Raw genomic sequence first — 68,459 nt, 5'->3', positions numbered from 1 at the left:
GCATTTGGATTGACAGCCAGCCAAGAACGGCGTGAAACTCCCCGTTACTTCCTTTTACTGGTCTTATGCTAAGTGTTGCTAAGCTGTACCTGGGAATCAGGGCCAAATCAGCTTGGGATCTTTGGATGAAAGGCATTAAAAAAAAAAAAATCCGGAGTATTACCAATGTGGAAAGCAACAATATAAATTAAATGAATGCACAAGTGGCAGGATTTGGATTTATTACATTCTACAATGTAAAATATAAAGACAGACTAAAAAATTACCACTTCTGAGGAAAACTACATCCTTCTGCCTGGGTTCCTCTGAGGAAGAGTCATAAAAGCAGCATTTCGTTACCAGAACTGAAACCTGAAAATACATATGTTTAAATAGACTGGAGCCAAGAGGGACTGGTTAGGAGAGTAGTTTTCCCAGGCTATGCTACACAGATTTGTGCCACCAAGTGAGAAGTTCACACTGTTTCATCTATTACCTATCAGAATTTATTTTATAGCAAAGAATACTCATGGGCTGGGGACCTGACAGGATTTATCATAAAGCAAACGCCACACTTGGCTGATTCATTTCTGGACACAGTTATTATTTTTTACTATATACATGGCTTGCCTGCAACAGAAATTCTCCCTTGCAGAGTTCAAAGTATCTCCCACAGAGAAAGTTTAGCTAACCTGACTGCACTCCACATGCTGCTTGTGCCTGATCCAAAGCAGATCAGACCCTGCTGGAAGTCTCAGCCCCCTAATTTCAGCTCAGCAAGTCACCTTTCACCCCTCACCATCATTTCACTGCACTGGGAACACCCACTGTCCCTCACTGGCATGGCACCTTGTGTCTTAAAAATAAAATTGGGGACAGTCTCCAAAATATTGATGGGACACCACTCCATGGGATGTTAACTCTGTGCTCAGGACACCTAAAATAACTTACTGGTCCCAAATAGGATATATTTTCATTAAGGGATGAATATTAACATTTCCAACATATCCTTAACAGATCATTATCATCTTACTGAAACCAAACACTTCCATGACATGAGTATGTTTATCATTATTTCATTGTTTAATTATCATTGTATTTTACTATAAGCAATTTTCACAAAATATTTTTCCCCCCAAAGGAATCCCATATTTAATCCTAGAGACTATTTATCATTAAAGAGAGTTACAAAAGCAGACAGAATGATCTACTTGGAACACAAGGTGCCACATGAGCTCTCGCTAGTTCTGTTACAGACGTTCACCAGCACTTTCCATGGTTTCCTACCTTGGTTGCCCCAGCTGCAGAAGTGCTAATTTTGTTGTTTTCACTATTTAAAAAACAAAAAACAACTTAAAATTGTATCAGCCCTGCCCTGTAGTTCTCACCAGCTAATTTCAGCCATGATCTAATGAGTGGGTGGTAACAAGGCAATGAAGCAGGACAGGATGGAAAGGCCCAAGCAGCACTGGGACCTTAGCAGGAAAATCATGAAAAAGCAAGTGCATGGGAAAATGAAACAAAGATCTTTTCATTCTTATATATATATATATTTAGATAGAAAGTGATGAAGAAGAAGAAGTGAAATAAAGCTCCTCTCCTGAGATATCTGGTATCTTGTTTGTAAGAAACAATTTTCCAGGAAGATCTTCGGCAGGGACACAACCTCATCTTTTAAGAGCAGCTCTCTGTGTAGGGACATGGAAAGGGGAGATGGCAGGAGGAGACAGTGCAGGGCAGCAGCACACAGCAGATGGGAAATCCAAAGAACTGAGACACAGCAGGAAGCAAGAAGTAGGTGTACAGAGTCTTGAAGAGTCAGCTTGAGTGCGACAAGGTAGGAAAAAAGGGCACAAGGTGGAAGAGCTTTGTGACTTTGCCAGACTGAAAGGACACCAAGGTGCTCCCTGCAGATGGCTGTGCTCAGATCTGGAGACATTTGCATTTGTCTCTCTCAGATGGAGTATTTGTGCCAGATAGGAGCACAGAAACTTCAAATAAAAATGTGTTCTCTTTTACTCCTCTGTCCCTTCAGATTTAGACATAATAGAAGACACTGTGCTTATTCTGGACTAAGTAGAATAAAACAGCCCCACTCTCTCTGGAGATGCTGTGTCCTGATAGTGCTGCCGACCTTGCTCAGTACAGACTGAATTACTGAACTTCCTGAACTCTCAGGTCCCAGTTTTGTCACTTCCTTTCACTCACTCATTTTTTGTATGTTAAGTTGGAAGGTTTCTTGGCAACAAAGGAGAACTTCAAACCCAGACACTTCTGTTTATTTGCTGCATTCTCTTACCTAGTTTTGTATATGAACACAATCTCAGACTGGAGGGGATTACAAGAACAACATTTTCTCTTCCTTTCAGAAGTTTTTGGTAATTTCCAGAGCAAAAGCTAATTATTTTGGCACAAAGAGACACCAAAGAAACCTTTAACCATGGCATTCCTGTATAGGGTTTCCTTGACACTTTTGTCCGAATGGAGAAAAAAAGAAAGGAGTAATAAAAAGCTCACATTTTTTGAGATACAGAAGTTTCACTGCAAGAAGAAATGGACAAAGGCTCTTCAGGTTGGGAAAAAAGATGACTGCAGAGGGAAACGATGGCAGTCTGTAAAACGGAATGGAGAAGGTAAATGCAGAGTAATTGTTCACTTTCTCTTGCAGTACAAAAGCTGAGGGGGCATCCAACAAAGGCATTTAGCAGCAGGTTTAAAACAGACACACCCAAAAGGAAATACTCTTTCCTACCATCCATAATTGCATTGTGGCAGTCAGTGCCTCAGGAGGTTGTGGAGACTGAAAATGGATTTTAAAAGGCATTAAAGAAATTCATATGGGACAGTGTGATCAACAGCAAATAAACACCGTAGCTTTGGTGAAACTTTTGTGCTTTCAAACCCTTCCCCAGAGCTGGGAGGAGGCACCAAGTCATGATGATTCGGTGTGTGGCCTTTTCCTCCCTCCCTGAGCACTGCTGGCTGTTCCTGGAAACAGCGTGGCAGTTCCTGTTGTGCTGTGAGCCCGGGTGTTGCACATCACTGAGGAGCAGAAACGTTCTCTGCATTCTCATGCCTGACTCTGACTTCCAGCAGACTCCCTCAGAGATGCTGCTGACAGAGCTTTGCAATCCAACCCTCCCCCCCATTTTCCCTAAAGCAACCACACTTATAATTGTGCAGAGAGAGAATATTGTGTTAGCTCAGGTTAAACCAAGGAAAGTTTAAATCCTATGTTTGGGCATTTAATTGTAGCATTTATCTCATTTAAAGGGTAGAAAATGTTGCTACCCCCATTATTCATCAAAATGCTTGTCAGTCCCCAATAATAATTCAGTGCTTTCTACAAAAAAAAAAAAAAAAAAAAAAAAAGACAACCAAACAACTGGTCTCCATAGCCAAGTGAAAGTAATGATTTACCTCAGACAGCAAGAAAAATCAACCAACCAAACAGAAAAACCAGAAACTCCACCCTGAAGTCACTCAGTTTAATTTTTAAAAAATAGTATCTGCAATAAAAGATTTTATATTCAACATTCATATAAAGGACAAAATTTTCCAATTATGATTATGCTCACCCTTTTATTAAAAAAACAACTGTAATAATGCCAATTCTAATCCAAACATTTTCAAACTTCAATTATTCCCTATTTAGCTAAACCCACTGTGTTTGCAAGGAAAATCCAAGTGAACAGGGAGTTCGTGCCAGCCCTTTCCCATGTCACAACACACACTCTGCACCACCACTGAGCCAGGGACAGGCAGCTTGTCCCTTATCCCCAGCAGCCCCATCCTCCTGCCACCCCCTGTGCAATCTCCCCTTTCCTCCCAGCACACACATCCTGTTCCCTCATTTTACCATCAAGAGGGGTAAAAAGAGCAGAGGAGAGAAGAAAGCAGCAGACAAGAAGGAAGGGAAAAGGACATGGTGGGTAATCAGTGCTGTGTACAGGCCCTGTATATGCATATTTACAAGAAATGAAATTAAAAATTCAAGGGGGAAGCCCAGAGTCAGTCTGGCACAGTGGAAAGCTGTGATGAGCTACTGGTGAATCAAGGTTTCCACAGCACTTGTATTCTCAGCTTAGGAGCAGGTTAAAATGAAAAACAGAGGCAAGTGCTTACACTTGCACTAAGGCAGGGGGATCCTGAGTTGTTCAGCACCCCTGGTGCTGTGGGTTTTCTGGGAAGGGAGTCACTGAGCCTTCACTGTGCCCCTCAGGGGTTTGTATCTCAGCACAATGCCTTGGGGTTTCCAGCTAAGTGCTCACAAATCCTCTTCTCTTCTCCACTTGCTCAGGTCTCCTCAGTGCTCACACATTATGGAACACAGAAAAGAAAATGCAGGAAAATGGATGGGGACAAGCTAAAGGAATAAACCTTTGAAAAGGAGTTATGAAAAAACAAGCATAGATCTGAAGGAAAACAAGCAGAGAGAAAAACATTTCTACAAGGACAAGGTTCCTGCTGTTTTGCGAAGGAATCACTATGATGCAAAATACATAACTTAATGCATTGAAACCATAAATTACCCTTTGATACACATAACAGGAGCTTACCTGAATCATGTCTCAGGAGAACAATCGCCTGATAAAACTAAAATCACCTTAAAAAAAGGAAGTTAACTTTTTAAATTCAGAAATTAGCACCAAAGAAAGTATTTATCCATCAGACTGCTTAAAAAACAGAACAGTACATTATATCTTAGTGTATCAAGGCAGAACACTTCAGAACGGTGGCAACAAAGGAAAAATTAGCCTCAGCTTTCCAAAGACACCTTCAGTGAAACACAGACGTTTCAGTTAATGGGCTTTGACTGTGGGTATTTTAGCTCTAGGCAGTCTCGCCTGGTGCACTTTGAGCTTAATTCTCTGCGGTATCAATCACTTGAAACTCCAGATGAACTCAGGAAGATCAGCAGCTGACGATAGTCAGAGTCAGGCCCAGCTGTCCCACAATGGTTAATCAAAGAAGCATTAAAAAATGTGAATCCAGCAAGGCTATGGCACCCAGGGGTTCATGTACTAAGAGGGCAGCAAGATCCTAAATCTGATGATACTTCCTGACATCATAGCAGAGCAAAATACAGAAGGACTTGTGTCCTGATAGTGATATCCAAACATATTCTTTTCCAAATGCAGCACAAGCTGCAACATGCAGCACTCCTGCCTGAGGAAGAGTCCCTGGGCCTGAGGAGCAAGCAGGACAGCACCTGTAGCCATGTGGGTTGTGGCTCCTGCAGGGAATGCAGTTAGGCCCGGTGCATTCCTTGCTAATTAAATACAGTCCTAGGCTGCCAGCCAATTACCCCTGCAACCCTCCCAGGGCCACGTTTGCAAACCTCTGGTCAAATATGGGATATGTGGAACACTTGAAAGGTAAGTAAACTCAAATTTAAAGCCTTACTGTATACCAGCTACAACCATAATATTTTTCTTACTTGTTTACTATTTTCAAGCAAAGGCTGTCTGGACTCTTAACTTCCCATTGCTTGCAGAGACTCAGAACTCTCCCATGAACCCTTTGCTTCCAGGCTCTGGGACTGGCACAGCCACAGCACCCCCAGCTCCCTGGAGCAGGTGATGTGGCAAACAGGGAGGGCAATAAAATGAGGTGGGGCAGTGCTGCAGCAGCACCATGGAAAACTGCAGTACTTGCTGTGAGCGTAACATGGAGACTCCTGCAGTCAGTGCAGCTCTTTGTCAAAGTACAAAATGAGAATCTTATCTTCCCCAAGCTTTCCTTGAAACACTATACAGAGCTGCCTGTGTGCAAGCTTTATCCTCAGCTGCTCCTTTCCCAGTAGATAGGCAAGAGTGTGATCTGATTTCAGAGGCCAGGGCTACACTCTGCCTTCTGCCTCCAAACAGAGCTTTTCCCTAACACCATTAAAACAAAGCCAGCTCATCTAAGAAATAGGACTCTGTAGACAGTGGACTTTAGGGGTTTGCTGACACTTCTTTCTCACTGAGGTTTGTTTTCCAGGCAGAGCCAAATCATGAGTTTTCCAGTGGTACAGAACATACACATAACTCAGCGAGGCAGCTGGTGGTGGCCACATCCTTCCAAAATCCAGTGATGAGGATTAAACAAGCTTGGTAAAAAACCTCATTTTGTGATTACTCTGCAACCAAGAAAGCAGCTGGGAATGATTCTGTCACTACCAGGTCTTCCCACACATCCTGCTTTCATCTTAATTTTTATTCATTGGAATATGTAAATTTCCTGTGACATGGGCTGGAAATTGCTTCTACTGCATTTCCAAAAGATATCAGAGGATTTCAGCATCAGTCACTGTGTCACACAGGCCATTTAACAAATTTTAATGGACAATAGTGGAAAAAAATTTTGAACCAAGAACTAGCACAACAAACATACAGAAAAAGTCAGTTCTCCCCCTGGAAACACTATTGTTGTTGCTGTCAGGGTCAACGAAACTACAAGCAAACTGTTTCAGCAAGCCCAGCAGGTTTATGTGTGCTAATATTCCTCATTGTTAGTGCAGAAATATTTTAAGAACAGTTAAAATCAGAGTAGGCAGGCCTCAAATACAGCAGCTGAACAAAAATTCTCTTGGCTTGAGTGGCAAAGAGACCAATCTGCTGCCTCTCCAAAAGTGTCCCTTCCCTTCCGAATCTTGGAAGAGAAGGACAAACAGGTCAATTTTTGCCAACTCAGTAAAGAAAGTATGAATTTCTGGCCTCAAAGGCTAGGGAGTCTTTGCTGCTTCCCCAAGGGGACCCAAACTTTATCCAGTTCCTCAAGCCATCCCAGATGTCTGCCCCAGAATCCTGCAGAGAAAGGAAAGAAAGTCCCATAAAACCCAAGTATCACCATGCTGGAAGAAGATCTCCAGATGAGCCCAGATCTGGTCTAGGATCACAACAAATGGAAACACTTCTACCAGCCATGGCTGTGGGCATGTCATACATCTTGTCATAATTAAATGATTCATTGGCTTGGAAAGGGAGCCTTTTGTATCCTAGCAAAAAACTAAAGCAGGGAGCATAACCAACCAGCAAGACTGAGCAACAGAGACACTCCTGTTACTGGTGTAGTTGCCAATATTTTAGTTTAGTGACAGATATTAGTCCCAACTGTTAACAGTTGCATAAACCAATTCACATCCAACATGTTTCACGTGGTGTCAGTGTTTTATTCTCATTCACTGAGGAAGAAATCAGTGTCTAATTTGTAGGAGCCAAAGGCACTTTTGTCATTGAAAATCACTTTGACTGCTGCGTGCCCCCTTTTCTTTGACTATTGGTAACAGGTTTGGTTTGGGTATTTGTTCTTTTTAATAGTACACTTTCTGCCTTTTAATCTAAATCAGGTAACATTTGCAGTCTGGTCTTAAATGACTCAGGGCAATACAAGGAATAAAAGGCAGAAATTAAAGCAGAACTTCCATTTCCTTACCTAAAGTTATGAGCTTTGCCACTCTCCAGTGCTGCCTCCCTCACTGAAGTAGTAAAGTAGAAGTGCAGGCAGTTCTCGCGTTCAGATTACACGATCCCAGCCTTCCTGTTTTGTTGTTGCTCGTTCATCCTTTTTATGTAACTGTTGCCTTAGCTGTGAAACCCATAAAGGTCAACTTGACTCTAAACTGTATCTCTGGGAAGAGTTATCAAAATTGCAGACAAAGCATACAAGGTTGCCACACATTTTCTTGAATTTTCGGAGAAAGTTTGTTGGTAACTTTATTCTAAATGCAACTGCTTCAGTGAAAATACTTCTGCAATTGAATTTACTGCCTAAGATTGGGCCTGCAACAGGAGGATGCTGAAAACAAATGGCACAGTCTTGCTAATGACTGTGTAGAGGGCAGAAATAAGGTCAGACAGCAGTGCTGTTGTTTTCACTGAATTCAGTGGATCTAATTTTTATCTCCTATCGCTATAATTTCAGTGGTAATACTTTATTGACTTTTATCCTAATATAATCCAAAGCATCCCAACTGTTCATTCTTTCTCTTAGTAAATATTTCTTGTGAGTGTAGTAAGACTTTGGTGAATTTATCAGTATTACTACAAAAATACAAAGAAACTAAGATACCAACTGCAATATGTATGTGCTCTATACTGAACTGTGCTATTAGTTTATATTGGGGAAAGACTGCACTAGGCCAGGACTTTTATGAGGATCTGTGTCTCATTTATGCTGGGAACACCTTTCCTAGCTAAAGCCCACTTTGACTGGAATTAACTGCTTCAAGCAATCAATAATTTTCTCAAAATTTCATTTTAGAGGAAAACTTCTGAGATCATCTGGTGTCTTGTTTCTATATTTTCTCTCCAAAATAATTTTCCTGTGACAAGTAGCACAGTGCCTATAAACAGGGGGTACACCATGCTGCAGTGCAGGGGATTCTAAATTAAAGCCCACGTTTCAGTCTAACCATCACACCTTCATCTTCTGAGCACTGCAGTTTTACCCAAATAACAAATTAAACTTCACAAAACAGGTGCAAGAGATCTCTCTCTCTCCAGCATCGCTGATGCTGTCTCTGTTTCTCCCAGCTGCCCCTGGGGTGAGGTGGGTGCAGCCCAGCAGGGAGAACGTGGCAGGGCGGCAGTTTTGGGGCAGGTTCGCAGCTCCGGCTGGCGTCACTCGCTGTCCCCACGCTCCTTCCCGAGCTGCTGCTGCGTCTGGCTGGGCTGCTCGGGCACAGCTGAGGGGGAGGTGGGAAGCAGCACGTGGAACTGCAGTGGGAAGGCGAGGGGGGCCATGTGGAAGGCAGCAGGAGAGCTGCTGCTGGTGCTGGCACAGCAGGCAATGCCCACAGGAACCTCCTTGAGCCTCCCAGCACCCGCCGAGCAGAGCCCGGTGCTGAGCATGGCAGAGCATTTTGAAAGAAAGGTTACACACCTCAAACAGACAAAGATTAGGTTGCCACTAGGTGTAGTTTAGACCCCTTACAAGAAGCCATCACCCCTGAGCTGAGCCATCCCGTGTAGGCACTGCAGGTCTGCCATGAAAACCCAGGTTATGCAGCAATTCTCCTACCAGTGCTGAAGGAAATCTGGGAACTTCATTGCTACCCTTGTCCCCACTGCCACTTCCATGACTTTCAAGAAGGAGATTATATCTGAGAGCTGGTTATTACATGGGGAGGGAAAAAAAGCAAAGTCATTTAAAATAAATTTTGTTATGTTTGCATTTCAGAATAAATGTAAATTTGCACCAGAATTGATGTGGAATGAGACTTACAAATGTGTTGGTACAAGGCTGCACATAAGGTAGTCACAGATGATTGATACAATGACTGATACTATAATTTAGCTTTTTATGCAGTTTAAATGAGCACTCAATTCTGTACCCTTTAATCACAAAGTGGCATTTCATCTCAGGAGTAGCCAGCTGTAGTTCAATAAAAGAAAGGCTGCCCAACAGGAATAGGCAAAGTAGGCTGAGGCCTCCAAAAGAACCAAGATCAAAAACATTATTTGAAAAATGAAATATTAATATGGGCAAGATTTCCAACTAAATGTTTCCTTTGGTATTTGTTCAAGTGAATGTTATACCTCTAGTGGCAGCAGAAGTGAATTATTTAGCATAATGACGATGGAAAATTTCAGACTACAGTTAAGGAGTTTCTACATCTTGGCTATAGGTGTGTACATACAAAAATGTGCGTCAGTTTTGAAAAATGAAACCTTAAATCCCCTTGTCAATAATTCACATTGCTCAGAGCCTGAAAGTGGAGCAAGAGAGGATGAGCAAGCCTTTCCAAGTTAAATATGGTGATTTGCCCAAGTAAAATGACAGAACTGAGGCTTCCACACAGCACTGGGATGCGCCCATGGCTGGGCTGAAGTGACAGGGTCTGGCCATTACCTCCCCTCAAAGGAGAGCTTGTTATAAAAATGCAAACGTGCAGCCTGTCCCTGCAGGCAGGAGGGAAGGCAGAGTGCACACTCCAGCTGTTCTGAGAGGGAGGCACACACAGCAGGCCTGGGTGAGGCTCTGACAGTGCAGAGAGTCAGGCTGTGGACACGTGTCTCCTCCCAAATGCAGCTCTGTTGACAGCACAGTCCTCCCCCAGTCTGCCCAGAGGCTGGTGAGCATTGCCCAGCAATAGGTTACCACCCCTCTGATCTGGATATACTTGTTTGAACACTCCTTAACCTATTTCAGAAAAAAATCAGCTGGGCCAGCAAACCATTATTGCTTAAAATGTTAGGCCATGGTTGCGCAGACATTTTTTCTTCCCTGCAAAGCAATCTCCATCCATTTCTACTCCCTTTCTTTGGGTCTGCTTTGGCTTTGAATTCCCCACAGGTCAATGCACTATTTTGTCTATTTCTATAAACCTAAGTTGTTGTTGTTTTTTTTAAGTTTGATTCCCCCAACACTCCTCATTCACTTAAACAAATGTTACAGTCTGTGCCAACACATCAGAGGGGTTGGAAAAAATCACCAAAAGGTTCCCTACATCATCTTTGTCTCCAGAATAAATGTCTTGAGGAAACCATGGTCTAACACACCCTAATCCTCTTTTGGGTTTGGCCTTTGGGAAACTACATGACTCTGGTTATTTTATAATCACAGAAACAATGATCTTAACCTCTTCTTAGTGTGACCTCCTCCAGATCCACCAAACTTGGCAGATTCTCCACAAAGGGGGTTTTGGCCTGGGCTTTCATGTAAGCAGCTCAGGCTGTTCATAAGTGAAACCCTCCCATGCACAGTTTGGAATATGCCCAAGGCAGGTTGCTTCTAATGCCTGGAGGCAAAGGGGTCACTGTAATACCAGATGGAGAAATAAACCCTAACCAGTGTGTGTGCAAATCAGGCACAGGTAGGATCTGCATGTCCTCTTTGCGCCAGAGCAGGTAGATTATCCGCACTCTAAGCTTCTCAGTCGTTGGTGGCAGCAAAGCCCAAATCCAGAAGCATTTTGAATTCCAGGTCAGAGATCAACTCCAGCCCAGTTGCCTCCTGGTCTCTCTTTTCTGCAGCATGTTTGGAACGTGTCAAAAGCTGCACAAGCTAAACACAAGACCATCTGCTTAGCAGCAACAGCAGCTCCTTGTCCTCAACTTCTAGCCTTAGAAAATCCCTTGTCTTGGTCCTGCTGACCACACTAAAGAACGAGTTCAGCAGGAAGGACAAGTGCTCTCCAGAGTAATTCCCAGCAGAACTCCACAAGGAAGCCTGGAGCCTGCCTTGGCGCCATGCTCCAGAAACAGAGCGTGCAGTGTGGAGAGCCCTTCAGAGAGCAGCCAGGAGCACAGGGGGAAGGACAAACGGTACCTGCAGCAGCTTTTAGCAGCAAATCCAAATATCAGGGCAGGCGTTTGCTGAGGCGATAGCAAAGCTGCTGTGAGGCTGCCCTGCCTCCCCTCCCTACAGCTGCACAAAGACTCAGTAAGTCACACACAGAGAATGCTTGAGCAGTGGAGGTGCAAAATGGAGCGTATTAACTGAAGCTTTTAATAAGATTTTGATAACAATGATTTTTATGTTAATCTCTAAAGAGTTTGCTTTTGTAACATATAACTGATAAGCATATAATCTAGTTTTAATTTAATCTCTGCAGGTGTTTCCCGATGGCAAATGTTAAATTTTTATTGCTTCCTTAGGCAGTAATAATAGGAGAAATGTCTGTAGGGCTCCCACCATCCATTTGTATGCAGATAGCATCATATTTTATAATAGCTGTAAATCTGACAGGATAGACTCTTACTGTTGAGATGATAGTATAAATATGTGTCAACACTGAATAAACATCTTTGAAAGGAAAATAAAATAGAGATGTTATTAGAGGTCTAATGAAACAACCATAACTGCTTATTTATAAGAGATGTATGCGCACATCCTTGGAAAAAAGTAGAGCCCATGCTGGGTGTGCAGCTTTTTGATGAGCAGGACATGGAGATTCTCAGCAGGGTCCTGCAGACAATGCAGAAATAGATCCTACACTTCATAAAGATGATGACTGTCTATAAACCTCTAAATGTTTGTTCTCTCTGAGGCTTCAAAATGATTATAAATACCACGGTGTCTAAGACTCAATTATGGCTTCTTTCATACAGCTTAGGAGCACAGCACGTCAGGAGCTCCCACATGAAGAACCATAAGACACCAAGTACAAGGAAGTGAGCCCTGATGCCTGCCTGAGGTGTAATGCAAACACATTTTGGGCAAAATTCACTCAGTATGAGATCTGAAAGGGACTTGATCCCTTAGATCTTAACTTAGCCTTATTCACCTGAGCATACATGAAACCTGCCCTTGTTTACATTGACTGTTTTAAAGACAGCAAGACTTTAGGATGAATTTTCCTCAAATAATTTTATCTGTTCAGCAGCAATTGTGGCTCTCTGGCATGCTGTGCTCACTGTGTCCATAGGCACACCTCAGGGACCCAGCAGCACAGGCAGAGAGCTGAGCTAAAAGATTCCTAAGATGAACTGGCTTGGCTCCAGCCAGTGGAGAGCATGGCAGAGAGAGCTTCAAGCTGTCTTTAACTCTCCTGTAGAGGCATGCCCTGGAAAGGATTACACTTTAACAGAAGTCTAGATATTTCCTCAACAGTGCTGTGATATGCAGCTCCCAAGGTCCACATCATTAGTCATAAGAACAAACAGTCTCAAACAAAAAATACACACAAGTTCGTCTAAGTCCCCAGTGACAGGGAATGGGAATACAGCTCGCTGCCACTGGAGGGGGGAAATTTAAAAACCTGCCACATAAGCTAGTAAAAAAAAAACAAAACACTTTTGCTGGTGAATTAAAGTTACAAGAACAGCTTGAACAATTTAGGTTAAACAATTCTTTCTTCTATTGTAAGTCAGAACATGTATGCTGCTTTAAGGTAGTTTAAATGCAATATTGTTTCTTCTGCTAGTCTTTAAAAGTGAAAAAAAATATTTGTTATGGAGACTTTCTAATAAATTGGTAGTAATTAGAAAGAAAACTCCAGTAATTTTCTACAGAAAGACAACATGAGGCCAAATGGAAAGTCAGACATGCCACTCCCTTTCCTGAGTTAATTCAAAGCCAAAGAGGATCTGCCACATTGTGCTATGGAGAAGGGAACTGTCAAAAAAACCCAAAACATCACATTAAGAATATTGATTAGTAAGAATTAAATACATTATGAGCTCTAGGTAAGGTTCAGATATATAAAGTGTTTAGCTCTCTATCTGCTCATTGTTTTCACATCAGATTTTGTAAACATACATTTTAATCTGTGTGATTTCTTCAGACTGAAGATTCATTAAAGGAGGCCCCTCATGAACTGTTTGCAGTCAGCCTCTGCAACTGCACAGTGCCAATGTCTCAGGCCCACCAGGTTAGTGCTGAATAGAGAACCCAAGCGTGGTACCCTCTGTTATAAATGCTACACCATGTCCTTGTACCATGACAGATAAAGTGGAATATTTTGCTAATCAAGTGTGCAAAATGACAGGAATCAGGCATAATGCTGTGTTTCTGACAACTTAGGTAAGTCTTTTCCATGATAAATGAGTTGTGAATCTCCCATATGAAGTATTTAAACAGATGGATGATCACCACAGCAACCAAAACCACCATAGAGTCATTCAGGAGCATTTCATCTCTGCACACTCCACTGTCAGGTTTCATGCTATAAGGAGGCAATATTTTATGTAACAGAAGTCTAGCCAATGCTTTTAGGTAACTCACAGCATGGGTGAGAGAGGAAGGAGACCAGCTCAGTTTTCAACAGGTGGATGCAAACCTTATCAAATGTGACAGAAAAAAGTTGGATCCTGGGAAGCTTAGAGGGGCAGACATAACATCTGCTTTTAGAGAGTCTGAACTTTCTTTGTGAATGAACTGGATGAACTGGAAAATACCAATTTGTCTAATTAATGTGCTTTTAAGTCTAGCCATTTGAGATTATGTTTTTATTTGATCATTCTGTTTGTTATTAATTTGAATATCTCTGAAGCATGTTTATGTCTGCTGCTTCTCCTGAGACAGGTTTCCAAAATGAGGAGCACCCTCCATTGGATTAATACTCAGTAAAATCGTAATAATTTTCTGAAATTCTGAAAGGCTGATAATCTTTTTAAAAACAAGAATTCCAGTTTATTTTTAAACATGTAAAAATCTGAACTGATTTACACTCATCAAGAAACAAAATATTTTGCCACTTTTCACTGCATACATTTTCAGAAATTCTGACAAGATTATGATTTCTCTATACAATAATGTAACAATATTATGTAATTTGTGGCTGAAAGACCGAACTTCTAGTGAACCATTAGATCTGCAGAAAAAGGTGAGTGCTAGTACACACACCTTTCCTACGTTGGAAAATATACTTTTTAGAATTTATTTAATGTCTTCCATGATTTAAAATATGTTACTTCCTGTTCTGGATTGTTTCATTATGTTATTGTGAAACACTCATGGCTGCTGTGTTTATTTCACCACGGACTTGTGTTCATTTCACTGAAGGGTAAAGCTTGGTAATGGGTAAAAGATTTTGCAATCCTGTACTGGGTGGTTCAACATAAATCTTAATTATCCACTTGACTTGCAACAAAAACATTTTTCTGTACTAAAGATCTTGAAGTTTGGCATGATACTGGGTGGTGATTACACATGGATTTGTTTGTATTATACAGAGGGGAAGTTGGGGAAAAAAACAAGGGAAGATGATATAGTGGATAATGTACATGATACAGTGGATAACGCACAGTACGAGCTGAAGTCCACAAAGAGCCTAACTGAATGAAAGCACATTAAGTAAATAAGAGGAATAAAGAACAAAGGTAAGAGCACGGAAGTGTTTACAGGGACAGTGTGTCCCATTTAAGCCGTGCTGCTGGGTGAGCAGGCGGTCACGCCTGGATGTTCGCTCGCAAACCCTGCTGCTCTGGCTCTGGGCGACCCTTCCAGCGGGGACCTGCCCGCGATGGGCGGCATCGGGGCGAGCCCGCAGGGCAGAACGCACGGCGGCCCCGAGAGCAGCGGGAGCCGGGAGAGGGGCAGGAACCCCTCCGGGACGGGGCCAAACCTCAGGAATGAGGTGCAGTACCATTAAAAACACCTCCCGCAGGTGAGAGGCGCCGGGCCGGCCGCTGCCCGGGGAGCCGGCGGCGCTGCCGGGCGGGGGAAGCAGCGCCGAGCGCCGCCGTACCGAGCCCGCCGGAGCCCGGCGTGCCGGGGCAGCCCCGACATGGCGGCGGGGGCGGGCGGCGGGCGGGGCGGTGACGCGGCGGCGGCGGCGGCCGGTCGGTCCCAGCAGCCCCAGCGCTGCCCGCAGTGACGGGCGGACAAAGGGGCGCCGCGCCAGCCCGCACCAGCGGCCCCGGGCGGGTGAGTCGGGCCGGGGGGCGACAGCGGGCACGGGGCGGGCGAGCGGAGCGGCACCCGCGGCCCGGCCTGGCCCGTCCCGGGCCGCGCGGCCCCACGGGCCGGGCCTGCCGCCCCTGCCCTCCGCAGGCCCTGCGGGAGCGCGGCGGGGCCGGGACGAGGAGCGGGGCGGCGGCCGCGCTCCGAGGCCCCGGTCTGGAGCCGCTTCCCCGCGGGGCCGGGGCTCGCTGCGGGCGGTGCGGAGCCGGCTGCGGGGCCGGGGGTCGCTGCGAGGGGCGGCGGAGCGAGGCCGGGGCTCGCTGCGGGCGGTGCGGCGGGGCCGGACCGGGGGCGGTGCGGCGGGGCCGGGCCGGCTGCGGGAGGCGCCGTTATCGCGCAGCTGCCTCTGCCCGTATCGCTGCTGCTCCTCGCTGGAGAACAAAGAGGATCAATTAAGAGTGTGCAATTACCGCCGTGCCCTGCCGGCTGCAGGCGCGGCTCGGAACGCCTTTGCTCCCGTCGCTCTCCCGGGGAAGAGTGCTCCCCTCTGTTAAGCCGAGGCGGTTTGGGGCCACGCAGCGCTAATGAGCGCAACACACGTTTAAAAATCAGCCAGTTTAGTGCATTAAACACAAGCTTAAAGTGGGGAAATGGAGACTAAAGCACACGTGCCCTTGAATGTCTTCTCTAGGATCCTTGCAAGCCTGTAGCAGAATGGATCAGAAGCAGTGCACAGCTGTTACTTAATTTTTCACGGCTTTTCATGCCTCTTAGTTGTATTTGAATATTTCCTTTTGTTAGTCATCTTTTCAGCATTTAAAACAATAATGTGGTCCTAATAAATTTTGCTGTCAGTGTCAGCATGACTTATGCATGTGGTCATCCATGCTAATAGTTAATGCTCTGAGACTGTTTCATTTTACAGCATCCTGGACACAAGTTATTGGTGACATTTCTCATCATCCTGTGGAGGGGTAAACAGTAGCAGTTTTGCAAAGAATCAGAGCAGCTCTGTGGGTTCAAAGGGGACCTTCCGCCTACTGAAATACTTTGTAGAATGTGTGCGCCTTCATAGATCAGCAAATTGAGGTGAGGTTAACCAACTTGCTCAAGGTCATGGAGTGTCAGTGACAGAGTTAGCAACAATGGAATCCAGCCATCCTGGCTGCTGGCTCTGTGCTCCCATCATTGGGTGACGCTCCCAAATAATTGCAGGTAGTTTAAACATTGGTTTGCGTAAGTGCACGTTGAGGCCTTCAAAACATTTTGGAGAAACAGAATGCTTATGCTGTGCTTCAGATCCCATGCTGCATTTGCATGTAGCTTAAAGTGATTGCTCAGTTTGGCATAGGAGGGAATTTTGAAGACTTTGTGGTTTATTTGGTAAATATGTGCTCAAAAAACACCAGTTTTACTGAGCATAAAGTGTAGAAAGACTTGTGTAGATTTAGGAGGTAGATCATGAGATGTAACAAAAGTAGATTACACTGTAATTAGGCAACTTTTAAATCAGCAGTGTGGAGGCATGACTGTAAAGAGGTTTTCTTCAGAATGAAGTGTTTACCCGATGACATTCTGTAGAGTTATTTGCAGTTGTTATGAAGAAAAACAACCAACAAATGCCCTGGGAAGCCATGGTGATGAGGCTGTTGGAAGTTAAAATGGGAACAAAAAAGTTCCTCAGTTGATTTATTTATTCAACAGATACTTGTTAAGTAAAAACAAATCACAATGGATGTTAATTCTGACCCTGGAGAGAAGTTACGTTTTGCTTTGTGTTTTTCTCTGTCAAGTTAAATTTATGAAGAAAGGGATTTCAAAGGAAACACTGGCAGATCTGTGCTATTGTGACACCAGCAGTATATATTTAGTAACTTAATGGAGGAAAGATCCCTATTGTGCTGAAAAAATACCAGTGACAATTGTTTGTCAGGACTTCAAAGGGAGCTGGGAAGTGAGCTGGCATTGTTCAGGTGTTGCACGCTGGCCCTGGCAAATGTTACCTGTGACAGATCCCTGCTCCTGTGGGAATTCCATCCTGGGAGAAGCCCATCTGTGCAGTGCAGATCACAGGCCTGACACCACAGATCCTGGGCTGGGACAGGTTTGCTTGTGCTCACCTTTATGTGCTGCAAGTAATCGTGGTGGCTGTTGACCACAAAATTTAGTGGTTGTGGTGCAGTGGGGATGCAGAAGAGCAGCAGCTGAGTTTCTGTTCATGAACTGTCTGGGGTACATGACCTTGTTCTCACCATTAGAGCTGCTCTGGGGTTAATCTGGGCAAAGAAGTTGTGGTGATACAAACTTCCTCTGTAGAAGTGTTGGCAGATTCTCGTTGATGGGAAAGATGTGCTGTTATCAAGAGTATCAGTACTAAACCATCACATCTCCCTATCACATGTGTGGTTTATCCATCAGTCTTTGGGAAAAGTGCTTTTACTGCTGTCACTTGGTGAGATGCCCCAGCAAGGTGACTTCTCAGCTAAAACCATTGTCTCAAAAAGGATGCTGGTTTGCTTGCCTAGGAATACAGAAATTTATACCCTGAATGACACTGCTGTGTCAGCAGATGTCTCTGCTATAGGCCTGCCAGATGTTGCTTTTGCAGGTTGGGGCGGTAGCTCCTCATCCAGCCAAGCTAAATAGGAAAAGGAAGCAATAACGGGATATTCTTTTTTGAGATTGGTGGCTTTCCACATGCAGGTTGTGGGATCCTGGGAGCTGTGCACACTGTTTTACACAGATGTGTAACAAAAATGAGCCTGTTGATAGGCATGGTGATCCATACCTCCACTGATACTGAGAATTGTGGGGTTTTGGACACTGGACACTTCCCACGGATGGAGCTGAAGAAACCGAAGATGTGGGATGAAGCCAGGAATTGGAATGAAACATGTGCAGTGTTTAAATAAAAAACTACAGCATCAAAATCATACTGATTATTATAAATAATAATTGAAAATTTTATTAAGCATAGTCAATTAAGTTGTGTAGCAGTAGCTTGCTCTTGGTTTAATGGTAGCTGCAAACATTTATTTGAAAAAAATCCCTTTTGTTAATGTAAAAATTTGCTTGTATTTCTGTTACACATGGCATGCAAAGTGTAGATAGATATGAGAACCAAAGATTCCAACATATTCTTACTGCATACTGCATTGAGCTAACTTTGGTATAAGAAATTTAAATAAATAATCTTCTGCCTATGACAAGCATCAAAAGGTATTTTGTATTCCTGTGTGCTGGCAGTTTTTCCACATTAGCTTTTCATATAGTCTTAATATGTTTGACTGGAACAATGAAACTCACTTTGCAATAGTGCATGAAGTTGTTCAAGAAATAGTACTTGCACTTGCTGTACAAAGTCATTCCAGAGTTTGTTGGTTCTTCTGAAACAAAAGGGATTCACTGTAATTCCAAGAAGCACTCAGAACCCAAATTGCCACTTAGGGAGCCATTTCTTTTTCTAGACTCTTCTTAATAAGGTAACAGAACATCAGCTTGGAACACTGTCATTGGGGATTTGTTTTCAGAATATTATTAGTAGCATTTCAGTGAAGTGGAAACAAACCTGTGCTCTGAAAAGGAACTGGATCATGGGGAAAGACATTCCAGTGAGATCCATGAACTTGAATTCTACAGGGATAATTTGCTATTTTAATAACTAAATAAATAAAATTAAAAGCTTAGTTTGTGAATAACAATCAGAATCTGTAAACCTGATGGTATGACAGATAGACTTTTGTAAACACATGAATGTGTGTCATGTTTCAAGTATGGAATATGTATCTGGTGCCTGCAAATGTGATCGTTGTGATGTTTAGAATGTGGAAACAAGTGTTTGTTTTTGATTGTCCATAGTGTTTGGGCTATTTGCTGCTAGAAATGTCAGAAGCTAAATTCTTTAAGGTGCAACTATCCAGTGTATTGAGCTGGAGAACAGGTAAAATGTACCTTATTCTAAAAAGCTCTATGGGAAGTGGAAATGACGTCTAATGAGTCAGTAGGAACTTTTTGTTGTTTCAATACTTTTTGCTATAAAGTTAGACCTCAAAGGACACCTTCAGTTTGATAATTAATCTATAGAAGCTGCAGTAAAATGTGACCTTCTTCATGGGAGGAGAAAGACTTTGTTCTCTCTGTCATGTGTTGAGTCAATGGTATGTGTGCTGAGGAGTCTGGCCTTAATTTTATTTTATGAATTACATTTGGGATTGTTTCTTGGTTGGGTCATTGGTTCTGGTTTTAGTTCTGGAATGTCACTCAAAATAAAACAGAACTGTGGGGGGTGGCAGAGGGAGAATTGTGATGATTGTACTTTGGTTAGAGGTAGTGGTGGTAGAAAACCTGTCATCTCTTAATAAAACAGTGAATCCCAAATCTGTTTGCTGTTACTCATCCCAGTCATTTTTCCATTCATGACCTGTAACTATGCAGTTGGAACAGGGAGTTTGATTTAAACAAGACATGAAGGCGTTCCCCATTCCATTGTTCTGAATCCCTGGGATTTGACGTACCTGGGTGCCTAGGTGAGGAGATTCCTAACTTGTTAAACCTCATCCAGGGAGGTCATCCCCACAGAAAGGTTCCTGCCCAAACAGTGACTCCTGCTGCCTCAGTGTCCTTGCATTTCCTCATTTCTGCCCTCGTGTTTCTGATGTGTTGCTGTCCTGAGGCAAGGATGGGATTTCTTTCTGCTGTCATTGTTTGGTTTGTGTTGCAAAGACCCAGCATAAGCAGCCCTAGTCATGATATACTGGACAGGTGCTTATCCATTTATTTTGTAGCAATTTGTTAAATAGATGGAAGCTCAGTGCAAATATTTTTTTCTATTTCAATATTTTTGAAGGAACATAAGTAGAGGTAGATTCATAATCAAGCATCGTATTTTATATTTTTGCACCTTTGTTAACTGCCTCAGTTTAGTATAGACTTATGGAAATAATCTTCTTGCCTTTTCTCTTTTTTTTCCCCTTTTTTTCCTTTAGAATTGCCAAAATGCTTTGGAATTCTTAAACGATTCAAAAGCTGAAGTCTCTGAGGATACAAAAGCATAAGAACACAAGAAGCAGCAAGGAGGATTCAGTGCCAATGCAGCAACAAAAAAGACAGCCAGAGTTAGTGGAAGGAAATCTTCCTGTTTTTGTTTTTCCTACAGAACTTATATTTTATGCAGATGACCAGTCAACACACAAGCAGGTGTTGACTCTATATAACCCCTATGAGTTTGCCTTAAAATTCAAAGGTGGGTTTCTTAGGTTAAGTTCTATTTAAGGGCTAGTTGATGATCTTGAACAGTCCAATTATAATTCATGTAAAAATCATATCTGTGACAAAACCACAAAACCAAACTCGTCTCTCTACATGTATCTGTTGATGAACTGGTGATGTATTAGTTCATGATTTGTTACCACTCCTGTCCTTTTCCTTGCAGTTCTTTGTACAACTCCAAATAAATATGCGGTGGTGGATGCTACTGGTGCAGTGAAGCCTCAGTGCTGTGTTGATATGTAAGTAGAAGTTCGTTGGGTTTTTTCCTAATATACAACATTTTATTACCTTAATTTCCTTTGTTATTTAAGAGGTTGTAAATGACAGCATGCATGTTATAATACATAAGTTGGATAAATATATGTTTTCCTAATCTCCTGTATATACTTGTGGTTCTGATTTTTGCTGTTCTGTCCCTCTAGAGCAGAGGTATTACAATACTGGAGATATATCTTTCTTTAATTTTGCCTTTGGGCATAAATAAAATGCCAGTAAATGCACCTTGTAATGTTTGTAAACCAGTTTGTAAACCAGGAGCAAGAGTAATATGAGCCTTCTCTGAGCACCTTTTTGTTAGAAATAACAAGAAAAGCAAAACCCCCAGGGTTGAGATTTGTTTGTGAGAAATATTTGTTTGCAGATTGACAAAATGGAAATGTATGCAGTTCTACTGAGCACATTTTCCTGGGCCATGTAAATAAAGGTAGTTTTGCCTACCTTTCACCCTGACCACCCATCCTCAGATCTCTGTGCCTGCCCTTTATCTCTCCTGTCAGGTCTTAGCCCAGTAACTCAGAACAGAAGGAGGCTGCCTAAGTGACCACAGTAATGTTCAGGGTCTGTAGGCTGCCGAAAGCTGAAGCAGAGTAGGTGTAAAAGCTAAAATAGACCAACTCTTTTTATCTTCTATTTGCCACATTATTTCTGTGGCAAATAGAATATAAATAATATACAGCTGAAGAAAATCCGAAGTACCTAAAAGAGCAGACTGAACTTTTTGAATAGACATTTTCCAAACTGTAAAAGACCACCTGGACTCTCTGTCTAACAAATGGCCATATACAGAAACCCTTTGTCAGATAAATAATAACTGTTCTTGGGGAATGGCTCTTTATTCCTATAGACTGTTTTCCTTAGGTGCAATTTGAAAAATTCCAAGGACTCATGAAATAGAAAGGAAGCTTAGAACATGGAACTGCAAGGTTTCAGTAAGCAGGGGCAACAATGCTAAAAATGGAACTAAACAGGTCAGACTATACCAGTGTACCAGTGAGCTATTCCATTCTTTAGAAGACATTTACACAAGCTTGATTACATTTGGTTAAACAAATGTGTTTTATTAAACAAAGGAAAATAAGACAGACACATGTTCCAAGGGGATTTTTCTGTGCAGCAAAACCCCCCATCCAACTCCAGTGGTTGCTGTCGAAGGACAGTGTTTACTGCTAGGATATGAGCAGTACTATGCAAGTGTGGCCATTTGCCAGATAAACAGATATTCTACAGAGCTTCCAATTATGCAATGATCTCTAAAAAGAAACAGGAGAATGTATCTGTTTATAAGGGTCTGCAGAAAATATCTCCTTGCTTGGCAGCAGATACATGTTCTCCTAGCACAGTGTTATGTAAAGATTCTGTTTAGGTTGGTAGCTGGTACCATGGCACTAGGAGTAGGAACACCAATTTAAAAGCAAGTGTTAAAGGAAGAAATCAGACTTGATCTGCTGTACTGATATGCTGAGAGCTGGATGAATTAGGGTTGTGGGGGCAAAAAGCCTTTTGTTTTAGTGAAGGCAGTTGCCCAGCCAACACTCCACTTGCTGGAAGGCTGTCACAGGCACTCTGCTTTGCCTCTGAAGTGACGTAAAACATCACTGCAGCCTCTTGCTGAGGGGATGACTCGGTCTCTGTTTCTGTGTTGAATAGTCCATTCAAACCAGATACCAGTTGCAAGCACTGGCTACGTGCTAATGCTTGTAGATATCTTGATGTGATATAGTTCCTTTAAATAAGGACTGAAAAACAAAAATCTATTTCTTGCAGCATTTTAATGTATATAGTATCACAAAGATTGGTTTCTTGAAGAATTTTAAGACTCCTATTCTGTGTCTCTAAGGGTACAGTCATTTTTCCTCCCTCATGAGATGACAACTTTCTTCTTTGTATGTGTGTTCTTCAGATCAGCTGCTGTTATCTTGGAAACTTAGAATAACCTTTAACAAAAAACATCTGGAAAAATAGTTGAAAACCTTATTTACCCTAAGAGCTGATAACAATTCAAAACCCAAATGCTGTAGCTTTTCAATGCTAGCTATGTATTCTCATGATGAATCACAAATGCAGAGAGGAGGCAGTTGAGCACAGCACTGCTCAGAGGTCTGTTTTGCTGTTGATCAGTGCTATTTTAAAGCTGTGCTTTTTATAGGTTCCAAACATGCTCTCAGTGGTGGGTTTCTGATTTTGAAAATCCCTAGCTGACTCTTGTCTATAGAGGGAATGAGTTTTGCTTCTGAGAAAGTAGAATTGCAAAGCTTTGAGCCTGGTTTCCTCCAGAAGCTGGACTGTTGCTTGCCAAACACCTGCCCAACTCCTTTCCTGCCCTGGCCACTCCAGTCCCCTCAATCCTTTTAAAATCACTGGCCAGCATCAAACAACTTTGATACAGGAGGAGGGGACATCTTTCAGGTCATTGATGTTTCATCAATTGGCAGCAGGGCCTCAGATTGAGGCAAAGATGTGCTTGGGATAAAGAATTAACTGTCCTGTTTGGCCAGGAGCATTTATATTTGGGAATTAAAGCAAGCATAGGGAGGGGAGAGAGGAGGTAAGATCAGGTATTCAAGAACATTGAGTGGTGGAGGAGGTAATGGAGGTCTGGATTATTCCAGTTTATCTGGAGGAGGGGGGACAGAGGGCAGACTTTGTGATAGAGGATGTAATTCCACAACAGGCCTGCTTCTTAGCAGCTCATCTGTTTGAAAATGTTGTTTTTCTGCAGTGTGATTCGTCACAGAGACGTTCGGGCCTCTTACTATGGTGTCATAGATAAATTCCGACTCCAAGTGTCTGAGCAGAGCCAGAGGAAAGCATTGGGGAAAAAGGAGATTATTGCTACTCTGCTTCCATCTGCAAAGGAACAACAACAACAAAAGGAAGAGGAGGAAAAACGAATAAAAGAACACCTGGCTGAAAGTGTCTTTTTTGAGCAGACTTTGTGTCAACCAGGTAACTGAAATCTTTTTCCTCTCCTATGTTCTGAATCAGTTTTGAATAGCTCAAGTGACTAGACTCAAAAACATTTTTTAAATTAAAAATAAATACAGTTTAAAATAATTTTTAAAAATAATTCATTTTTCTTACCTGTAGGACTGCTGTCTTTTTCACTTGAGGATGACAGTATTCAGGAACCCATTCTGACTATTCTGTTTATGCTGTGTTGATCAATCAAGGCCCTTTGCTGCCCTGTGTTTGTGTGTCATACCTTGGAGAGTGCATCCACTGTTCCTCTGGAGCAGGAGTTCTCATACAGACAATGGGAATTTATCTGTGAAAGGATGCTAGTTACTTTTTCCCTTGGGCTCTTTCAAAACATATGCCCCTTGTGAGTTTGTTCCAAACCCTTAATCCCCCATTTCCTGATGAGCAGGAAATATTGCCAGAACATCTTCTAAAGTGCTCCTTGTTCTGTGCCCTGTCCTTTGTCTGTCCCACAAGAACAGAAGAGCACAGTTGGTGGCTGAAAACTCTGCGTGTTTCATACACACACTGAGGAAGTGAATCAACAGTCTTGAAAACCTGGGCCAGACAGTTAAATGGAAGGGATAGGATATAAAGTGTCAAGTTGTACCTCAAATGAATCTAAACTGATTCTTGATTGTCTACATTCTTCTTACTTTTACTGATTCATACTGAAATGTTCTTATCGCTGTTATATTTTTCAGGACAACAAAAACCAATTCCAGAAAATAGATGAACCTCCTTGAGGGTATTCATGTTGTTAAATTGAATGTTTCACTATTTATACTGAGTTTGTTGGCTGGTGAAACACTTTTAATTAAAAAAAAGCCCTCATAATAGATATTAGTAGGATACACAGTTAAAGCAAACCCACAAAGGTCTCTGGGCTCACAGAACAAAATGTTCCTGTGATAGTTGATCCAGGACAGAGGGCCTGAGCCATCCTGAACAATCTGATACTGATCTTACTCCAAATGCTGTTTCTCTGCTTAAAAACCTCATTGACTGTGGTATGCTGTAGTGAAAAAAGAAGCAGTAAACAAAGAAACTGCAGTTTTGCAACCTGGAAATAAGATTTATGGCGTTAAAATAGAGCACATATTGCTAGTCACTGAGAATAGGAGAAGTTGGTAAAAACATTGGCTATTTTCCAGTGGGTCTTAAGGATTTGGTTCGAGGTATTCAGCTAACATGTTAACAGCTCTTTTCAAAGATGACACAGTGGGCCTTTGAGTAGGTTCCAGCTGTTAAATTGCAGGACAATAAAGACTGTGAAGGACTCTTTATTGTCTGTGGTTTGCATTTTCTTATTCTGATAATACTGGACTGTCAGAGTGGTGCACTCTCACAGTTCTTAAAGTAGGATTCAAATTTTACTGATTTGTGGCATCTAAACTGACTGGCTCAGGTATAGCCCCTGAACCCTGTAAAGAATGAAGGGGAGCTCATCTGGCCCAGGAACCTGTGCTCCTGCTGCAGGCAGGTTTTGTTCAGGAGGTGTGAGCTTTTCTGCCTGTGCAGGTCTTTTGGGTGCTCAGATTGATGGATTACTGATCACTGAAGGAGCATATCAAGGAATGGAGTCAGGATGCACAGGGAAACCTCAAGCATAGCTGAGACATCCAGCTGTCCTGAGTGTGTATATATAGCAACTGGGCCTGGCAGGCTCTGTTCCTCCAGAAGGGAGTGGTTTGGGAAGTCATGTGAAAACAAGTTCCAGCATCAGAACAGGGAGCAGCCTGCTCCACTGCAGAATGCAGAAGGTTTAGAAGGGTGGGTTTAAGACTTGGCTTCCACCCCCTGCAAACTGCAGAGCAAAAAGGACAATCTGAGGATATTTCAGCTCCCATGTACTGCAGACATTTTTGCAGAATATTTAATGTTTATATTATTTAGATCTTCCTTACAATTGGTGCTTTGTTGCTTTTCAGAAAACAGAACTGCCTCGTCGGGACCTAGTTTACTCACAGTCTTCCTTGGAGTGGTGTGTGTTGCAGCACTAATGCTACCTACATTGGGGGAAATGGAATCCCTGGTGCCTCTCTACCTCCACTTAAGTGTGAATCAAAAGTTAGTAGCTGCTTATGTTTTAGGTGAGTACTTTGGATTTTAGAAACATTTTCCTGCAAAATCTATGAGTTCGGAAAACTCTACCTGTCTTTGCCAGTGGCCTTGGGAAACTGGATGGAAACAAAGCACCACATTAGGTTTTGTTTTGCATCTCAGCTTACATCTTAATTTGTAGCCATGGTGATAGCAGGGTAAGTTAGTTATTGTGTTTTAGACCAGATTTGAGTTGATACCTATTGCACACAGGTCCCTACATGCTAATTTCAGCTTTATTTGATGATGGGCCAGTAACAGTCATCTGCCAACACACCTGAATGGAATGTGCTGTTTCTTACCCTTGCATTGCAATAGTTAATCTCTTGCAGAATGTAGAATGTGTCATTGTGTTTCTCTCTAGCCCCCTGAGCTGTTTTTCAAGGCTTGATTCTCAGCGCCTGTTTAATCAGGAGTTGATATGTGTAGCAGTAAGTTGTTGTAAACCCTGTCTGAGACCACTACCATGCCCAGTTCTTCCTGATTTGTAACTTGCTCCTGCATTAGCTAGCATAGATGAGTTGCACATTTCATTTGTTATGACTATTTCTCTATAACTGTTTCAGATTTGAAGAACAGTAACACTAAGCTCAGTTCTCCTCTCCCACTACCTGGCAGAAATGAGGATTTAAAGGAAAAGAGCTAGGCAGCTCCAAACTGATAGCTAGAGGTGAGGTAGTGATGGGGAAAGGTGCAAGTTCTGATGGTTCATGCACACTCTGCTGACTCACAAAGGTCCATCTGCTGAAGTGGTTTGAAATCTCACTTGTGGCTCTTTGCCCAGGCTGATGCTGATGGATTCTCAGATCAGGACCTTGCAGTACTCCTCACTTGGTTTTTATTTCTGCTTTTGAAAATTACTCCAGGTTCTGCTGGTGTCAGCTACAGTTTTAAACCTCTTGACTTTATACATTTGCAAAAGCTGAACCTGTTTGTAGATTCCCTATGAAGTTTTGAGAGGTTTTGACTTCTTTGCTGGCAGTGCTTTTAGTGTTCATGGACAGATTCTTTTGTGTGCAGCTCTTGCTCATGTAGAAAGTCAATTGCTCTTGAGAAGTTGAAACCACTTTGTTCCACAGGGAAGTACAACTGGATTGTGGAGCATTTAATTGGAAAGGGTGGTTATACCACACAAACAGGACTCTGTGATATTTGAGAAGGATCTGATTTACAGAAATGAGTTAAACCCTTTATTGTCTCAAGTCCCTGTACAAGTGGTGCAGGCTGTTCTGCAGAAGCTTCTGCTGTTCCTCTGAGGTGATGGAATTGATCCAAGCTAAGGATCCAGCAGCTGTGGGAGCACTGATTGTCTGAACCAGTACAGACCTTAAGAAATAGCTGAGCTGTAGTTCCTCTTAAGGGATAAATGGCTGATCTAATGGAAGACAGTGCTTCTGCCCTCACCATTTTCATAAAGTAGCCAAGTTCCATCAGTATGGAGTGGCAGGAGATAAAACAGTCTCAGAAATGTCTTTATCCATGGTGAGATCTGTAGGTTTTAGCTGAGCTTTCTGCAGTGAAAAGCTGTTATAGTGACATCATCTGAGCCTGCAAGAAAGCGAGATTGCTCAAGAACTGATAAATTGTTATTTTGATGTTACATAAGGCTGGAATTCAGGGAGCCCCTGTGTTCTTCCACCTACCTCACCTTGTGCAATATAACCCATGGCTAAAAACTGCAGATTTGTACTTTTTCCTGTATCAGCATATAATTAAAATGAACTTTTCAGTGTTTCATGGGTAGGTTTATTAGCCCCTGTTTCCTGTTTTCATCTGCTTTTAATAGTTTTTAACCTCTATCAGAGCTGCCTTTTTTTTCCTCCCTCTCTAAAGGTCACAACAAAGAGTCTGTTGAAAGCTCCCTCTGCAAACTGATAAGGAAGCTTAACATCTTTGTTGAAACTGGTCTTTGATCAGTTATTATTCAGAGAGCAGAAAAAAGCCTTGGAGCCTTCAACTGATCTGCCTTACTGATGATTCAGCATTTGGATGACACTGCCCATAACTGGCCCCCATGAGGAATGGGGTTTGCTGTTACAGTTAGCCCAGTCAAAAGTTCAATGTTAAGATTTTCCAGCAGAGAGGGCAATAATTGTTTGGAGTATTTCTATCTTCTTTGACATTCAGTTATTAGATGCACCACATGTCAGCATTGATTTTTGACTATGTCAAAATTTGGAGCAATACTTCTAATATTTAAGTGTGTACATAAATGCATTCTGCATGCATTTGTGTACTTCGACCATATTTTCTGGCCTGTGACAGGGTAAACTCTTTATTTTAAATGTTTTATTTTGAGTGAAATAGAAGTATTTAGTTCTTAATTCTTGTCTTTCAGGTCTCATCACCATGGTTATTTTGAGAACATGAGCAATGAGTTCATAGGATGTCAAACACCTTACTGTATATTCACATCATGAATGTGGACTGCCTTTTACTCCCATTTGGCTCATTAAGATGCTAGCAAAACTGTTCAGTGATTTAAGATACCTTCAGAAGTGTAATATATTTTAACTGTGTATAATAAATGAAAGACTCAAAGCACTTGGTGGTGCTTCTGTAACAGACAGCTATGAAATGTTCAGTGATACCTGTGAAAATAATTTGAAAAAACTTTTATATCTATGCCTACTGTAAAAAATCCTTATTAAAACAACATTTGTTATTTTTAGTCTATGTTCACATCAGTGCGTGATCACTATAAAAGCAAACTGTCTCCTGTAAAAACGCTCATTTGGTTTGTGGTTGTACCTGCTGAGGCTGGCACATAACACTTCTGTATATACATACCAAGGGGTGAGAGTCGTGACTGATCATTGAAGAAAATGAAAAATTCCATCAGTGGAACTGAAATAAACCATGAATTTTAGGTGAAGAAGTAATTCTCAAATTTCTTACTTCATCATTACCAATATGTCGTTGAGTGCTCATTTTCTTACCTGGGGAAATAATTTCTTGCAACAGTCATTTTGTACCACAATTACTAGACAATAAAACCAAGTTCTGTAATCAGATCCTTCATTTCTTAGGGATGCATGGAAGTGGCATTAATGGAAGCTGAACTCATACTAATACAAAATTAATAATTTTCTCTATTTTAGAGACCAAACTAAGTGAAATAGCAAAGGCATTTCTCTACATCCCTCCCCCCCACAGCTACCACAGGAACTTCTTTTCTATCAGAAACTCCTGCTTAAATGCCAGTTTCATATTTGAGGTGAACATTAATCTTGTTTCATACAACAAGTATTTCCCTTTATTTGACATTTCATTGTCGAGATGTTAATTCTAAAAGGGCAGCTATTACTGCATTGGATTCATACAGACAAATCTTTGTTTGTAAGAAGTCTATAGAGTATGCTCTGATATGAATAATAAAGTTTGGAAATCAAACCTTTCCCCCTGCATGTTTTGGGTCACTTTTCTGCTTATGCATGGAAATACAAAGAAACCGTGCAAAAAAGTGTTTATTAAAAAAAACCAAAGAGAAGTTGAAAAAGTTGTTAACCACTATGTTTTTTCTTATACAATGCTACTCCAGTTTGATTCTCAGAAGAGCTGGGATTGTGTCATGCATCAATCAGCATCAGATGATAAAGTCAAACATTAACATTGACTAAGGAAAAAAACCAAAAAAGGTTCCCAGCTGGTTTAGAAGGCTGGATGCCAGAGCCTGCTGCAGGTGCAGCACTGCCCTCCAACACTGAGCTCATGGCTGGGTCAGTGTTTTCCTGCCACTGCAGGGCTCTCTTCTTGTAGCTTCACTGTTCCTCAGTACCTGCACTGGATTCTGATTTTCTCCAGGTGGTTTAACCTGCTGCTGCCTGGGGAAAGGTGAGGGAGTGGAGCAGAAGTTGGGGAGATAAAAGTGCCACGTGGTACTTTATCTTAGCACCCAACAGCCTGGCTAAACATTTTCCTGTGCCCAAGCTGATCAAAAAAGCGCAGGAAAAAAATATTAAATGCACAGAGTAATTCAGCAGATGTAGATAAAACTGGTGCTTGGGTGAAATAAGGATGACAAGTGTGAATTCTGACTTCTTTCTCCTTCAGGGAGGTTGCAGCACACTGCAGAATCACAGATTTATCCCAGTTATGAAAACAAGACCTGGGGACTGTTTCAGTTCAGCACTGAGGGAGAACATATCAAATTATGTTACAGCATAGTCACAGCAGGGCACCAGTAAAATGTTACCAGGTGGATACACAAGATTTTGAAGATATTTCCTGATTTTTTGTATATTCATGTCCATGCACAAACCTCTGGTACTTACATACTAGAGTTTCAGAAAACACTGAACACCTTTGGAAATAAGACCCGAGACACTGAATATAACTCTTAGAAACACCAGGAAAAACAGTCAAGTGTTCACGTCATTTCCCATTCCTGAGTCCTAACACAAACAAACAGTCATTTCCTTGCAATGGGCAAGTGTTTTCAGCAGACAGTTGGGAGGGCTTTGAGATCATCCAGCAGAAACGATCCTGCTGTTTACCCACGCCTGCCTGGCACGGGTGCCTCAGAGGAAGTGGGAACGCTTTGGGGAGCATCACTGCCATGGCTTGGTACATGATCTTCCCGAGCTGTCTGCACTTGTCTGGATCAGAACATCCTGAGGTGATCGTGTTTCTCTGGAGGAGTGAATCACAGAGTGCTTGAAACTTCAGCAGACCCAGTGCACTGCTGCAGAGCTCCAGGGACAGGAGGGGCTGCCAGGGAATCAGTTCATTGCACCAGCTGATAATGGAGCCCTGGTGTTTCCACCACCTGGAAACAAATCAGCCCCAAATCAGCCCCTGCAAAGGGAAAAGCTGAGCTGCTGCTGCTGACATGGCTCAGACATGCCCCAGGAAGACAATGGGATGTTGCAGTCACTGCTCCTCTTGAAAAGCTCCACAGGGATGTTTGCAGCAGCTCCGGAGGAGCCCATGAACAGAACTGTGCCTTCAACAAAAATAAAAGCAGAGAAATCCTGCAATCAGCTAATTAAGAACTGTCAAAGCCAATCATGTGTTATTTCATCTTATGCTAATATGTACAAGTATCTGATGACCAACAAGCCTGAACTTGAAAGAGGCTGCCAAATAGGTTTGGCAATAAATCATTGTATTTTAGTCCTTATTTGTCAATGCACACTTAATATACCTGGCTTTCCTTATAACTGCCAAGTTCCAACGCCCCTTTCCTTTGTCAGGAGTGTGAATCTCACACTTCAAACACACTCAGGGCAACATCAAATTTAAGGATCACATCTTAAAAAACCTCTTGTACAGGAGGCCTTAAAAAACCCCCAAGCCTTGAATCATCTGTGCCAGGTGGGTTTTGAGTTGTTGGGCTGGAGCAGCTCAGCTGCTTTGCCCTCTGACCTTGCATGAGCCCCCCTGGGCAGAGAGAAGAGAAGGGAACAGTGATGTCCTACAAGGCCTGCAGGGCTGAGCAGTGCAGCCACTGCCCCTCCTGCCACCTGTGTGCCCATAGAGGGGCCAAGTGGCCCTGGAGAGCAGGTTCCCTCCGTGTCCCTGGGAAATGGGGCACTCACTGCTCGCTGCAGGGTAGGGAAGGCACCATCTCTCACAGAGCTGGAGGAGAAACAGCCAAAGGTAACAGTGCTGGAGTCTCTTTCCTGCAAGCATAATGTGCTGCCTGAGGAAATTCAATGAAGACTGAAAGCACAGAAGGAAAGTGAAGTTCGCTGCTGCCAGCAGCCGTCACTCACTCGTTACTGCCCCACAGGAGCTGGTGAGGATCGGGAACCCCACGCAGGCAGCAGGAGCCACTTCCAGCAAGGACCTCAGTGGAAGGAGAACAAATGCATCTCCCCAGACGAGAGCAGGAGGAATGAACACAGGCAGGCGACACTCGCAGCATCTCAGTAAAGCCGAGTAAGGGGTTTATTCGCTCACTTTTGGTGTATCTTTGTCTTCTTTAGAAGCTCTCCACTGAACGCTAACGAGCTGTTTGCTCTGGATAATGAACTGCAGCTAATCACAGCTGCACATCAGCTCTAGGAAATCTGAAAGGCGACCACGCTGACGATGAAATGTGGGATTACATGCAGGCAAAGTGACCACACTGGTCTTCAAAACAGCACAGGCTGCAAAGAAATCATTTAAGCAAGAGCACAACCACGATTACAGCTATGGTTGTCTCCTCAGCGTGAGGAAAAAGGCTGGTAAGGTATAGCTGAGTAATGGAACTTAAATCCATGTTTCCAGTTTAAAAAAAGAAAAAAGATAGCCATAAAATTTTCAATAGCAAAATATGATTTACAGTAACAAAATGAGAGTGTTCTCTAGAAAATGGCACACTCAGTGGCTTGAGGTATGAACATGAAGGCATTAGAGGAACATTTGCTTTAACAAACAAAAAACCACCATCAAGAGACTGCAGTAGGGAGAAAACCCGTGTTCCATCAACGCCTTTCCCTCAGGAATGTGCCAGGAATCTCCACAATCCAAACCGACTGCTGAAGTGAATGCACTTTAAATGAAACGATGTTGATGTATTTTTAGCAGGAAGATTCTTGCAGCCATTTCAGTGCAGCTGTATTTAAACTGGCTTGAGAGACAACCCGGTACCTGATTTCTGTGCCACACACCCTGACATGTGCTGTGCACATCATGGGTTTGATTTTTCTCCACACAAGGATAGAAAATAACCAGGAGAACCACATTTCCAAAGATTAGTCCCTGCACCAAAACCTGCTTCCTCTTGAGCAGCTCTTCCTACCTGGGTTGACATCCAGGAAAAACCTAACATTTTATATACAATTATTTGTCATGGAAGGAAGTCTTAAAATAGCAAGCATCTTCTAAGGCTCTTAAGAAGCAAATAAAAGAAAAAAAAAACCAAACTCACAGAAGAATTTTACATTTGATAAATGCCAGATTTGTCTGAGGAATCTTTGTGGCACTGGGGATGTCTCACCAGTTCCTTGAGAGACACAGGGGAGCCAGCACGAAGGGGTGTGGAGGCTGTCTTTGGTTTTGGTTTGAATGCTCCTCCCCCCTTCTGAAATTTCTGCTCCCAAGCCAGCTCCTGAAGTCAAACAAGGTTATTCTCCTTCAGCTTTTTTTTTTCACCTCCTCTCTTGTCCTTCTACCACAAAGCCCCAGTGGTGGAAGCAGTCTCAGCATGTGCGGGGTCTGGGTCTTTGGGATGTAGGGTGTCTGCCTCGAGTGCTCCATGCCAGAGGAAAAGAATCTCCAAGGCCTGGGCTAGATGGCAACTGCTCTCAAGTTTATCAAACAAGGATGCTCCCAACAGATATGCAGAAATGGGAAGGCTCCACTGGTGCTGGTAAAACAATCACTCCAAGAAAATGAACCCGAGGTGACAATTTTTACACCCAGTTATTGAAAAGGATTCTTGCCAAGCACTCCTCTCTGTGTCAGTAAGGTTTTAATTACTGTGCTGTAACTGTAAACACTCAGTTGCATGTACAAATATTTTAACTTGTTGCTTCCAGGAAAAGAGGGATCAACTTAAACTCCATCTGCCTGTTGGTGATGAGAAAGGTTGCTTAAAAGAGGATAGGAAGAGCTCACACAGTTTAATTATGACTCCTGAAGCTCTCTATTTTAAGTAAATGAGTTACTCCAGCATATGCAAGAATACAACAGCATAAAGTGAACATTTCTGAAATGATGACTGCTAAGGCAGGCACAAGCTGTTCTCAAGCTCAGGGAGTGCTGGAGGTCCCTCCAGTCACTTCACCAGCAAATCATTGCACAATAGCAGGGCTGGACTCACAAACAGTACTGATACTGGAACCACAGCACACATCTATAAATGGAAATATCTCAGTCTCACCAGGCTTTGGAGACTTGTTTTGTTTCTATGGGTTGGTGATCGTTTACATGCAAGTTTTCTGAAAGAAGGTGAGAAGTAAGAATTTAGGATTGAGTTCTTACCCTGATCTCAGGAGGACCTTGGGCAGCAGCTCAGCTGAGCATTCAGGTCACCTGCCTCGCTGGCAGCACACAGCTCCTGCAAGTCAATCTAGCTGAGGCAGAGGCTCATTTTTCCTGGCATTTGTACCTCTTCCAGAGGGAAGTATCTATCCCTCTGCTAAATGCAGCAACCACTGAAGGGTTCATTCCAAAAATGCAGCCCCTGAGCACTGGCACGGATACCGGCGTTCCCTCAGCAACCGTGTCACTCCGGAGAAGGTGGAAGGAAAACACCCGTCCTTTGTCAAGGAAGACACAGCAGCCCAAGAGCTGATTTAACTGCCAACAAATCCTGCAGGAAAATTTTCAACCAGACCAAGCAAGTGCCAGATCTAAGTGTGATTTTTGGAAGGTGCCATTCGTGGCAGAATTGCAGAGAGAAGCAGAGGCAATATTAAAAACATGAGTTATGGACAAGTACAGGGCTGATTATGTGCATAGTATAACATCCTGATTCCCTGTATCCAGATACATATTCTGGAGTATAATTGATTCCAGAATTTTTCATTTCAGTGGAAAAAACCTCTGTATGTGTCACTGGACTCCAGGGAGTGGAACTGCAGCTTCTTGGTGACATGCTTGAGCTGCTTCCCAACAATTTCAATGCAGTTTCTGTTTTGCAAAAGCAGGAAAGGAGCAGATACAGATAAATAACTATTTCACTCTCCTCCAACAGCATTCATTGACCCAGAGAGGCTGTGGACTCCCCATCCCTGGAACTGTTCAAGGCTGGGTTGGACAAGGCTTGGAGCAACCTGGTCTGGTGGAGGTGTCCCTGCCCCTGGCAGGGGTGGAATGAGATGGTTTTTAAGGTCCCTTCCAACCCAACCCATTCCATATTCTGTGGTTAACTGCCCTATTAAAGCAAACCACAAAGGCTCCCCACTTCTTCCCAAGAGTTAAGACCTTCAGTATTTCCCACCAGCAGGCAGAAGCTTCTTTATTTCCCTACAACTTCCTTTAGGTATAAACTAGGGACACATGTAACTCATATTCAAAAGTGTTTAGGTTTATTCTTCTTTATTCCTAGAGTTGTCACAGACCTGCAAGACAGCATTGCATGAGGAAAACAAGGTAAGATTTTCATACCTGCTTGCATGTTAACTAGACTGGGTGGAAGTAAATTACAATTGATATTCTGATTTTAAAAGAAAGCATTTAATCCCAGAAGGAAACAAGAATATGGTTATCTAAAAAAGTGCAGAAACAGCAAAACACATTTATTTTTCCATTTATTGGCACTTATTTGAAAAATAGCATAAATATTCAACAGAAAAGAGACAAGTTGACCCACACTCAGCTATTAAACCCCCCTATACTGATGTGTCTTCTAGCAAAGACTGGAAGAGACACCAGGAGGTTCCTTCTTAAGAAATAAGCAAGATTTAAAAAAAAAAAAAAGAGTCTTGCTGTCACCCCAGAAGAGTGGTGACACAGCAACTCTTTGGCACAAACCTGAAACTGCAAAGCCAAATTTTGCCTCAGCAGAGAGAGCAAACAGAGCCCAGCACTCCCGTGTGCCTCTGCCAGGGACAAAGGGCAGCTGGACTCGGGCAGGGGCTGCAACCAGCAGGGTGATTATTACAATAATTTAAGAGGAATGATACCAGAAGTAAACCATGTCGTATGTTAGCTAGAACAGAGTCAGACTATTAAATACATTCTATTTTCTCTCTACAATAAGGACACACAGAAATGGGTCACTGGCCCTCAGGTCGCCAGGTCTTTGCACTCCAAGTCATCCCTTTCTCATTTTGATGGCTGCTGTCAGTCAAAGCTTCATCCATGTGAATCTTTCACAGCAGAGTTCAGGGCAGGTTTTTCTCCTACTTGAGGAAGTTTCCATACTTTTCTCACTTTATGACACACTACAAAGATTTAGTGTTTAAAAATAAAACATTTTGCTTCATTCTTAACCTCTCTGGAGAGAAGGTTGGAAACCACATAGCACAGATGCACAGACATGTACAAAAAGGGACTCAGCTGGGGGAGTTCAGCTGCACAACCCCAGTGAGGGTGTCACTGCAAAATCCCAGACAGCTGTCCAGAGGGGGCTCTGCAAATTCTTCCTCCTGGTTGGGGAACTTCAGAGTTGAGATCAGGATGTCTCAACACACCGACTTTTCAAGCATCTCAGATTACCAGATCCAGGCTTCCAATCAGCATCTGAAGTTTTCAACAGCAGAAATGCCTTGATGTCATTGTTTGAGGAAGCAACATCAGGAAATTAAATACAGATTAAATATGTTTGATGGCCTAAGGCTGTAAAAAGGCATTCAAGATTCCTCACTGTATCTGTCATATATGAGGACAAATACTGACTTAAAACAATGCATTTCTGAAGTACTAAATACTACTATCTCAGGATTTAATGCATTTTTCCAAATATTGTCACTATTTTTCCCTATTAAAAGACCTTTAACAGAGCATCTACCACTCCTATACATCATCTAAATGGGGAAGAAAAAGAAACAAATGCCAGATACAAAACCCCAGAAGAATGTTCCACACCTAATTTAGATTTAGTCTCAACAGCAGTCATGATCATGAATGAAATCCAACATATAAATTTGACAATTTACCAACTTGTTATTTTCTGACATCCACTGGAACACAGAATTGATTAAGAGCCAATCATAACAGTACACAATAATATTAATAATAATAAATTTCCCCCCTTCAATATTCTCCCTTTCATATGAAGAAGGAAAAAAATATAAAGATCTAACACTCTGGGAATAGAAACAATTAGTAAGCTGCTTCATTGGTTTTAGGCTGAGGACAAATGTGAGTTATCTGCTCCTCCACAGGCAGGGAGGACAGAGGCTGCTGGCAAGCCAAGTCTTCCACAAGCAGGACACAAGTCCAGTGTTTGTAACTCATGCCAAGGAGATCACATCACTGCAAACCTGCCTGCTGACTGATGGGAGCACCCAACGTGTCTGCAGCCCAAATGCTTCTGTACTGTAGTAAATGTCATACAAATCACTAGAAAGGTGAATTCCTCCTCAAGGAACTATTCTGGAAGTTTTCTAGAAGTAATGACATTGCTGGAAGTTCCTATGAGGAACAGAATGGGTCACACACAACAGAAAGTCGGGGCGATATCCGCCTGTATCCCAGTGTCCATCCTCAGTTCATTGGTAACTTGGCCATGAGATCCACGGGCAAAAACGGGGATCTGGAGTCAGAGAGTGACACTGGAGAGTCTGTGCTGGTGCCAGCTTCAGCTGGGGAGTCACAGGAGGAGCCTGCACTGCTCCTGTTGTCATCCAGGGTGTGCGAGGACAGACTGAAAACAGAGAGACACCAGGGCTGAGAAACAAGGCACTGGCTCAGGAAAGTGCCCCAAACCAGCCCAAATCACCCCAAAGCCATCCTAAACACACATGTGCAGCTCTGAAGGAGCAGCAAGCCCTGTGATCTGAAATACCCCTGCAGCCACACACAGTCACTTCCAGGCTCACACAGGACACTCTGCCCATGTTCTCCTTTGCTCACCCAAAACAAGGCACAGATCAGAAGTTCCAGATGGAACAATCCACTCCAGCTTTACTCCATCCTCAAAGCCCTGGGCCAAAACAACAGCCTGAGGCCTTTTTGCCATGAGAGCCAATGATAAATTGTCCATCTTCTATGGTACTATGTATTTCACAGGACACAAATTCATAACTACAGCTGATCTGTCATCAGTGTGGCAGCAGAGTGATTTTTTTTAAATTACCATCTCCTACACCAAGAGGCAGCAATTGAAGCCACACTGCTATCCCCACTGTAAACACAGTGTGCAAAAAAGATGTTTTTAAAGTACCTTTAAAACATCTATTTTGCTATTGCTACTCAAAGCTTCTGCATGACTTGTACATCAGCTGAGAGGCAAAAAGACAGAAATACAGTGAACAACCCTTGGCAGTTGTGTGGGCACACCCTATGTATGATTAACCTTTTGACTAAAACACTAAATCAAAATCCCTTGCTACTACCAATCACTACAATTTTTAACAAAGTACTTTTTATCTCCTCCCAGATTCTCTGACCCTCTGGGGAGGGTCAGACAAACTCATGTTCCTCTGTGACTAAGAACAAGGGAAAAGAAGAAAACCGCAGTTCACCCAAAAAGCATCAGCACTGACATTTGATTGCAATTTGAATCAGACTCCAAAAGCTGTCATCCATGAGGTGTCTTTTCCTAAACATGCTCAACATCCCATGTTAACAGCCAGGCCTAGAAATTGCAGAATTGAAGGGAACATTGCTGCCTGTGTACTGTGATAATTTCAGTGCTGTAGCATTATGAGGTATCTCTATTAAAAAAAGACAAAAACAAGCACAAAACACTTCAAGCATTCTCACTGCTGGAAAAAAAGAGATTTGTAATGCTTCTGTTGAAGGGACAATAAAGAGATAAAGAGCAGAGATTTACCATGCCCCAAGGTCCGCCTGATGCGCAGCCTCAGGGGTTAGCATGGTGCTGGATCCTTGGAATAATCTTTTTGGGTGATCTTCCATCTCTGTCACACCTTTGGGAAGAGATACCGAGTGGTAAAAATTACATCTCACCTAAACTAAAATCTGCTTTCAGTGTACTTCTACAGAGCAAACAGAATAGAGGTTCAAACTTACAATATTTCATATGTTGAACATAGAATTTAGATGCTGAAATTTTAAAGACTGTCTATTTTCTGGAGCCATTTTGTCCAAGCTTCAGTACAGTTTAGTGAATAATTAACTAAGGCTTAGATATCAGATATTTATTCTTCAGTAGTGAAGAATAATCCTTTTGTTTCAGTTTACCCAGCTATCACTTCACTGACCAGCTTCACCAGAGTAGAGAAGCTGAAAATAAGGAAAAGGAACAAGCTCCAGAATTATCACAAAACTTTTCTATTGACTTTGACTTCCAAACACTCTGGAAGAGGAGAGGATAGATATGTGCTTAAAAAGGCTATGACAGAACTCTGATGAAAGTGTTTTAAAAGTTGTCTCAGAGCCAGAGATGTTCTGTAACAGAGGTGAAGCTTGAGGATATAAAAGTAGGTGCAATAAAATTTTCAGAAGTTAAACTTGAAGGAAAATGCAGAAAGACAGAGAAACATTTCCTAATAAAGCTGTAAGGTGCCTACCAGGCCTGTGCATCAGCTTTGGGTTTTGAAGAGTTATTTTAAATGTACAGTACCTGTGTGCTTCAGTTAACCAGGACTTTCAAAGTTTTCTGTTTAAGTTAAATATACCAATAGTTGTAATTATTGTTTTGTTAAGCAGGCTACATCAGATTTTTTGTCACATCTATATGACCACAGCAATGGGGATCAACTAGAACAAAACAATTATTAGCTTTATGGAATTGAAAGGTTTATGGAATAGTAAAATCTAATTTAATGATTTATCTGTTTCATTATGTGTAATATCTTATATTTCTAGTTACTTTTTGAAGTATCAGCCAACTGGACAGAATTATGAAGAAAGCTATATGAATTATTACATAGCTAACAAGTTGGCCTATTGTATTTGCCAAACCCAAATACTGTACCTTTTCTCTTCATTGATCCAAGAACACTTGGTCGAATGCAGTTAATGGGGCTCTGGCTTCTCCTGCTAAAAGAAGACAAATGCTGCACTGAGATCACCATTGAAAGAGAAAGGTTGAAAAAAAGAATCAAAAGATATTCAGGAAACAAACTACTGGGTGGAAACCATTAAGAAAATAGGCATTAAAAAAGCTTATCCAAAAAAAGATCTTTTTTTTCCCCTCTGAAGATAGGCCAGGAAGGACAGAACTGAGCAGGAAATTTTTAATTACATTATTTCACGACTGGGGCAGGCAGTCTAAAAGCTCTCATCCAGGCACTGACAACATCTCAGCTGACAGGCTGAACTGTGAGGGCCTAGTAAAATTTAATTGTATACCCACATCACTCAAAGGAGTAACAAACCCTAAATCTGTTTGTGTTTCCTTTCCCTCAGAATTCAATTACTAAAGATGTGAATGAGAGCAATATAGAGACTACAGTGGGAAGACTGATGCCACAATGCAGCCCATTTCCCAATGCTATGACACGAGGATTTTGACAAATGTTTTACAACACTGTAAAATCTAAACTCTGTATGAATATATGAAACTGTGTTTGTGCTCAGAAATCAATTATGGATGCAACAAATCCTAGTATTTCAAATGCCTACTATGAACAAGCTTTGTTAATTTTCTATCATTGTTATGATCTGGTGACTTACCTTGAAAATCTCCTTGTTGGACTTGGGCTGGGACTTGGAGGCAAGCCACTGCTGCTCACCAGACTTTGCAAAGATGGTGAGAAACATTGCTGAGAGGAAAAGAGTTTGTGTTATTATAAATACTGTATCACTCCCATGTGGTAACAGTTGATGCTTCACTGCAGAGAAATAAACAATCCAGTATCAAATTCAGCAGCCAGTCATTGGCTGTACTGAGACATCACTTTTTGCTACTGAGAAAAAAAAATTAAAATTGGACAGATTCCATTTTCATGCAGATGTATTTCACTGTACTCTGGTTAAACAAACTTATTTGGTTTTTATTAACCACAGCATAACAGCTGAACAGTCCACAGAAATTCACATCCACAACATAAGCAGCTGGTGTTTTCTGGTTTGGGGTTTTAGGGGGTTTTATTTACTCTCTAGTTTCTTGTTTGCAGCTGAGGTAGAAAGGAGCAGGTGGCTTAATCTTCTGCTACTTATTTGGTTGAATTTATTTAGCTCTACTTAAGATAAAACCATTATTACCACATTTTGCTCACCTTCCCTATTCCTCGTGTAGGTGAAGGAGCTGGAGAAACTGGAACAAAGTCTACTTGCTTTGGTGATAGTGATTTTTCAAAATCATTGTCACTCTGTAAACAGTACACATAATAAATCTCACAAGCAGGTACCTTAACAAGAAAAGGACTGATTGGTGTGAAATCCCAAACTTACCCTCCATCATATCAACAATTATTAGGCAGCCATTTATGAGCTTATGCTTAACAAAACCAAAAAAGCCTTAAACATTACACGGAGAGTATCAGAACATGGAAGAAAATCTGAATAGGCAGACATCCATGCAATTTCCTTTTGACACAGCAGCCCAAGGAACCCACATGTACCTTGAACAGTTGATAATTCTATGTCTTGTTAGTGTGATAAATTGCTGATCAAAAGCAGTACTATGATAACAACCTAACTGTAGGTCAAACTATCAAAGGAAATGTTGACATGAGAGAGTCTCTAGTGTCCTGATACTGATGATAGAAACACAAATTAAAGCATGAATGCATTACCAGGCTCAAGCTCTCCTCCCATGAGTGGCTCATCTGCATTGCTACTTGCACTTCTCTATAAAGAAGAAAAGAAATGTATTGTGCTGGGCCCACAGATGGCTGCAGTGACTGTTCTGCTTTGCCTTAGTGCTCACCTTTCTCGAACGGTTTCTCTGTTCAGCAAATTCATTCCTTCCTCCTAAAAGATTAGCACATGAAAAAGCAAGGTCAAAAAAAACCCACTTTGTTCCAGCAAATCAGAAAAGCTGTGGTTTCAGTTCCCTTTGGCATGTGGAAAATTTAATTCAACTCAGTCAAGCAACAATAATCTCAAGTTTTCATCCATGGAAAGGAGTGAGGAGAAGATGGGAAAGATGTAGCAGGAGAGACCATCATGTAAGAAGTGCTTATGTGAGCTGGTTGTTTCCCAAGCAGCTTTATTTTCATTACTAACCAAGAAGTAGCTACCAAACTGGAGCATCTTTATGCAGTCTTGAGTAATTTCATTTTACAAAGGGGACGCTAGTACAGATAAACCTCAAAAACATGGCTGGATTCTTACCTGACCCTATGGATTGGTGACTAACTAGACACTTGTCAGCATCTCATTTGCAATACGCTGCATTGCACACCATGAATTCAGGAGTCAGTGAGGGTTTTTTTCTTAAAAAAACTCCATAAAATATTATTAAAATGGATCAAATATATAAAATTAAACTAAACATTAACACCAAGTACAAACATGACTCAAACTCCTCTTAGGCAGACACCATTCCTTAAAATGAACTGAATGCTACCCAGTTTGTTCAGTGAATGAGTAGGTTCCCTAATTCAAAGTAAAAGTTCAAGTAAACATCTTCACAATCCTCATCATAAGTAGGAGGAGTCTAACTTCTTCACCTGTGTGATAATTTGCACAGATTTGAAAGAGATCAGAAGTGAATCACACAGGTTCTCAGTGAGTATACAGGACATGGAATTAATTCCAACTAGTGAATCTAAAGCTCAAACACAAATGAGGAAATTACACTATTTGCTTCAATAAATGAACAACATAAACATGAATGCAGAAACATTTTCCAGAAGATTGAATTATCAAGTTTTACTTCAGGTAATAGAGCAGAGCCACAAGAGTTCATTCCTTTGCTCTCAGCATATTTCTCATTATATCTCCCTGCTCACTGCAGGGGGGTTGGACCAGATGACCTTTAAAGGTCTCTTTCAACCCAAACTAATTTATGATTCTATGATATTTACATATTAGTCCTAAGCGTTTTTATATTGATAAAAAGAGCTGCACAACAGACCTGAGTGCTTCAGAATCTACTCAAGCCAGTGAATTATTTACATAATGAAAGCAAGCAGTTATTTTCTTCAGGATTACTGTGCAACTACCTTAAATAACCGAGGTAGGAAGCAGAAGTGCCTTCCACCACTCAGGCACCATACCCTAAAAATGCTGCCTGAAGCATTAAATTGTTTTCTTAACTTTTGACCCTGTAAAAATCAAGCCTGTCCATTGAAAACTAGCCAGCTAAAAAAAAATTAAAAAAAAAATTAAGAATCTTCAAGCCAATTTTATAACCATTCTACTACCAAAAAGTGGAGATATAAAATGAAGGAGACACAAGAGTTGGAGGCTGTTGATTTTAAAGCTGGAGTCTTCAGCCTGTGGTGTGCTGGCTGGGAGCAGAGCTATTTGAGCCTGCTCAGATATTCCCCACACCACCCCCCCTCCTGAGTGTTTGCTCTGCTGCCCTTCCCCCTCCGTTCCTGCTGTGACAGCACAAGTACAGGGATCTGGATAAGAAAATTATACAGATGAAAAATAGCCCAGCCAGAAGAGTACAGACTATTTTTCAGCCAGAGTGCTTCCTTATCCTGCTCATTTTCTGGCTGCACAAGAGTCTTGTGCCAATACAAGTTAAGGAACACTTTGTTATTGGCCCCGAATATTTATGCTGGCACTGCTGCCAAAAACTTGGTGAAACTTTACCCTAAGGGTTTACATTAAAGGTTTCCTTTCTAAAATGTCCATTTTAAGAATCCTCTCTCTGCTTAAATCTCCTCCTTGCTGTAAGATGCATTTTGCTTCATGAAATGTGGAACTGGGCAGGCAGTTTGAAAATGGAATCTACAGCCAGCTGAAGGACATTAAACACTGACTGCAAAAAACCCCAGTCACCTACAGAAAACTCATTTAGAAGAATCTGTGCTTACTTGTTTGATTTGATGAAGACGGCTGCTAGGAATACGGACAGGAGACGATGGCACAAACTGCAAAACAAAGTCACACACAATTGAAAGTACAGCAGAAGGGAGGAAAGGTGCCACAGAAATGTCAGTAAACTAGTGTTGCCTCAAACTAAAATTTAAAAACTGATTAAAAAAAACCCCATATCACTTATAACATTCTCAGTGTATAAATAACCTACATTACTTGCAAGAATGTTGCATTCTTGCATGTTAACATGCATTCTTGCATGTTAATATGTATTTCCACATTATACTGCTTTGTAAGCTCACAGATGCTAATTGGTATCAGCCTGGCTTCCATTCCATTTCCAGGCAACTAGAACTGACAGCTTTCCCCACAGAATGGAGCTGCTTTTCACTAGCACACTGTTACCCCTAGTATATATGTTGGCATATATATATTTTCCTTTATGTGACTCAGAATATTTATTTGCATTTAAGTGGTCCAGAAAGCTCCCCAATAGATCCCTTGAAATACAAAGCCAAAACAACAAATTGTACAAAAAGGTTCCTGGATTGTTGTCTGCTTATAAATGAGTACTTTGACAGGTGAAAAAAATCAGCTATTAGAAGGCTAACAAAGAGTTAAACACTTTCTTTATGGTTTCTCAAGAGCTTCACCAATTTGGGTGAAATCAGAGAAGACGTCACTAAAAATGGTCTTCTGTTAATGTTGACAGTTTTGCACCAAGATCTCACTGGAATGCTATGATCTAAAACTGCACACCCAAAACCGAGTAATTTAAAGTGATTATTTTCTCAAAATATCATTTTCTTTCATAAATTTCCCACCTCTCACATTGTCAGCCCTCAGTTTATTTATGTCATAGCCATTCAGGGAACAAAAATTCTAAACTGAAGCCTTGAATAGAGGTTTAACCTCTCTGTAAGATGAGAATCCTTCCAAAAAATAAGGTGTCTTTTCAAAATGGATGTGTTCAGTAAGTAAGGCTTGCATTATTATAGGTGTTTTTATACTTCATTCATTATAAGGCTTCATCTGCTTCACAAAACATTACTGGAGCTCTTCATCATGCTGAGGCTGGAGACATTCAGTTAACTGTTACTGCACCATCTTCTAATCAGTGCCATGGAGAATACAAGGATTTTGCTGCCTGACAGGGTAAGTTAGCACAGACTATTAATGCTTCATACATCCAGAACCCTCCTTCTAAAAAAACAAACACGAAGACATCACACCCTGCTTCTCACAAAAGAATTCAGCCTATCAGGCTCACACAGAGGATGACTAACATTTCTGCCAGAATTTAGTCATCATAATACATAAGACTAAAGTCTAACAACTATAATATCTTGATTTGCTACTTTTAAGGTCCAGTTTAGGTCAGCTTTTCTATTATACTGGGTTCCCAAAAATCCTGTGCACCTAATAAAAATTCCTCCAAGCTGCACCAGCCAATGCAGACCTTGAGTTGACCTTGATTCTCACACACAGAAAAGGATTTGGACAATAGTGCATTCCTGCCTATTCACTCTGTCATTCCACACTAGAAATGCATTTGTTCCACTCATTATATTCTAATATTATGACTGTGATCCACATACTTTAAGGTTTGACATTAATAGAATATGTAAAAAAACAGTGGCTTGCAGTATAAAACAAAAAATATAAAAAGACAATGAAGTGTTCCTCTGCAGGGTCTGATGCACTAACACAGCTCTGAGGATCCTACATCTTGTTTCCAACAGGTCATCATCCTTGCTTTGTCAGTGTGTAAAACTCACTTTTGCTCTGTTTGCATCCTTTGATTTAATTCTTGTGGAAAGAAAGCTCTGTCACTTTCAAAGGATACTTGCTAAACTGAACCCATATATTAAAATTATGCTACTCAAATCCCCATTGCTTTAAGAGAGCAAAAAGCTTACTAAAAACATTACAAACTATTATACTTTGACCTTTCCCCCAATACAATGTGTCAGATGCTGTGCTCCAGAGCAGGTAAAGTTCCAGCAGTGCCAGGCTGGCAGGAGCCAGTGCCCAGGTGAGCAGGGACTGCCCCAGTGCCTGTGCCCTGCCCTGCAGTGCCCTCTGCCTCCTGCAGCACAGCCACTTGAACCCAGCAGGGAAAATACCCAGATTAAAAAAAAAAAAAAATTAGAAAAAATTTAACATCAGCTTCTGCTGAAATAGCACCTAAATATCTAACCACAGACTCTGCTTAAGCAACAAAACAAAAACCCCAGCCGTGCAAAACAAATCAAAAAAACATCAAAACATTTACTCATTGGTATCTCCTGGAAGAAAATAAACTGCAGATACTGCAGAGCCTGGTTAACCATTCCTTGGCAATTACATGTAGTGTCAGAAAACTGCAGATCAAGCCCCAGCCCAAATGGCAGCACTGCCCTTGCAGCCATCATTATAAACCAGCTGAAGTCTGAGACTTGGAGAAGCTGCTCAAAACCAGATTGTGGAATTCAGCTGAGCAACTGGGACAGCGCTGAAGCTGGAGCTGATGGTGTATGAGCTCCAGTTACCAGAGATTTTAGCAACTCCTGTTGTTCCCCTGACAGGGAACACCACACAGATTAGACAAACACTAATCAACTTTTTTTCTATGAAGTTTAACAGAATATAAAATTTAAGCTGTATTTGTAATACTTGTAATAAGAAGTTTCAGTTGCTTACTGAATCTTTTAACCCTCTTACAGTTTACACTGCAGGTAAACCTTGGATTAGGTTTCTTAAATACAAAGAAGAGGGTTTTGAAATACACTTTATCACCTTCTTATGTAAAATTTAACTTACAAAATTAGATGTGATCTAGCTCCTTAGAATATCTCTAACATCATAAAACTAAATGTACTTCTTTGCTATAGGAGGAATATCAGGGAAGGTTGCTTAGGGTCCTTGATGCTGAAAGTTTAATTCTATACAAAATCATTTATCTGTGGATGATCCTGGTTTAAGACCACAGAAGGACAAGAATCTAAGATTCTTTCCAATTCCATCCTCCCTGCCATATTCAACAGAACCATAACCCAGATCAAAACTCAAAGGAGCATTTCAAAGCAGACAAGGCACTGATCTAGCAGTCAGTGGGGAACTTGATTTTCATGTAAGTAAAATTTCATGTATTTTTGCTAGCACCTGGTCAGCTGGGACTGAAGAAGAAGGACACTTTTTAATAACATTAGTGTGAGGGGATGGGTTAGGAGCATCATCCCATGAAGATGGAAACACTGGTTAAGTCCAGAAGACTGCAACACTTATGAGGGACAGGCAGAAGAGCAGCCCATCAGTGAATTAGCTCCTGCTTCGCAGCAAGTTCTGGGCAAGGCATCCTGAATTAGCATCTTTTTAGCCCATCAAGTGAGGATCTTCAGGAATAAACACAATAAACTGAGCTTTTGCCTTTGTTTTTCTCTGCTCTTGCCTGACCACAAGCCCAAACTGATTTATAAGTTGCTGTCCTAAAAATATGAAGAAAGAGACTTGATTAAGAAATCTTGACCATAACACTTTCTTTCAGTTTTTTCATCCCAGCAGGAGAAAGGCTTTTTCACCCATCTTTTCTTATACATAACTATTCTGGTTCTGTTACAGATGCAACCTTGCTGAAGTATTTGTCTGCACTTTTTTTCTTAAGCATCAGAAATCATTTAAGACATTGACTACTGTTAACAGTACAGTTATATAATTTGTTTTCTTAGCAAGCTACCTTTCTTACTCTACTTGGAGCATCTATTTTACAAGCAAAGTTATGATCACAATGAAATACAAGCATTCTCCAAACCCAATGATCTACAAGTAACATTTCATTGCAGCTACAGCATATTAATGTCACAGTCCAGAGCCTTGTTTCTGAAAGCAGCGTGGTATTGGTTTCCCAGACTGCAGTCTAGTTTTGTTTATTGCTGTTTGCACACTTCTGCCTGGCAGCTGTGGGGTGGTGCAGGAGTTTCCTTACCAGGCTGTGCCGATTCATCACCGTGGTGCTGTTCCTGCGGGTGCGCAGGACGCTGCCCTGGAACACCTGGGAATTATCACTGCAAAAAGAAAAACCCGTCAGTGCCAAAGGCATTTCCTCCCTAGCAAAGAGCCCCTCTTCACACCAGCTCCCTTCCAAGGGCTGTGACAGCTCTCCTGTGGAGACAAAGCACCCCAGAGACAGGTAGGTGAGAACTCTTTCAGCTTGTTGGCAGAGAGCGCAAATCAACTCGTTCATCCTCCAATTCCCACCTACTTCAATTAATGATTTCAATTAATCATTTTGTGTCTTCAGAATAATTGAAGAATTGTTTAGACTGTGGGGATTTATTATGTTTGGAATGGCTGCTGCTTGTATATTGCTTCAAATGTCATTCAACAGAACAAATGTATCAATGGCTTGTAAGCAGTAACTGAAACAAGCTTCAATCCCACAGATAAAACAGAATTAAAAAATACAGCATCTTGATAAATCTTATCACCACAAACATTTAATATCTTCTGAACATTTTTCCAGCAGAAGTTAAATTAAACTTACAGTAAACCCAGTTTTTAAGGCCCCACAGCAGCATACCATTGAAATGGTATAGGATTATTTATCTGACACAAAATGAACTTCTTTCTCAAGGCAATTTCAGTTCTATTGATTCCTAAAGCAAGTTTTACTGGTCATGTCATCACCAATGTTATCACCAGCCAATGATCAGCACTTAATGAATGTGACTGCAGAAATAAACTTTCTTTTCTAGCAACCATAAAAAAATGTTGAGCCACAACCCTACAATCCCCCTGCCCAAAAATCAATGAGGAACTGCAAAGGTGAACAAATCCAAATGTAAGACTGTAATAAGATTCAAATTACAAGAATTCACATTGACATTGTATCTTTTTGTTTCAGCTGCTAACTTGGGATGAACAAAAGCCCCCCAAAATAAAATTTCTTTAAAACTAACTTGACCAACAGCACTACCTTGCTGTAAGGAGTGATAATCCTACTGCACTTTCATGACACACCATTGTCAGAATCCTCTAGTTTAAAACACACCAGTTAGACACATAAGTTTTAGACAGCTTTTAGGTAGCTGTAAATAAAAAACAAATAAAGCTTATACTGTGAAACAGAAGCCAACAGCAACTGGCATAAGCACTGTACTTTCTGCCAAGAAAAATGCATAGACTCTCCTTCTCCAAAATGTCAAGTACATAGGATCAGACATAATTTCCAATTTTCCAAGAAGTTTCACTCAGCTCACGCCCGAGAGATCAAGCAGCTGCCATTTGTCAGAGGTGGAAGAGGAGAAGCTGAAGGGAACCATGACATGATGTTTAGAGATGAGTTTTGGCTGAGGCCAGCAGCCACAATTCCTTTCAGTGTAAGTGCACTGGTTGGCATGCAAACACAGGACAAACAGCTCATCCTGAAATCCAGGGTCTGAGTCAAGGAAACAGGTTGGAACAATCCTGTCCCACATTACCACAGCCTGAGTCCAATACTCAGTGCTAACTAGCAAAGAGGGAGAGAACAAAGACCTACAAATAATCCTATCTTTAATCTCCCTTGCAAAAACACCAGGACTGGTCAGATCTCAGATTTACTTTCACAGAAAACTACAGTTCCCATGAAAAATCAATTTTATTTGGCACAAAAACAAGAGTTAAAAGTTCTGTGAAATGTAAATTTTGTGATCTAAAATATTCCACTTATAACTGTTCTCTGGATCTATGGCAACTCATTTTCCAAATTCCCTACTAAAAAATGAAGAAGTCAAAACAAGAGGCAGAGGAGAAAAAGCAAGCTGTGTAAGAGCAAGAGCTTTTGTTTCAGTTTACCCAACAAAGCCATTCTGGGAAAAACTGAAGTTTCTTGCCAAGAGCTGCAATCTTGCAAAAACAGTATTCTGGTGGAAAATTCCAAACTAACAGGCAAACCACTGCAACCACCTCAGATTAGTTCAATGGCATTTCAGCTTTATTTGTATGAACACCTAACCCATAGTGTATGCACAGTGCCAAGGAAAGAGCTCAGGCTTATCCTTCTATCTGCCCAAACCATGGACTAACTAATTTGTTCGGGGTTTTTTTTAAAGACAAGGGTCTTACAATTTCCAATTTACAAAAGGCTGAGATTATAAAAATGTCTTGTCTCAGTTACTCAATTCGTTTACCTGCTCAGAAACCTCCCAGGGGAGAGCTGCCATACACAATCCTCCCATACTGCATCAAAATGTAAAATGGGACTTGTTTCATTGTGATTATGTAAACAAATCAAAATTACATTCACTTAACATTAAATCACGATAGAATAAAAAGTAGTATTTCATCTGAACTGTCAGACACTGTTAACCATTTTGGTAAAAGAGGTGTGTGAGATTTGCTAATCTCTTGATTCCCAGTTCCTTACAGAAACAGAAAAGGAAAAAAATCAATCCACCAGGAAGTACTTATCATTTAATATACTACAGTTTATGAAACTTATTGTCAATATGCTCTCCCCAAAATGCAGACATGCCACTAACAGCAGCAGCACATGGACCACCTCACAGCTGGATGGAAGCCTCATCATGTAGCAGATGGGGCATCTCCCAACTTCTCAACAGCCCAGAGGAGACAAGCAACAGCCCTTTGGGTTATAAACTTACCCAAACAAAACTGTACAAGAAACCCTACCTGTCTGAAAGCTTTCACCCGCCCTTGCCTGCCACTGCCACTCTCTGTCCTGTCGGCTGAAGAGAGCCAGAGCTGGCAAACACCCAACCCTCCTGCAAACGGACCTGCCACAGGCTGGTGGCAACATCCACGCACAACTGTCCCCACAGCACACGGTATTTCTCCGGTAATGCATACTACAGAAATTAGTACCAGCCAGGAAAATTCCTGGCCACCTGACACACTGCTGTACACTAAATGCAAAACTTACGTCAAGGTCCCGTGAAATTACCTTCCTGACCAAATTTGCCTGATTGTTCCGAAAGCATTTACTGTTGTAATGATACACAGAGCAGTGATTTATTTTGCTCAGACCCGATCATCGCGATTGTTATTCCACGCATAAGAACAGCCAAACTCTGACGTTGCGGACGGTGTTCTGCAACACACAGCAGCCCTTGGTGAAAACAAAGCGTTTCAGTAAAACCAAAGCCCGTCTTCCCGGGCTTCCTCGCACCCCTCCATACGTTGGTATGTGCCCTAAATCCCTCCCAGCCCGGGACAGCGCTCAGGATCCCGCTTTTCCCCGTGCCGCCGCGGAGCATCCCCGGAGCCCCCGCACGGCCGGGCCGGGCCGGGAGCCCCCCGGGCCCCTCACCTGAGCCCGTGGATGAGCGGGGCGCTGTTCGACCGCCTCAGGCCGCCGCCGTCGCCCGGGGCCGCGGCGCTCCCCGGCGGCAGCTCCAGGTCCAGCTCCATCTTCTCCTGAGCCATCGCGGCGGCTCCGGCTCCTCCCGCTCCGCCCATCCGCGGCCTCAAGCCGCCGCTGCCCCGGCCCTGCCGAGCCCGCGGGCGGGGGGGCTGCCGCAGCAGCGAGGCCGCATCCCGGGGCTCCGGGGGCGGCCCGTGCCCGCTGTTCCCGCTGATTCCCGCAGCCCCCGCGGCCCCGCGGGCCCCGGGCCGCTCTCCCCGCCCGGCCCCAGCGCAGGCGGGCCCGGCCTCAGGGCGCAGGCGCAGCGCTCGGGCCGCGGCCGCTCGGGCACGGCTCCGTGAGGGCACAGACGTGAGGGGAGCGGTGCTCGCTCGTCCTGCGGAGCTCTCCGGCCAGGGGGCACCGCGCTGATCCGACCGGAGCGTGCTCGTCCTGCGGAGCTCTCCGGCTAAGGGACACCGCTCTGATCGGAGCGCAGCGTGCTCGTCCTGCGGAGCTCTCCGGCCGAGGGACGCCGCGCTGATCGCTACACAGCGAAAATTCCGCCTCTGAGCTCGTAGCGAGATGTTCTCGCTCGCAGAAATACCAGCGGGTGGTTCTGTGCAGGACCAGGCAGCTCGAGGAATAAAGAATAAAACCAAACGTGCTACGTGTGGCCCTAGTTTATACCTAGGTTGTGGTGAAACAGGTTGGAAGGGCAGTGCCACACTGGCTGGTGGACAGTGCTGAGGCTCCTAACTCTTGGAAAGAAGTGGGGAATCTGGTTTGCCTTAATAGGGCATTAACCGTAGAATCATGGAATGGTTTGGATTGGAAGGGACCTTAAAAACCATTTTGATCCATCCCCTGCCATGGGCAGGGACACCTTCCACCATCCCAGGTGGCTCCAAGCCCTGTCCAACCCAGCCTTGGACACTTCCAGGGACAACTTCCTCCTAACATCCAGTCTAAACCCACTTGCTTTTGATTTGAAGCCATTCCCCCTTGTCCTGTCAATCCAGGCCCTTGTAAATAATCTCTCTCCATCTTTCTTGTAAATTTCCTTCAAGTACCTGAAGCCACAATTAGGTCATCCCAAAGCTTCTCCAGTTTGACAATCCCAATTGTCCCAGCTTTCCTCAGGAGCGGAGCTCCATCTCTTCATCTGTTTATAGTGAGAGTTTCAGGCAGTCTTTAGGAACAGAAATAACCAGAGAAAGAGGGTAGATTATAGAAAGCTAAAACATTTTTTTCATGGGCTCCATGCTTACTAATTTATCTAAGGCTGATGGTATTTTGTGACTGTGGCTGTGTTTATTTCACCCACAGGGGTATTTCCCTGACACTATTAAATACCCCCACAACATCACCCACTTCATGCCCACCAGTCCCTCTGTATCACTGTACTCACGTATCTCATTCTTTCAGTCTCTGCTGCCCCACTATGAATATCCATCCCTCGCCCTCCCAAGGCTCTTTTTAATATGTTCTCTCCCTTCTTAACCCCTCTTGCCATGGTGTTATCTAACTCAACAACTTGTGATTTCCTCATTTCCATAGTTCTGTTCCACAGTACAATTTTCCCTTTCCCTCATTACCCTCCTCAGCCCTTTGAGGGTCACCCTGACAGTCCCCACTTTTCTGTGGACATATATTCCCATTAAAGTTCTCTTGGCTACAGTAAATCCTGGTCAGACAGCAGGATGATGTGCCTGCCTGGCACTGGAAAATTTGAGAACATGGAGCAGATGATTTTGAGCTCTCAGCCACATTTTGGATATTGTTGGTTTTTTCCTTAACAGTATCCTGGTGCATGGCATTTGAAGCTGTTTGCTGCCCTTAGTGGCAAGGACATAATATAATATCTCCACAATAAAAATAAATAGCAAAATCCACATAGTTTAGTGCTGTAGTCAGATCCTGCAGGTGGCTTTTGTATTAAGAGAACGAGCATATTTGTGAGTAGATTTCCATTCAGAACTAGAAGTTTTGCTAGGAACTTTCACCTGAATTGCCTTTTAGGCAATTCTAGCAATGGAAAATGAAGGTATGGAAGCTGTTCCAAGCTGTGACATGCTTGTGCTGAAGCACCAGACAAGGATTTTGGTGTAGGTTCTGTAAAAGTGTCGTATTGCTTTTAGAGAATGGTGGCAGCAAAAGGTGATTAACAGTCTATTCCTTTCACAGCTGCAGATCCTAATTTTCCAATGAATCAGACTGGTCACAATTATTAGAGATTAGGTTAAATTATTTGCATATTTACATTCTCAGTCTTTGCAGGAGATGGCAATTCTGTACCACCTCACAGAAGGGTGTCATTATTGGCTGTGGTAGGCCATAGTGTAAGGGGCACAGGACTGTAAAAGGTATTTCTCCTCTGTAGTAATACAAGATAAGGATTTTTTTCTCTGGGTTTTTCAATATAAATACATATTAAAAAATCCTTTAAATATTTTATATACAATCTTGTGGGTCTTTTAACTCCATGCATCTTTGTGCATGTCAGCACAAAGTTCTTCATTAATAGTATCATTTTAGTGAAAGAAATGTAAGCATCAACAACAGTTGATGAGACACAGAGTCTCCAAACACAGAAAAATGGAATATGCTTGAGTCAGTCTTGATTAACAAAAAAGGCAAGGAGGTACTATAATAAATATTAAGGTACAGAAATAAGAGTTGTAATCAGTTATCTAGAAGCATCTACCCTCAACTGTTTGAGAGAATAATTCATCTAGGTGTATTCCCAACTAAGGTAGTTGAAATGTTGAAAAACCCTAACTTTTCTATCTTAACAGTTTCGACACCTAGCACTCTGGCAAAGAACTGTTTTATCCAGGGGGAAATTAAGACCTTTTAAAATTTGGTGCTGGGAAAGACCCTGAAGCCCCCTGCATGTGTGAGACAAATATGTACAACAGGTATCGCAGAAAAATACTGTAAAGTAAGACAAACTTTGATGCTTTGATCACTTAGAGTGGGTTTGCACAAGTCAGTCCAAACCTGAACACTGTCAAGATCTCGGATCACGTCTTATAATGAGTTGTACAGCAGATTTCTGAATGCTGAGCCCACTCTCATTGCAATCAAAGCCCTGGTACGTGCTTCAGCAGGTAGGGAAGGCTGAGGGGAACACTGGGAAAGCCTGCGGGACTCAGGTCGGACAGGAGCTAATCTTGAAGCAGGCTGTAAAACATTTTCCCCACTGAGACGGGCAAACGGCGCCGGGTTTGTGACCGGAGCGGGACTCGAACCCGGATCCTGCTCAGGTCACAGCCTGGCCACGCCCCCGCGGCGCGCGCGTCCTAGCGACCGTTGCGGCGTTTCAAACACACACACGCTCCTCCCACAGCCAATCAGTGCGCGCGCCGGCCCCGGGGGCTGTCGGGAGCTCTCCCGCGGCCGAAGCAGTGCCGGGGTGCGGAGCCACCGCGCTTGCGCTGTTCGAGGCGGGCGGTGCTGCTTGCGCCCCGATCCCCGCGCATGCGCAGTGCGCGGCAGCGGCGGGCGCGGAGCGCGGTCGGCACCGAGGGAAGCACCGGGAGCAGCGGGAGCGCTCCCACCGCCACCGCGGGCAGCGGCACCGTCTGCAGCCGCTGGAGGAATTGGCCGCCCCCGGGCCGCCCCCGGGATGCGGCGCTGCTGCGGCCGCCCCCCCCGCCGGGCTCGGCGCGCCCCCGGGCTGAGCCCGCGGCGCCGCCCGCGGGGCCTGTAGGGCCGGGGCAGCGGCGGCCCGAGGAGCCGCGGCGGCCGCCGGCAGTGAATGGGCGCCGCGGCGGGGCGGAGGAGCCGGAGCCGCCGCCGCCGCCGCGATGGCTCAGGAGAAGATGGAGCTGGACCTGGAGCTGCCGCCGGGGAGCGCCGCGGCCCCGGGCGACGGCGGCGGCCTGAGGCGGTCGAACAGCGCCCCGCTCATCCACGGGCTCAGGTGAGGGGCCCGGGGGGCTCATCCAGCCGCGGGGTCGCCGCTGCCCGCCGGGGGCCTGGGCCAGGCCCGGCGCTCCCTCAGCGGCCTGTGGATCGTGTCCCTTGTCCCGCGGGGCCGGGGCCGCCGGTGCCCCCTTGTCCCCTTCCACTGCTCGCCGCGCTCCCGGCGACAGCAGCGCTCCCGTTCAAATAAAATGGTGTTTGCAGCGCTCTGGAGGCTGCAGCGCGTGTCACAGCACTGTGGAGCTTTAAGTAAGGCGCATCCAAAAAAGCTGTTCACAAAACTTTGTTTTCTCCCCCTGCAGTGACAACTCCCAGGTGTTTCAGCCTTACGTGTTGCGGACTCGCAGGAACAGCACAACAGTTATGAGCCGCCATGGAATGGTGAGGAATCTTAAGCATGTCATGTTTACACACTACAGGGAATAATTGGAGTAGAGAAATGAAGTTAAACTTGATTTGTATTTGCACTAAGTATCCTAGCAAACTTCCAAGCTGCAGAATAAGCATTTTTTCACCTCACTGCAATGTATACTGAAATAATACTGGTGTGTTGACTGTCCCCAAGAAGACAAGAGTAGTTGACATTTTATGTGACTCCCCATATTAAGTAAAATTTTAAAGTTAATTTAAGCCTCTGTTAGAAGAGTAACATGCTTTCAGAATTAAAAGTCTTGAAAGAGTGTTTTACTGTGTTCCGAAAATGGACTGTCACAGTTTTTGTTGACCTGTTTGACATAGTGCTCTTTTTTTGCAAAGGCAGAACACTAGACCTCAGAAAATCACTGAAAGAAGAGAAATTTATTTGTTGCTCTCTGGTAGTGTACACTACTGCAGTTGTTTAACTTTTCAGACATGTTCCATTTCTTTTTTTCTACCCTCTCCTCATCAGGTGAGGGATTTATGTGCTCCTTCCACTGAAATTTTTCTGTCATGTCTGAGGATAGTGAAGATTGAATATTGCTTTTCTCAAAACCTTGAAGTCCTGACATAAGTTTCCTCCATGCCTTCTGTTCAGGAAACATGACAGGGATTTTTAATTCCAAGTCTTCTGTTGTGAGACTTCTTAAGAATCCAGAATTTTGGAGCATGTCAGTAGGTGTGACACTGGACACACGGCCATCCTGAGTGGGAGCTGTTGGCCCATTTATATGTGGTGCTGGAGTTCCAGAGAAATTAAATGCATAAAATTGCACACAATTGAAAACTTGCAGAAGTTAAGCTTTAGGGAGTGTTGTTCAAGACTGGGTTGAAGCACTGAGATTTCTCCTTTCCAATAGCCAGCAGGTTGAGTAAGGTGTCCTGCAGGAGTTTGTCATATCCTGGGCAGTGGGGAATTGTGTAACAATCACAGTTTCATTTGTAGTATCTCCCTTGTGTAAATGGCATCTGTAGCTATTTGTGCACTGGAGATGCTGAGCAGTATCTGCCTGCAAATCAGATCCGTGCCACTTGCTGAGTGATACAAGGAATTTGTGAGTGGTAAAACAAGTCTTTTCTCTTGAAGGTCAGTGTTTGTTTTTTGCAGCATTGTTTGAGTCATCCACATGTAGCTGTGCAGCTCATTTTGAACTCCCTAAGAATGAAGCTGATGGTAAACAGTGTGCATGCAAGCAGTTGTGTGTGATTTAATCATTGTGGCTGTCACTTTTTTCCCCAGTTTTTGTCATCATCTCCTATTCGTATTCCTAGCAGCCGACTTCATCAGATCAGGAGGGTAAGTGCAGTTTTTATCTGTGTGTTCAGTAACAGAATGAAGAGTACTGTATGATATTGAAGTGGGGGTTTCTTTCCTATTAAGTATTTCAAGTACTAAAGAAAACTGAATATTTTTTAAGAGTTAATTCCAACAAGGAAGTGGCCTTGCAAGGCTTATTGTTGTGTTTAAGCTACCTTGCATCTTAGAAGTATTTCATTTGAGAGAAGCAATGAGCTGGACTGGTGGCTGTCCTGTCTCTCTGTGTAGTGGTTCTGCTGTTCATTTTTCAATCCTGATGGCAAATAATGGAATCACAAGAGTTCTTTCAAGTACCTGTGATGAGTCAAATGTTATGGGAAAACTTAGGACATTTATCTCTTGCAGGAGGAAGGAGTGGATTTAATGAACAGAGAAGCAGCACATGAAAGGTGAGTGTTACTGAAAGAAGGTGATAAAATAGCCAGAGTTATCCTCTTTGTAGCTACTGATGGGGTTTTTTGTATTCTAGGGAAGTGCAGACAGCAATGCAGATAAGCCAGTCATGGGAGGAAAGCTTGAGCCTGGTAATCTTTTTATAGATGTTTCCTATTTAATTCCACTTTTACACTCAAATGACGAATTTAAGGGAAAGAGAGGAATTAACTGTGAAAATAATTTAAGAAGAATTTAAGCCCATCTGCTTTAGCTACTTTGTGCATTTGACCCAATGACTTTCCATTAGAAGGTTGTGCCTTGGATTTCAAGGTAATGTCCTGTGCCAGTGTTAAATCTGAAACTTTGTATTCACAGAGCGACAATGACTTGGACAAGTCTGAGAAATCTTTTTCCCCAAAGAGAATAGACTTCGTTCCAGTTTCACCTGCACCTTCACCTACAAGAGGAATAGGAAAGGTAGGATAAGTGAAATACCAGGCTGAGACAATATTTCAGAATTCTGGACCAAGCTAAACTGTCAGGATTTGTAACTTCTCAAATTGTTTCATAGTTTAAAAAACCCCTGAGCAACACAACTGAACAAGCACCAAGAAAGCCAAATCCATATTTTGTTGGTTTCTTAGAATCAAATGGTTGCCATCTGGGAGCCTGCAGAGTTTAAGCAGTGAAACACTGGATGATTTTAGTTGGGTGGGTTGGGGTTCTGGTTCTAGGCAAGCTGGAACAGGTCATGAAAATAGTCATAGACAACATCTCCAGGTGCAGAAGTGAGGGGATTTTGGGGAACAAGAACCAACATTGGACTCCAAATCTGTATGGTGAGAGATGAAAATGTGTCCATCAGTTATGGAAAGGAAGGCACAAATGTTCTCTGAAGGAGGACTTGGGTGTGTTGAACTTGTACTGAAAATTGGTGGCAGATGCCAGAGAAGAGCTGGATGTTAGATAAACTACCTTTCCAGTGAGGATTGGAAAACTGAAATGTAGCACAGAGAAGCTGGCATTGGGTTTGAAGATGAGCTGCTTGACCTTGTTGGCACCTCTTGTGTGATTCTGCTTTTGTACAGAAAAGGAGCAATCTCTGTGCTCCCACCAGACTGGTGCATGTGGCAGCCATGTATGAGGCTGGGTAAATGTGTTCCTGGGAAAACACTGATGCTGCCAGCTGGTTCTGCACCTTTGGACTGACTGTAAAGCACTAGCAGATAACTTGACAGAAAGATTTTTGTGCTTAGCTAGAAGCATTCGTGGACTAAACTCAAATTAGCTGCAGAATCACAGAGCTAAATATTCTGTTTTACTCTGGAATATTGTCAGTTTTCAGGTCAGATGTATTGTATTTTGAGTAAACTCAACTTGTTTGTTTCAAAAGCCCCTTGAAAGAAGTAAGTCCTGAGTACTGTACTGCTGTTTCTAAATGTAACAAAGAACAGAAACAATTCTCTTATTTAGAGAACAGTGTCGATTTCAATTTTACTTCTCTTGTGGTTTTCAATTTTAGCTTAATCTGAGCAGAATTGCATGGGCCAGTATGTTTTTTAAGTTAAATTCTAATACTTGTAAGATTATATTTGATAGTCTGAGTAATCTGTTGCTAACTTTTCTTTAAGAATAAAAAGGGAATAGAATAGGGGATGTTTGTTTTGGGGGGGTGGAGTGTCACATCTGAGTATTTTAAAGGAAACTCTCAATTATCTTTATTTGAACTTTCTTCCTGCAGCAATGTTTTTCACCATCATTGCAAATGTTTGTGAGCAGTAATGGATTACCTCCAAGCCCTATTCCCAGTCCAACAAGGCGATTCTGCAAGTAAGAAATGAGTCTCTGTCCTGCTAACATTGGAATTTAAGCCAAAGATTAATTCAAGTTGATGTTAAGGCATTAAAAGAGACTTCAGTTTTACAACTGCCAGAGCATTGCCATATAAAAATGCTCTGACAGTTCAACCTTTACCAATGGCAGCTTTATGTGTGTGCTCTTATAGAGCATGTTTCAACTTTAAACTGGACTTGGTAACTTGGGGGGAAGTCCTCAGGTATTTCAAATTAACTTGGTCAGCAGATTGTTTTTACATAAATACACTGCAAAATTTGGAAAAGGATTGAAATGAGGATGTGATTCACTAAGGGAAGGAGATAACCTTAGAAAATCGACAGCTTTCTGTGGCAGCTAATTTGCTCTAATAGGCAGCCCTTATTTGTTATCTATGCATTTAGATTCCACAAGAATTCCAGTTGTGCAGGAATAGTTTTAAAGAATTCTTAATATGCTGTGGTTGTGTTGATTTGATGCAAACTGGAACCTTTACAGGCCTGACTCTCAGTATTCTCTCTTCAGCAGGAGGAGTCAAAGTCCAATCAACTGTATCAGGCCCAGTGTTCTTGGCCCCATAAAAAGAAAAGGTATGTGTATTTACCTTACCTTAATATGGATGATATGGATGTAGTTTTCTAGCTGGATACTTTTTTTGTTGTTGTTATTCTGTAAATATAATGCACTTGTATCCACAGTGAACTGGAATTTGCCTAGCATAACTCAAAAATACAATGTAAAGTAGCTAATCCAAAACACAGGAATGAAAAACTTAAAAAACAGCTACTGTTTGACAGAGGCAAACTTTGTTATACATCAGATTAAATGTCAGAGCTTACAAATGTTCAAAACATTCCTCCAAGCACCACTGAACAGTGCACACCCTTCAGATCATCTTAGGAATGTTGCTTATCATGCAGTATCTTCTAAACATAGTACTGAATGTTTGTTTTCACTCTGAAAGTTCAGAAGGTGAGTGTTTAGAGAAATGGAATAGATCAGTGCCCTCTCCTCCTGAAGGAGGAAAATGCATTCTTTCCTGGAACTGTTCCTTTTTAGAGATTTACAAGTAACATCCTCAAACAAATCTCCACGGTAGAACTGTAAAAATGAGATATTCTTAAAGTGTAGCTTTATCTGTGCTTGTCCTTTCTGCTTTTTTTTTTTTTAACTTAGGCATTCTTAACTGCACCAAAAACATCCTTTTATTGTACAAGACTTACATTACATTTAGGCTTTGAGAAAAGTTACTGGTTTTCTTTGACTTTTTTTTAAGTACTGCTTGTCCTGTCAGATAAAGAACGTTGTCTAACTGATACTGATTTGACAGTGGAGAGAGAGAAGTTTTTTCATAGATGTCAGTTCTATCTTGGTTTTTATTTTCTGTGAATTTTAGAGGCACTAAAATTGATCAGAAGTTTATCAAACTAAATGATCAATAAGGAATAAATCTCCACACTTACACTTTACACAAATTGTAAAAGCAGTGCAGGTAGACAGACTGGCCTTTCCTCACCAAATCCATGTGCTCCCGTGGCACATCTTTTACAAAGTGGAGGTATGAGTTTTCCTTATCTTTCTTGAAATATCAAGGAATTTTCAAAATGCTGCTTAATTTTGGAACATCTAATCCATATAAATGAACTTAGTTTCTTTTCCTAAATATGTGGTCCTGTTTTTTTTCTGAATTTCAGCCGTAGATTTACAGTAGGAGAAGGAAAGCCATGAACAGAAGAACTTTTCACTGCCATAGGGGATTTATATTGGTGGACTCTGCAATGTATTGTAGCAGAGCAGATTTGTCTCTGTGAAATTTAAGGGGCAAAAGTGTTGGTGTTTTGTTCGTTTTTCTGCACGACCAAGTATTTTATAAATGTTTTTTGCCCATTCTGCTTGCTAGAACCAATTATTCCTTGCCTTAAGATAGGAATGTGTCCCTGTGGGCTGAAGGAAATGGGACTTTTGGAAGTTGCCAGTCTTCTATAAATGTAGCAGTGTGATTCTGTTGCAGAATGTATAGACTGGTTTGGTGTAATGTTCAGCTTCTGTCAGGTTTTTGAACTGACTCTGCAACTGCTGCCCAGTGTAGGTAAAAGCCAGAAAAAATGTTCCCATTTCATGCTTTTTTTCCCCAAAGTAAGAATGAAAATATACTGTAGGTGAGAGGGTTTGGGTTTTTAAAATTTATTTCCAAGTTCATGATATTTTCAAATGTGTGTTGTAGAGCAGCTATTAGTGAGCCAGCTCATTCTCACTGCAGATTATACTAAAGAGATTACATGAATTCTCCCCATCATATTTAATCTCTTAATGTCTGTAGATGATTACAGGTACAAAGATAGTCTGATCCATGATGAGTAAGTGGAAATGCTTCCACATGACAGATTTATTCCATTCAGCTTTCCTGCAGAGGTGTACCCATGCATCAGAATTCATTGCACAGGGGAGGGTGAAACTGAACCCAGCTGTCATTCTTATTTTCATAATCACTAACAATTTTAAACTTCATATTTTCACTTATATCAGTTACCTCATCTCAGCTGTTTACTTAAAATAAGTCATGGTAATTAGTTTGCTTTAGATTATTTTGTCTGATTGCAGTACAAGTAGCAAGTTTTATGTCTTTGAGATCATTGTAGCCCCTCAGATGATGGAATTTTAGCTAAGGATGGACTGGATGGTCTAACAAAAGCTATCATCAAATTAATGTCTTAGCCAAGTGCTTGGTTGGCTGAATTAGAGAACTGGTGTTACAAATGCAACCTTGGAGTGTTGTAGGTCAAACTTCTCTTTTACAGCAGGCAAATATTAAAAGTGTATTGCAGAGACTCAAGTGAGTTTGATTGTTTGCACTGTTTTCCTTAGGTGAAATGGAAACTGAAAGTCAGCCAAAGAGACTTTTCCAAGGAACAACCAACATGCTTTCTCCAGATGTTACACATCTGACAGATCTCAGTTCATGGTAAAATATTTCACGTGCCCTGAAATGCCAGAACAGGGAATGTGCATTTATCACAAGTTTTCTAGTTGTTTTTTTTCCAGGAAAAAAATACTTTGTCTGTATCTTGTGGATGTGTAATAATGGAAGCTCTCCTGTGGTGGTGTCCTGTGACAATGGTCCTTCTCCTTTGATCAATTCTTCCTGAACAGACTCTAGCCTAGATTTTGGGTATCAAAGCTGTTACACTGAATATAATTGTTACAAATCCCTGTTGATTCATAAGCAAAGTTACCTCAGTTCATCGTTACAATATGTTGTAGGCAGTGAGCGTACAGTGTCTGTGGCACTTCACTGAATACTTAGAAAATGTGTGTGGGTACTTAATTGTTCTTGTCCCTAAGTTCATGATTTTTAGACTTATCTTTCTTTATTACAATCATAAAATACCAAATTTTTTTTAATTGAGTCAGAGACTAAGTATTCAAAAATATCAGCTGTTAGTGCTGTAATTTCAGACTTTCACTACAGACTTGAAACTGCCTAGATGGTTTTTTTCATGTTGCTTCCCCCTAAATTGGAAAAGCATCAATTTATGTGCCTTCTGGGATCTTGTATCTAGACTGCAAAATCCAAACCCTGGAATTCTGTGAGAAAAATAGGTCTCAATCTTGCTTTGAGTAGTGCCATGTTAAAGAGCATACCAGCTAATTAGTGATATCTTTGCTGCATTACTGATTAATTTATTATTTTTCCTTTACTATAAGATTTTAAGTTTTTATATTTACTTGTTGTCACCTCCTTTCTATGATTAAAACCAGCTTCATAATTGATTCTGCATGTTAAAAAAACCCAATAATTCTGCTCCTCGTTCCCATGAGGAGCAGGAATATCTCTAACATGCTACAGCAAACAAGGAGTTTTCAGGGCTGCCAGTCTTGCAGTAAAGACTGAGTGGTAGTATAGGTCTCCTACAAGTCCTGTCCAAGGGGGAAGCTTTGCTCAGAGCCCCGTGGCCCTGCACTAAAGGACCTTTCTCCCTTTCCCCAGCCTGTCCTCGGATATTCTGGACGGGAGCAGCAGCAGCGTTGGCTCCTCCTCCGATTCCCTGACTAAAGGCAGCATCACCACGGAGTCTCCAGTGACGTGCTCCAACTCCTGCTCCTCGTTCATTCTCATGGATGACTTCTCACCCAAGTGACTTTACCAAGTCCTGAGTCAGTGTCTGGCTGTGCTGTCCCCTTCCTGTACACTCGTACAGAGAAATGAACTCTGATCCTTGAACCATTCATATGAGGTTTATTAAAAGGAAAAATTGTTGTTACTGTAATCCTTGGCTACTTTCCAGTGATTTTTTTTTTATTTATCCATTTAATGGACATTGTAGACCATATTAATGTCTGGTTTTGCGAATTTATTTTTTAAACAAGATGTCTGCTGATATTATACTAACTTTTGCTTTCAGGAACTTGCATACACTTTTTGATTCCAGGAATAGGTATCTACCTATTAGTGTTGCAATTTTTAGGAATGTACTTCTATCATTATCATGGTCGCTATGTCTAGGGAAATAACTTGGTTTGGAAGGATTTGAAAATACTAATTTATTCTCTGGCACTTCTACTATTGAGTAAAATTACTCTTGCTTTTTTTTTTTTTTTTTTTTTTCAGTCACTAGCCTCAAATTCCTTTATGGAAGGGAGAAAAAATATTTTATTTCCTTAGTGCTGCTAGTCATTTTTATGAATTCATTTATAGAAGACCACATTGAGTGTGGAAATCTCACTCTATTACATTCAACTAAAAACCCCACAGCAAAATAACGAATGACTGTCACTTTTGCCATCAGTGAAGAAATAATAATACTCTGCAAAAAATTAAATTAGCTGCATAGTTCTCTTCCCAGAACATTTGTCCTACAGATTGTATGAAATAAGGTCATTATTCAGCAAGATTTGGCCAGAAAAAAATAATCCACACCTCGATTGAAGACATACAGTGCAGATAACTAAGTTAATTAAACTACTGTGTAGGAGAACCATGTATGGCACCATCGATGTCTCCTGTGGCATTGAGGTCATAAGTATTTTTGTGCCTTAGGGGACATTGTTACAAAATTATGGAATGTAAACCGAGGGGTGGGTGGGGAAAGTCCTTTGTGTACAGCTTGTTTATAGAGTGCTTACCAAGCCTGTCGGGGGTGCTGCTTCCCTTTGTGTTCCTTGTGAGGTGCGGAGGTGCTGGGGCAGCCCCAGCTCTGAGGGGCAGCCAGGGTGAGACCCTTTGCAGCTGCTCGGGGCAGGGTTTGTCCCTTTCCTGGTCATGAGCAGAGCAAACAGCTCAGCAAACGTTGGATTCCTTAGGAAAGGCTTTGGATTGGATACAAGCTCTGCAAACTGCTTGGTGAAGGAGTTCCCTTTGAGCTATGAGTAGTCTTGATACAGTACCTTGGTCAGTCTGAGGTAGAAACAGATATTTTACTTTTTAAAGACTATAACGGGGCAAAATAAATCCGTTTGTAATCTACTGTGTTATGCTATTTATTATTTATAACTCTGTAAAAAGTCTGTGGTGATGAATTATAGTATTTTTTTATGATTGAATAAGTTTTTTATGTTCAGTAATTGCTGGCTGGTTTGTATTTAATACGCAACGTTGTCTGCCAGAATCATAAGCTTCCATTTTTGAATGTTTGTAACATAAATGCTTTTGTTACCTAAAAGTACAACTTGTGATCTTTCTGAAAGAAAATAGCACTGAATTTAAAGTAAGGTTATGTGCTTTAGATGTGAGCACAATCTCTGGCAATACTGTCTGGCTAAAAGGGAGGGGGAGAACTGTAGTTTTTTCTGTTCTGAAGAAGCCGTTGGGTATCCAGAAGACATGTACATACCAGATTATTTTTAAAAGTGTTTCCATTAAATTGTAAGAAGTACCAGAATGAGCCAACAGTGGCACTATTATTTGTATGATCATTTCCACCTGTGGAACATTAGTTCCCCACTTCAAATAAATGTGCATATTGTAAAATATTGTCCATTGGTGCCATTTTTAAATGAGCTCTACAGTATTGAATGTTAATTTTGTTTGTATATGCACAGTGCTATTTCTTGAACTTTTGATGTCTTAAGTCGCTTAATTATTTTTTTATTCATGTCTGTATCTTCTCTGCCTTCTTGGTGCTTAAGGAAGGCTGCTTTTCCATTTGCAAAATATTGATAAACAGTCTGTGATGAAATCCAACCCCTTACCTGTGCCCCGCTTCCCTTCCACCGTGCTTTTACTGGTACTGTGATGTGGAAATCTGAGGGGTGCCAGGAGGGGGAAACCTCTTGCATGCTTTCTTAAACCTGAGAAGAGCATAGCTATTGCTTCATTTTGGCTGATTTACCTGTACAATTGATGTATTCCAGATTTGTTTGTTAGTGGAGAGTCCTTTCTGAGTGCTGGCCTCTGTAAACATTCGAATGTAAGCTGCATAAAGCAAGCGCACAAACAGTCACTCTTGTTACAGCAGTTTTTTGTAGTGTTCTGGCTATTCCCCACTCTTGGAAGGTCTTGTACAAGACATTGCTCTTTTATAAAATATAAAATATATCCGTAATGCCCACTCTCGCTGTGTCTGTTGTTTCAGAACAAATGGATGTTGCTGTGTAACGGGCCCAGGTTCTCTTTCACACTCCTAGCACAACTTGCTAATTTTGAAGCAAAGTTTTCTAACATGCTGGTTATTGATTCTTGCTCTTCACTGCCTTTGAGTTGCCACTGCTTAGAGGGTTCATTGATACTGCAGCATACTCTAAAACTGACTAAAAGTTGCATTTCTGGATTTGTTACCTGCCTTTGTCCGAGGGAATTAGACACCAGTTGGAAAAGAAGGCCAGCTGGTGCTAGTAGTCAGCTTTAATGTATAACTATTGACATTTAACAACTGTTTTTTATGACTTTACCAGACTTATTGTGGCTGAATAGCCGTGATGAGTGTCTGAGAATTCCTGTCTTTCCCCCACTTCCTTCTTTTTAAAAGGGATCATTAGTGCATATCTTTTGCTGAGAATCGCAGTGATGAGTTACCTTTAATGTTGTAATAGTTGAGAACTAAGTTAAAATACCTGTGTAATTCAAGCAGCATTTTAGATGGACTATTTTTAATATGTTAATTAGCACAGCAGTACAGCAATGGTCTTTGCACAGCTCATTGACCAGCACTGCCTTTAGATTATATCCAGAGCACACTGAATCCTCATTTCATGGGTTTAAAATGCTGGAAGAATTTTACCAATGGTTTAGAAAAATGTGTGTGTCAGCTGTGGAACTCTGTATGTTTTGATAATATCAAGTGTTCTGCATCAGGAAATGGATCACAGTTTGCATGTTTCATTCTCCTTCATTGAATTTCAAATTGGGGGATCATGGGCCCAAAAGCCTGTATTTAAGGGGCTGTTCTTCTGACTGTATGTGATTAAATACTTTCTCCTACAATGGAAGTAATTAAACTGTCAGTGGGTGAGGATGTAAATCTGAGTCCTGCAGACTTTATTGGAAAACTCATTTTTGAATGGCTCGAGGAACTCTATCCTGCATAAAAGCACTAAAGTGAGATTTTTTAAAAATTATTTTGTAAGTCATGATAAAAATAGAGAATCATTTTAATAATTCAAAATGCTAAAAACATTTTAAATGCAAGGCTTTATCTTGGCATGTTTCTTCAGGCAGCTCTGTGTTGGGGGCTGTTTGCAGAGGTGGAACTTGAGCAGGCTCAGGCAGATTTGGAACTGAGGTTCTGGTGCACAAACACAATAGACTGGCCCAGGGAAATGATTTTTTGCAAATATTCACATTCTTATCTGTAGACCCTGCTAATACATTGTGTGACAACAAAGATGAGAACGTGTTTTTCCTGGAAGGAATTTCATCAGCATATAATTTTCCTGGTAACTTCATAATAAAAAAGCTTTGCATTAACATGAGTTCAAGAATTTCATGAAGTCGTAGGCCTGTTGCATTTGCTTTTTTTGGAGTAAAGGCCAAGGAATATTTTTGGAGCTATACAAACTGCCCCTTGTATTCCAAAACTATTACATGAATGGCAGCTGTCCATAGGAGATGGGAAGGATCTTTGCCTTTGCCCATCATTGAGTATTTTACTCTCTCTTGAGGCTTGTGAAGTAATCCTTAGCAAACTCAGTGTAAGATGGGTCATTGGAGGTAACAGAAGACCCAGTGAGAAGGAAGCAGTGACGTGCTCCCCTAATGATAAATGAAGAGTTTTAGCCTTGAGTTAATCTTACTCAGCTAATTTTCAAAGGAAAAAATGCATTCTTCAGACAACTGAGATTTTTCATGGTGCTCTGTTCAGACTTAGAGGAAAAGGTTCCTTGTGGACAAGTCTAGGGCTGTTTTCCTTAATCCACTCCAAAAAGAGGGAGCTGTGCTTGCCCATCAGAATTGGAGTGGCATTCTCTCAGTTCCAGCTGGTTTTGGGGAGGGCAGGGGTTTGGTGTTTGGGTTTCCTTCAGGGCTGGTTATCTAATTCCCAAAGGTCGCAACAAGGACCTTTGTCATCAGGCTAAAATCAGAGGTAGATCTTTTTTAGGGCAAGTCTGTTTTCCGAGGGAGTAATTCTGCTGCAGAGCTGGTTTAAGGGTGACAGCTGGGGTTTGCTTCCTGCTGCAGGGACAGGGCTGCTGTTCCTACAATGCAAAGGCACAGAAACCACTGCAAAGGGTCCCTGCACCTCCAGGCTATCCTTTATCCCTTCAGAGTGGACTGGGCACTTGGCGGAAGTCTCTTGTTTCAATCCAAGCCCTTTTTGCATTCAAGCTGCTTTTTATTACTTGCTCTTAGATCTTAAAGCCTTATGGTTTGAGGCTTGCCTCTGATTATCACGGCAGGGCCAGCGTTTTCTTTTTAAACCTGGAGCTTTTAGTTTGTTGTTCTTGCATGATGAAGTTTGGAGATGGAAAGGAGGTGGGTTCTTGCTATTAACAAAGAATGCAAGTTAGCTTGGATGATCACAAAAGACTGTGGGGGTTTAAAAGAAATGAGACCTGAAAACACAGAACAAAGAAATGCCTATTTTTAGTGAACCAATTTGGCTGGTTTGATACCAGGCTCCTTTTCTAAACACAGGCAATATTCTTCTGAACATATTTTTAGTAGCAGCAAGAAAACCCAATGTGCTTCCACCTCCAAAGTCTTCTTACTGAAAAGAAAGAATTTATTACTGAAAGACCACAAAATTTGTTCATCTGTAACCAACCAGGCCAGGTCTCTCTTGGTCTCTGCCTAAGTTTGCAGTGACAGTCACTGTGATTCAACAGGACAGTGAGTGACACCAGGCTGTCTGTCCAAAAAGCATCATCTTACACTGTACAAGAGTTCAAACACTCTTGTTCTTCCTTAGCTTATTTCTGAGGGCCATAAAATTTTATTACCTTCTATATAAACACAATTATGATTTAATTACTATTGGTTGCCTATCTTACTGAATAGCTGTGGTAAAATTCCTGGGGGTCTCTTGCCTGTCTCTTATCTTGGGGTATAAGAAAATTTGGTATTTTTGATTATTTTTCAGATGTGATATTTTCTGGAGGAATTTCCATTGTATTTTGATTCTGCAAGATGTTTGGATATAGTTTATGCAGAAGTAAGTCCTAATTGACAATATGAGTTAAATGAATCTTGGAGACAATGACATGAGATTTTTTTCAGAAGATGAGTAGCTTTAACCCCTCCATGACCTAATGAAACCTCCTGCATTCTGGCACCACTTTTGAACTTCCACCAAAGTTGAGTAAGTTGGCAGAAGCTCCCAGCTATTACTTGTGTTTGGACAGTTTATAACACAGATTATGAAAACCCCATTGTGCTAGAACAAAAATATTTTCCTTCCCTCAAATAATTTTCAATTTAAATTCATCATGAGAACTGTAATCGTTTATCAATGCAATGTGTGCTCAATAATTTTTTCAGCATGCAAAAGTTAAGGCTTGTGATAGGCAGGTAGGAAGCAG

The 68,459-nt window shown here is 42.0% G+C and overlaps 3 protein-coding genes and 1 non-coding gene across 6 annotated transcripts; 3 read left to right on the top strand and 1 right to left on the bottom strand.

Annotated features, from left to right (window-relative positions):
* Positions 1-15,171: 15,171 nt before the first annotated feature.
* Positions 15,172-29,258, top strand: MOSPD1 (motile sperm domain containing 1). Of its 2 annotated transcripts, none has more exons than XM_036402102.2 (6): positions 15,172-15,276; positions 20,238-20,494; positions 20,684-20,759; positions 23,519-23,745; positions 25,689-25,850; positions 28,199-29,258. In XM_036402102.2, the coding sequence occupies exons 2-6, from the start codon at positions 20,341-20,343 to the stop codon at positions 28,228-28,230; spliced, it is 651 nt and encodes a 216-aa protein (XP_036257995.1). In that variant the 5' UTR covers positions 15,172-15,276; positions 20,238-20,340; the 3' UTR covers positions 28,231-29,258. The 2 variants fall into 2 exon arrangements, with proteins under 2 accessions (XP_036257995.1, XP_036257996.1); XM_036402103.2 differs by lacking the exon at positions 28,199-29,258 and adding an exon at positions 26,427-28,184.
* A 5,543-nt stretch (positions 29,259-34,801) lies between these two features.
* LOC118698713 (P2R1A-PPP2R2A-interacting phosphatase regulator 1) lies at positions 34,802-50,957 on the bottom strand. 2 transcript variants are annotated; one of them, XM_036402199.2, is made up of 10 exons: positions 50,600-50,957; positions 47,276-47,354; positions 43,308-43,364; positions 41,243-41,286; positions 41,109-41,163; positions 40,590-40,682; positions 40,045-40,133; positions 39,344-39,405; positions 38,237-38,333; positions 34,802-37,105 (listed from the first exon to the last, which is right to left on the bottom strand). In XM_036402199.2, exons 1-10 carry the CDS (start codon positions 50,746-50,748, stop codon positions 36,946-36,948), a joined length of 885 nt encoding a protein of 294 aa, XP_036258092.1. In that variant the 5' UTR covers positions 50,749-50,957; the 3' UTR covers positions 34,802-36,945. The 2 variants fall into 2 exon arrangements, with proteins under 2 accessions (XP_036258092.1, XP_036258091.1); XM_036402198.2 differs by having other exon boundaries at positions 39,344-39,408; positions 50,600-50,951.
* A 3,397-nt stretch (positions 50,958-54,354) lies between these two features.
* LOC118698623 (P2R1A-PPP2R2A-interacting phosphatase regulator 1-like) lies at positions 54,355-65,053 on the top strand. The gene is made up of 10 exons (XM_036402074.2): positions 54,355-54,560; positions 54,865-54,943; positions 56,220-56,276; positions 56,643-56,686; positions 56,767-56,821; positions 57,048-57,149; positions 58,414-58,502; positions 59,031-59,095; positions 61,371-61,467; positions 62,494-65,053. Exons 1-10 carry the CDS (start codon positions 54,445-54,447, stop codon positions 62,642-62,644), a joined length of 855 nt encoding a protein of 284 aa, XP_036257967.1. The 5' UTR covers positions 54,355-54,444; the 3' UTR covers positions 62,645-65,053.
* On the top strand, positions 62,279-62,422 carry LOC118698927 (small nucleolar RNA U109). The gene has a single exon (XR_004981987.1). It is a non-coding gene; the product is annotated as a small nucleolar RNA U109 (small nucleolar RNA).
* Positions 65,054-68,459: the final 3,406 nt, after the last annotated feature.

This window comes from Molothrus ater, chromosome 14, assembly GCF_012460135.2.
Source record: "Molothrus ater isolate BHLD 08-10-18 breed brown headed cowbird chromosome 14, BPBGC_Mater_1.1, whole genome shotgun sequence".
NCBI lineage: Eukaryota > Metazoa > Chordata > Aves > Passeriformes > Icteridae > Molothrus > Molothrus ater.
The sequence above is the reverse complement of the archived record's forward strand: the minus strand, read 5'-3'. Positions and strand labels throughout refer to the sequence as shown.

Coding starts and splice junctions, on each gene's coding strand:
- MOSPD1 (XM_036402103.2), top strand. CDS start 20,341: ATGCAGCAACAAAAAAGACAGCCAGAGTTAGTGGAAGGAAATCTTCCT. Junction 20,495..20,683: donor GTTTGCCTTAAAATTCAAAG/GTGGGTTTCTTA, acceptor TTTTCCTTGCAG/TTCTTTGTACAACTCCAAAT. Junction 20,760..23,518: donor CCTCAGTGCTGTGTTGATAT/GTAAGTAGAAGT, acceptor GTTTTTCTGCAG/TGTGATTCGTCACAGAGACG.
- LOC118698713 (XM_036402198.2), bottom strand. CDS start 50,748: ATGGGCGGAGCGGGAGGAGCCGGAGCCGCCGCGATGGCTCAGGAGAAG. Junction 40,134..40,589: donor CTACACGAGGAATAGGGAAG/GTGAGCAAAATG, acceptor TTTTCCTCTCAG/CAATGTTTCTCACCATCTTT. Junction 38,334..39,343: donor TGGATCAATGAAGAGAAAAG/GTACAGTATTTG, acceptor CTCTTCCCAAAG/GTGTGACAGAGATGGAAGAT.
- LOC118698623 (XM_036402074.2), top strand. CDS start 54,445: ATGGCTCAGGAGAAGATGGAGCTGGACCTGGAGCTGCCGCCGGGGAGC. Junction 56,277..56,642: donor GACTTCATCAGATCAGGAGG/GTAAGTGCAGTT, acceptor TATCTCTTGCAG/GAGGAAGGAGTGGATTTAAT. Junction 56,687..56,766: donor AGAGAAGCAGCACATGAAAG/GTGAGTGTTACT, acceptor TTTGTATTCTAG/GGAAGTGCAGACAGCAATGC.